The sequence below is a fragment of the Ceratotherium simum genome, chromosome 15 (genome assembly GCF_057802395.1).
Source record: "Ceratotherium simum simum isolate JZ-2026a chromosome 15, ASM5780239v1, whole genome shotgun sequence".
Lineage (NCBI taxonomy): Eukaryota > Metazoa > Chordata > Mammalia > Perissodactyla > Rhinocerotidae > Ceratotherium > Ceratotherium simum.
The window spans coordinates 27,632,659-27,704,747 of record NC_141914.1 but is presented as its reverse complement, the minus strand read 5'-3'; the positions used below and the strand labels follow the sequence as shown (position 1 = coordinate 27,704,747).

The 72,089-nt window shown below is 40.1% G+C and overlaps 2 protein-coding genes, 1 non-coding gene and 1 pseudogene across 4 annotated transcripts; 3 read left to right on the top strand and 1 right to left on the bottom strand.

Annotated features, from left to right (window-relative positions):
- Positions 1-26,257: 26,257 nt before the first annotated feature.
- On the bottom strand, positions 26,258-41,549 carry FBXO45 (F-box protein 45). The gene is made up of 3 exons (XM_004424530.3): positions 41,109-41,549; positions 34,238-34,594; positions 26,258-29,519 (listed from the first exon to the last, which is right to left on the bottom strand). The coding sequence occupies exons 1-3, from the start codon at positions 41,421-41,423 to the stop codon at positions 29,334-29,336; spliced, it is 858 nt and encodes a 285-aa protein (XP_004424587.2). The 5' UTR covers positions 41,424-41,549; the 3' UTR covers positions 26,258-29,333.
- A 174-nt stretch (positions 41,550-41,723) lies between these two features.
- On the top strand, positions 41,724-54,852 carry LOC101387532 (WD repeat-containing protein 53). The gene is made up of 2 exons (XM_087439787.1): positions 41,724-41,890; positions 53,796-54,852. Exon 2 carries the CDS (start codon positions 53,799-53,801, stop codon positions 54,387-54,389), a length of 591 nt encoding a protein of 196 aa, XP_087295913.1. The 5' UTR covers positions 41,724-41,890; positions 53,796-53,798; the 3' UTR covers positions 54,390-54,852.
- Positions 41,906-48,742, top strand: LOC147915149 (WD repeat-containing protein 53 pseudogene; annotated as a pseudogene). The gene is made up of 2 exons (XR_015554444.1): positions 41,906-42,162; positions 46,714-48,742. The product of XR_015554444.1 is annotated as a WD repeat-containing protein 53 pseudogene (transcript).
- Positions 54,755-54,861, top strand: LOC147915148 (U6 spliceosomal RNA). The gene has a single exon (XR_015554565.1). It is a non-coding gene; the product is annotated as a U6 spliceosomal RNA (small nuclear RNA).
- Positions 54,862-72,089: the final 17,228 nt, after the last annotated feature.

The following is a 72,089-nucleotide window of genomic DNA, read 5'->3' as shown; positions in this document are numbered from 1 at the left end:
AAGACATCCTAGGAGGTAACCAAGGAAACCCTGTTAGGAGTGGAGAGGGTGTCAGGTTGTAGGTCACAAGGATCAAAAGCTGAGGTTGGAAGGAGAGGAGAGATCCAGAAAGGATGTTGTGGTGGGAATTACCGCAGCTCCCACAACCAGATGCCGGAAATGGACCACAACCTCTCCATTACAGAAGTGGCCCAGAGGCAGGGAGATACTGGTGGGAGATCTTGATATCCTCAGGCCTGCTGGAAGTCCATCCAGCTAAAACCAGACGGTGTGATGAGCTCTTTTAACCAGAGACAGACTTGGGCTCTGGAGTCAGGATCTGGCTCTAACATCCACGCTCCACTGCCTACCAGATGGATGAACTTGAGCAAACACTTAGCTTCTCCGGGTCTCAGCTTCCTCATAGGAAAGGTGCCTTTCACACAGCAAGAGCTCAATAGAACTCAGCTATTATTATTGCTTGCTGACAATTTCATCTTCAGAGAGTAGAGGAAGTAACAAGGGGAACTGCTACTCTGAACCTAAATTTGGCCTAAAGGAGGAATTGGTTGGCAGAGTGGAAGTGACAGGAACCCTGGGAGAAAGCAACTGTGACTTCTTGAAGCTTGTGATGGTGAGAGAAATGGTAGGGCACAGTCAGATGTGTTCCCCAGATTTTAACAATTATGAGAAAATACCACGGCTTGAGACTTTAGAAAGATGCTCAAGAACTTAGTAACTTCTTGAGAACATTCACTTTACTTGTGAAATCTCAGGTCAATGAAAAAGGAGAAGGGGCTTAAAGAAACCGTAGAGTGACATATGTGTTTGTTACTGAATTGTAAGAGAAAGTAAGCCCAGGATGGACTGAGGGGCGCGTGACCACTGATGAACGTAGGAGGATGGAACAGATGCCTCAAGTTCTTTTGAGAAAGTGAAAGCCTCACAAGGATCACGGCCTGTAAAGGGCTCCATAAAGTCATATTCGAAGCAAAAAAGGGATACGCTGTTTGTGGTCAATGCTGTCATATTGGCGGGTGACAAAAAGGAAGCAGAACTCAATTTGTACTTTGCTTCTGTTTTCTCTGTCAAAGGGAATGTTCTTAGAACAGAAACGCCCAGAGGAAAAGTTAACCCAAGGTGGGAGAAAAATTGCAAGAGATAACCCCAGTGTCTTTACATGAATTCTGGGAATCTGAGCAGACAAATCTTTTTCCGGAGTGTGGGGAGACTTGCAAATGAATTACCCTTGAGGCATTACCTAAGGGACACACTTCTGGAGGGCAGGGACTTATTGCAATTTTCAAAACAGTGAGGAAACTCACTTTTACACACCACAAGCCATTGTGTTTATCGCAAGTCCCAGAACCAGAAGGGATTAATAACAAGATGGCTTGTGGGCACCTCCAAGGGGCAGTGGCCACTAGGAGTCAGTGTAGGGGGCTAGTGGACATTTCCATCCCTGCCATTTTGTCCCCAAGGAAGTTTTCAATACAAACATTTCAAATGAATTATACCAACATTAATTTTCATCAAGAATGTGTTCTCTGGAACAAACTCCACTAAGTCATTTAATTCCTTGATCATCTTTCTATGATCATCTTTCTATTTGAAACATTTCCATTTTTATCCATTCTTATTTTTATTCAACTGAAATATTTTTCACTAGGATCCAGTATTTTTCATTTAAATTTTCAAATTCAGTTTTGTCTCACTGGTTGGTTTCTTTATCTGTATCAGATCTGTATAAAATTTTACTAAAGTTTCTGCCACGTTAGGTGACATTGTGGTTGTCCCCACACCACGCCAACGTCCATTTCCTCATTCCTGGTGACTACCCCAACTTTTGTCCGGGAACCATATCTCCACCAGGCAATCTGGGGGCTTCGAGGAAAGCTAACTCCACCCCTGAAGCTGGGACCATGGCTTAGGCCATGGCTCATCAGCAAAACCCCATCTCTAGTGGACTGTTATTATTGCCAGGGGTGGGACATGACTTAATTCAGGAAAATGAGGTTGAAAAAAGACTTCTGGTGGGGGCTTCTGCGAAAGTAATCCCCTTCTCTTCCTTTGACTAGTGTGGTATGAAGATGTGAAGTCTGGAAGCACTGCAGCTATTTTGTTGCCACGAGGGAGGCCTGGCTGAGAGCTAAGTCACCACACCAAGGAGGGCAGAACCTAGAGGCCTCCATGTAACTGAACTGAAGCCCTGATCAAACAACATCTGAAAGAGCTATTTATGGATTTTACAGTTATACGAGCCATTAAATCCCCTCCCCAAACCCCATTTTTAGCCAATTTAGTTGAGCTTTCTGTTCCTTGCAACTAAAAATGCCTTAACTTGTACACCCATTATGAGTTTTATTTTATGGCCATGATTTTTATCAGGTCCAAATTTTCTGACTCAAATTTTGCTGGCCTAAATTTTGTCAGAGAGATTTTTACTTTTCAATTTTTAACTAAAAATAAAATTTAAAATGTTTCAGTATAAGCACTTGTCAGTTTTAGTTTCTGTTGATTGTGTCTACCAGTGATATTCATTATGAATTAGATAAAAGATTTAAAATAATTTATATTTATTTCTTGGCTAATGCATGAGGATATTGCAAGCAATGAGTCAGAAAGAAGGAGAGAGAGAGAAAGAACCTAAATGCATGCAGGGAGGGTGAGGTTGAGGGACTCAAAATACCACGCTTTATTCAGAAGGGATTGGACATGGTATTAGAACAGGGGCCAGAGTAAGTGACTATTCAGAACTTCAGAACCACCCCCCCCCCAACGCCAAAACCATGATTCTATGAAAGTTAAACTGCACAGTGAAATTTCTGGGGAGGGATTCATTACTAGGTAGGCAGTACCCCCAGGAGCTCTGGTCCAGGGCTTCTGCTATACAATGTCCGTGTGGGACTCAGAAGAGACGCCCCTCCAGCCAGACACAGCCCACAGCTAGGAGAGGCTAGATGTCAGCCTCCATTCCTCCCCTCGGCTTAGTGCTCTTTTGCAGAGATCCAACACCGCTATACGGTGTGGTCCTCAGCTTGGCAGCGGCTTTGGCCCCTGCGCCATGTGACTAGGAGCATCAGCCAAGAGATCCAATGTCTTGGGGTAATCAGTCTGCATAGTGAAGGGTGACATGCTGACTAGAAAGCAATGACTGGTCGAGTGGGCTGGCTCAGTGTTGTGTAGCCCCCAAAGAGCAGGGCAAGGCTGAAGAGGCCCGAGTTGGTCTAATGGTCCACAGGTGTGTCCAGTGCTACAGGAGGAGATCAGGGAATGCAGCCAAGGAGACAGTCTATGTCAGCAGCAACCAGGGAAGGGATGTGGCTGTTGCTACTCTGCCTGGAAGATGGCTTCTATCATCCCAGCTTCATCCTGCCTAAACAGGCCCCTTACCTGCAGGTTCCTTACTGGTTTCTACCCCAACTCCATCCTCTGTGCCCTCTGCATCCAGATCAAAACAGAGAGGGTTCCCTGCCTCTCCAAGGGAAGTGTCCTGGTAACCAGGATCTTTGCAAGACTGGTGAAGCAAGGCAATGCCCTCCTCTGCTACACCCTGGGAAACCCAGATGGCTGGCTGGGTCCACAAGGGAATCTTAGCTTTCCTTATGCCACATACCCCTCAAGTAGTCTGGAAAAGCCTGTGGACTCCTCAAAATCATGTTTTTAAATGTAGAAAATAAAATGCATAGGATTACAAAGGAAATAAACTATATTGAAATAGTATTCTATCCACAGACCCCTTGGGTCCGTGGACCTCAGGTCAAAAAGTCTTGAGGGAATAGTAGATAGCAGTTTGGAATTGTTAAAAAAGAGGTAATAGTACTATGGAAGGTATTTGTTTTTGTAAGGGTCAACTAACGTGGAAAATGAAAAGCTACTCTAAATTTTATTTATATTCAAATTTTATCTTATTATTAAATATAAGAATTTCCTGGTCAGCTCTATTTCAACCAGCCCATTTCCCTCTCTCACATCTTGATATTATCCTGAAAATTCAAGTTTCCCTTAGTTACTTAAAATTCCTTAATTTCTGTATTTAAACCACTTTTGGGATTGATTTTTACTTTCAAATTGTACCACTTCTTAGGGTAATGCATTCCACAAGTATACAATCCTCTGCATGAAGTAATACTTCATTTTATTTGTTCAAGGTATATTTCCAGGTTCAAAATGTGCTCCCAATACTACTATCCTATTCTATAATCTAATCTATAAGTTATTCATTTAAGGATTTTATGCTCAGGCTTCAGATTTTTATTTGTCCCCACATGACTGTTCAACTCTCACTCTTAGCCCCTTGATCGTTCCTGTTCCCTTCCTTTAGCCTTTTCCTATTTTGCTTATATTTTTCTTGAGCCTCAGCAATCACAACAAAATGTCATTTTCCAAGTGTGGACATGTTATGTGTGTCAGACAGGATACCAGAAGCAAAAACTTGGAACGGCAAAATAGGTTTAATAAAGGGACGAATACAAAGATGTTATGGTAGTACAGGAACCCAGGACCTGCCACAAAGGGCTGTTAATGTCCCTAGGTCTGAGGGGAGGCCACAATCATTAGAACCCAGAAGGCAAGAGTCAGAAGTGACATGGAAAGGACCTTCAACCTAGGAAAGCCACCTGAGGACACCCTGATCTGAGGGAGCCAGAGGAATAAATACCCCGACTGCTCTCTCCTTCCTGCCTCTAATCTCTTATCAGGGTTCCCTGTTAGGGATTCCACCTAGAAGCTAAAAGACCCAGGACCATTGATGTAGTCAATACAGGTCAGCTGCCCTGAGCAGAAACCAGGATGGACAAGGATGGAGAGTAGATCTGGAAGGTCAAATGGAATAAATTCTGCACACTGTGGTTCCACACAAGGGGGGAATGAATCATGTTGACTTAACTGGGTATTTTATTTTTCTATTATACTTTTCCAATATATCATGGCAATATTGTAGCCTCTTGGCACAATATGTTCTTAAAGAGCCTTTAATGCCTCTCATTCTTTGTCTTGCAACTTGTCATACTATAAACAGAATTTAAGTTATTGTTTCCTAAATGTATTACTAGCCATTTGCTTACACTGAAACCTAAACTTAACAATTTTCTTACCACTAACATAGTTTCACACAATTTCCCTACAGAATTATTCCCATTGGTTTGACCTTTTACTATGTAAAAGAATTTAATATCAGTCTCACTACTTGCCCATTATTTTTATACCCTGCTCCAGATAATTTACACAAGTATTTTAAATACAATCTGGAGTAATCAGGATTCTTTTAATTATTACTAATAGAAACCCAACTCAAACAGTCTTAAGCAAAAAGGGGAATTTATTGGCTCATATACCCAAAAAGTCTGATTTAAGGCAAGCCTGGATCCAAGTGCTCAAACAATGCTTTCAAAAATCTCTATCTCCAGCTCTCAGCCCTGTCTGCCCTCCACTGTGTGGCTCCACCAATGGGAGGACTCTTCCCAGGTGGCATCCAGGATGGCTAGTGGCAGCTCCACTCCAATATCTTACTAGTTTAGCAACCTCAAGAGAAAGAGGGCCTCTTTCAAAACAGCCCAGCAAAAGTCCCAGGACTGAGTCTCCTTGGTGCAACCTGGGGTCGGGTGTCTCTCCCTTTATCAGTCACTGTGGTTGGCAGATGGAAAGTGCTGGTGTTTGTGGACTGGGTCATATGCCACCCCTGAAGTTCCATCCAAACTACATGAACTAAATGCGGAGGAGGAGTGGTGCCCTAAAGCAAAATCAGAGTGCTTTTGGTGGAAGAAGAGGGATGGAGGCGGGGCAGATAAAAAACAATGGTCATCCTCTCTACAAGTTTAGTGCTGATCCCTTGGAAATGCTGCGAGTTACACTGCATCCAGAAAAGCCCACTGATCACCACCCTTTATTCCTGGTCTCAAAGCCGGCTCCCAACCTACCGGAAAACAGCATTCAAGACCCCAAAATTTGTGTGATTGCTTTTAGAACGTAAAAAGCTTTTTGTATATGTAAATAGATTACATATAACAAACACATGCATATTTCTCCATAGCAGAGCTTCAATAGAATAAAATTCCGTCTTAACAGCCTGGTCTTCTTTTCCTGTAATTTGTTGTGTTTCCTGAGGAGTTCATTAAAATAACCAGTAGACTTGTAGAGCTGAATCACAATGCTGATGAAATAGAAAGAGCACTGGATAGAGAAGGAGAAGATCCACATTTTTAGATCCAGCTCTGTTGCTAACAATGGGCCTCAGTTTGTCCATTAGTAAAGTAAGGTTGGATGAGATCTCTAAGGTCTATTCTGGCTGTAAGAACGTAGAATTCTATTCTGAGATATGAATCATCAAAGAAGCAGTAAGATAGGAAAACCACTTATTTAGGGGAGAGAAATTAAGGTCCTCAGGGTGCAGCTATGGGCCAAAGACAAGAGGAAGAATTGCAGTTCAAGTTTTATAGACGTAAAGAAGTTTATATGGGGGCCGGCCCCGTGGCTTAGCGGTTAAGTGCGTGCTCTCCGCTGCCGGCGGCCCGGGTTCGGATCCCGGGTGCGCACCAAGGCACCACTCCTCCAGCCATGCTGAGGCCGCATCCCACATACAGCAACTAGAAGGATGTGCAGCTATGACAGACAACTATGTACTGGGGCTTTGGGGGAAAAATAAATAAATAAAAAAATCTTTAAAAAAAAAAAAAAAAAAAGAAGTTTATATGCATCAAAGGACACAATCAACAGAATGAAGAGGCAAACTACAGAATGGGAGAAAATATTTGCAAATCATATACCTGAAAAGAGGTTACTATCCAGAATATATAAAGAACTCCTACAACTCAACAACAACAAAAACAAATAACTCAATTTAAAAATAGGCAAAGGACTTGAATAGACATTCCTCCAATGGAGATATACAAATGACCAACAAGCATATGAAAAAATGCTCTACATCACTAATTATCAGGGAAATGCAAATCAAAACCACAATGAGATAGCATCTAACACCCATTGGGATGGATCTACCCAAAAAACAGAACACAACAAGTGTTGGCAAGGGTGTGAAGAAATTGAAACTCTTGTGCTCTGCAGGTGGGAGCATAAAATGGTGCAGCTGCTGTGGAAAACAGTTAGTTCCTCAAAAAATTAAAAATAGAATTACCGTATGATTCAGCAATACCACTTTGGATAAATAGCAAAAAGAATTGAAAGCAGAATCTCTAAGAGATATTTGTACACTCATGTTCATAGCAGCATTATTCACAATAACCAAAAAGTGGAAGCAACCAAGTCCATCAACAGATGAATGGATAAGCAAAATGTGGTCTATACATACAATGGAATATTATTCAGCCTTAAAAAGGAAGGATATTCTGATACTTGCTACGATATGGAGGAACCTGGAGGACGTTATGCTAAGTAAAATAAGCCGGTCACAAAAAAGCAAATACTGTACAATTGCACTCATATGAGGTATTTAAAGTAGTCAAACTCACAGAAACAGAAAGTAGAATGGTGGTTACCAGGGGCTGAGGGGAGGGGGAAAAGCAAAGTTGTTTACAGGGTACAGATTTTCAGATTTGCGAGATGAAAAAGTTCTGGTAATGGATGGTGGTGACGGTTGCACAACAACGCGAATATACATAACACTACTGAACTGTACACTTAAAAATGGTTAAGATGGGGGCCGGCCCTGTGGCTTGGCGGTTGGGTGCGTGCGCTCCGCTGCTGGCGGCCGGGGTTCGGATCCCGGGTGCGCACCGATGCACCGCTTCTCCGGCCATGCTGAGGCCGCGTCCCACATGCAGCGGCTAGAAGGATGTGCAGCTATGACATACAACTATCTACTGGGGCTTTGGGGGAAAAACAAATAAATAAAATTAAAAAAAAAAATGGTTAAGATGGTAAATTTTGTGCTATGTGTATTTTACCAAAATTTAAAATTAAAAAAAAAGAAGTTTAAAGTTGGAAGGAACTTTAGAGATCTTTTAGTTCAAACTCTTTATTTTACAGACAGGAAAACTGAGGCCCTGAGTGTTAAACGATTTACATGAGAACAGAACACAGTAGCAGAGATGGACCCTCCATCCATTTCAGCCCTTCCTTTTCTTTTCTGATCAACTGTGACTTTAAAATGCACATCACTTGACATTTGTAGGATGCTATAATACAGCAACCACACAGATTTCTTTCTGGCCACAAGAGGAAAAAAATACAATGAAGGAGTCAAGTTGTCAACTCCTAATCCAGGGGTTAATCTTAGCACCACTAGTAGTAGGACAACCAGACATGTCTCCTGATGTGAGACAACACGAAGTCCCAACATCGCCAGGGATATATCCTTGCTAAAAATGTTTAACTTGAATTGAATCAAACTCTAAAATCTAACTTACCATTTATAGGAAACGAAGGGCATAGAAGAACCAGCTAGAATAACACTACAACAAAGAAGAAGTCAGATAAATCTAGAAGATTTCCACTTATCAGCATCATAATTAAAAGAACGTTAGGTCGATAAAAACCAGATGCAATGTATGGTCCTGGACCGGATCCTAGTTTGCACAAAATAGCAGTCAAAGACATTTTGGGGACAATTGGGGAGATTTTTAATCTGGATTAAGTATTCAATGATATCAGGAAATTATAATTAATTTTTTTGAGTATTATATTTTGATTTCAGCTCTGCAGGAAAATATTCTCATGTTTCAAAGATATATACTGAAGAATTTAGGAGCAGAATGTCATGATATCTTTAAATATACTTTTAAATATTTTAGCAAAAATTAATAAAGTGAGCTGAATGGGGAATAACCTCTTCCCAGAAGACACCGGGCACACAGGAGGGGGGAAAGGCAGTATGTCAAGGCTGTGGTCAACATCGGGTAAATCACACATGTCTCCTTGGCAAGGAAAGGACCTCCTAATGGCATTGTTCCAGCATTTCCTTCCTGCTTAGATTCCCCTCCTGATTCCCTTCGGGCTTGTAAGTTTCTGAGAAACTCATGCCCTTGTCAGGACCTCCCCTGGGGGGTCAGCCTGGAGACTAAGGCATCTGAAAGTCTGTGCCAGGGAAGAGAGAGGCCCAGGTGGGCCGGTGGGGATGGCTGGAAGAGGCAGATTTCAGCTGGATAAATGGAGCTGATTTCTTGGGGAAGCAGCAAAATTCCCATCTCTGGAAGTATCAAGCACGGGCTGGAAGACTTGGGAGCGCCGGCCTTGATGTCTTTTACAGTCCCTTCCAGCCTCACATGCCAGGACCCAGGAAAGGGGTAGGTGGGACTGGAGGTGGTGAGAACAAGACAGAGCTGTAGGGAAGGAGGCAGGGGGCCAGGCACCGAATGGGCTGGGCCTTGCTAATTCTCTGCTTTCCCTCCCTGGACCCTGCTTCTCAATGCTGCTTCCTGTCTCTCGCAATCCGGAGAAGCCGATTTCCTCCAGTGGCCGATTTCATTTGATAAGGAAAGGGAGGGGAGCCCTAGCCAAGCCGTCGGGGGGCCTGTCCTTGGGCAGAAACAAGGAGCTTAGTCTCGACAGCTCCTACTCCATCCTGATCAGTTCCCAAAGGAGGGAGAATTAGGAGAGAAGCTGCAAACCAAATTATTGCAAAGTTTGTTTTGAACTTATTAAAGCCAACAAAGAACAATAACTAGCGTATTTCCTAGCTCCGGTGAGGACAGAACAATACAGTTCAGGTCAACAAACTGGACCCCAGGGCCACTTTGTGCTGCGTTTAGATGGGATATGAATAGATAGAATAGATGCTTTCCCTGCCCTCAAAGCATTCAAAACCTTCAACTGTGGCCAAAAGGCAAAAAATTAAATATAAAGAAGAACTCATTGTAAAACACACTTCGCTCTGAGTTACCAGAAGAGGATATGGAATCTCCCTGGAAACACTTACCAAACAGACCATATGCCATATTTTCCTATTTATCTGGGGTAGTTTAGATGCAACCTTAGGCAAGGGGCAGGAAAATGGCCTAAGACCATGATCCTTTGGTTGGTCTTTCCAGACCCAGAATTCTAGAGGTAGATCTCCCTATTAGTCTTTCTTGGCCCCAGGGAAAGAAAGAAACCCCCTCCTCTCACAGAGGTCTAGGAGCCAAGTCCCTAGAAATAGTCTTACTCTTTTCTGTCCTGTCTTGCCTCTCAGTAGCCCTGGAACCCTCAAGAATCCAATTTGTCCCAAAACCTAATTCTGTGCCCATGAAATAGGAGCCAAAGTGCTCTTGAAAAAGAAATCATCATAATAAATGATGTTTTCAAAGCATTCTGTTGTTTATAAAAACCTTTTCGTATCATTATCTTACTTGAGTATCTCAATTCTGTGAGGTAGGTATGGAGGGCATTATTAATATCCATCGCAGGTGAGAAAATGGAGGCTCGAAGGTGAGTGACTTGCCCAAAACCACACAGCAATAAAAACAAGCACATGGCCTGTGTCCTAGTCCCACCAGGCCCAAGTGATAAACTCCCCTGTGCTTTCCACTACACCACACTGCTTTTACTGTACTATGCCAGGGAGGAGTTACCATATAAGGACATTGTAACAGTGGATTTGGGGAAAAGCAGAGAGGAGGTACTAGGGTCACATTCTTCTGGGATTCCTGCAAAACTATCCCTCACCACTGTGCTTTGATCCCCAGCCCCACATGTTCTGCCCCCACGGAGTCCTTCCCCACGTGGCAGGCAAGTGTACACCAAGTTACAGGCCAGACTGCAGGTGGGTGCCCATGTTTTCATCCTGTCTGGGCAGAGGATCCAGCGAGTGAGTGGGAACATGAAGTTGTGTAAGAGATTGCTAGAGGCCTTTGATTAGAGGTGATTAGAGTCTTGAGAATAAAGGTGATGCCTCTGGAGGAGGTGAGGAGCTAGGGGAGCCAGCCAGCTTTGCCCCTCCATCATGCTGCATCTCTTACTCCCAGAGTGACTGGATGTCAATGAGGTGATTATTTAGATTGGCCCATGATCATGACAGTGCGAAAATGGAGGAAATGAAAGAATGGGGAGAGGAAAGCTGAAGGAACTAGAACTTTCATGGGCAAAAGCAGAGGATAAAGAATTAAGAAAAAGCAAAGAACAAAAAGCCAGGTCCTCAAAAGTATTGAGAACATCCTCCTCCCTCTAGAAGAAAAAACTGTCAGCTTTACAGAAAACACTGTGCTTGTGGCTCAGCTCACCACAGGGTGTGGGTTTGGCTCTGAAGTGGGACTGAGGAACTAGTTAACTTTTTCCACTCTATGGGTTTCTTCTTGCAAGCTCTTCCCCACAGGACACCCCACAGCACCCTCCCCTCCCCATAGCACCTGAAGTGTGCCGCTGCTGCCCCCTGCTGGGAGAACACTGCTGGACCCAGGGGAGAGGGATGCCTTGGGAGGGGGCCCCTTTCCACATCAGGGACAGGAAAGGAGAGGACTCTAAGGAGTAAGGAATAAAACAGAGTATTTAAAATACAGTTAGACACTAAAATCAATACTTGTGGGAAATTTCTGAAACATCTGGCTTATAATCAGCATATAGGCCTGTTAAAAGAGGTCAAGACAGAGCAAGGGGACAGTACTTCCCTGAGACAGAAGGCTTTTAATGAGGCCCAGGCTGCCCGGCCTCTCCCTTTGGCCTATCTAAAACATATTAACCTTCTTAAGTCACAGTGTTTGTTGTGTGGGGAAAAAATCTACAAAGACTACATGACTGAGAGAATAATGTACAGAATCTTCAACTATCCTTTTCTCACCTTTTGTTGCAAAGTCCACAGACTGACTCCAACCTACCTTTTCAGTCTTGCCTCCCACTAGACTTCCTTGCACAGGCTGCACTCCTATCAAACTAAACACTTCATTGTCCCCAAACTCTCCTTTTTTTCCTTCCCACTGCCCTTTCAGTGTCAGTGCTTTTACCCTATCCCTCCTACTCTTCTAGCTCTATGAATAACATGCATTATACAGATACAAAATCATGAAACAAAAACTGACAACAATGAAACAAGAACAGGTAGGTATAAAAAAACCCTAACCTCTTCATTATATTTTATATCTTTTGAATTTTGTACAATGTGCCTATATTGCATATTTTTAAAAAATTAATTAAATGGCTTATTTATTAATCATAAAAAACTTAGAAATCTTGGAAATATAATAGTTATTCAATGATTTAAAAAATTCAGCAGATAGAAGTGCAAAGAGAAAATTTATGAATTAAGACATGACAGAGGAGTAAACACTATGAAGAAATTTTTTAAAGTAAAAAACCATGTAACAGCAGCCAAGTGACATGAAGAATAGATTGAGTTTCTAATATCTTTTAAAAGTCTCACAAGAAAAGAATGGAGAGAGTGGTGAAGAAGAAATTCTTTTTAAAATTAATAGTTCAGGGGCCAGCCCCGTGGCTTAGTGGTTAAGTGCGTGCACTCCGCTGCTGGCAGCCCGGGTTCGGATCCTGGGCGCGCACCAACGCACCGCTTCTCCAGTCATGCTGAGGCCGCGTCCCACATACAGCAACTAGAAGGCTGTGCAACTATGACGTACAACTATATACTGGGGCTTTGGGGGAAAAATAAAAAATTAGTAGTTCATGTGTATTACTGCATGCAAAAGAATGAAGTTGGACCCCTACCTCACACCGTAAACAAAAATTAACTCCAAATGACCATAGACCTAAAGGTAAGAGCTAGAACTGTCAAATCCTTAGAAGAAAACAAAGGAGCAGATCTTTATGACCTTGGATTAGGCAATGATTCCTTAGATATGACATCAAAAGTCCAACTGACAAAAGAAGAAATAGATAAATTGGATTTCATCAAATTAAAAATTTTTGTACTTCAAGAGGACACCATTATTCTAGAGTATCTAAAGAACTCCTACAATTCAACAATAAAAAGACAAATTTTCCAATTTAAAAATGGACAAAGGATATGAATAGACATTTCTCCAAAGAAAACAAATAAATGCCAATAAGTACATAAAAAGATGTTCAACATCGTTAAAAACCACAAGATACCACTCTACACACACTAGGATGGCTAGAATTAACAACAACAACAAAAAAGGACAAGTCTTGGTGAGGATATGGAGAAATTAGAACACTCATACACTGCTGGTGGGAATGTAAAATGCTGCAGCCACTGCAGTTTGGCCATTCCTCAAAAATTTAAACAGAGTTACCATATGATCCAGCAATTCTACTCCTAGAGAATTCCACCTAAGAGAATTAAAAGCATATGTTCACGCATATGTTCGTATAAAAGCATCCACACAAATGTTCATAGCAGCATTATTCACAATGGCCAAATGGCCAAAAAGTAGAAACCCAAATATCCATCAGCTGAAGAATAGGTAAACAAATGTGGCATGTACATACCATGGAATATTATACTGCCATAAAAAAGGAACGAAGTATTGACATATGCTATAACATGAATGAACCTCAAAAATATTATGCTGTGAAAGAAGTCAGACATAAAAGGTCACATATTATATGATTCCATTTATATGAAATGTCCAGAATAGGCAAATCTGTTGAGTTAGAAAGTAGGTTAGTGGTTGCCAGGGAATGGGGGAAGAAGGAAATGGGGAGTGACTGCTAACAGGTATGGGGTTTCTTTTGCTGTAACAAAAATGTCCTAGAATTAGATAGTGGTGATGCTTGCACAACTTTGTGAATATACTAAAAACCACCAAATTGTATACTTTACAATGGTGAATTTTATGGTATGTAAATGATATCTCAATAAAGCTATAAAAAATTTGTTGAAAATTTTCTAGAATTGAAGAAAAATGTGAGCCATCATATGAAAAGTGCATGCTGAGTCCCAAGCAAGACAAATAAAAATAAATACATATCTGAGCACACTGAAGTGAAATCATGGAATAATAAGGATAAAGAAAATATCTTAACAGATTTTAGAGAAAAAAGATTAACTACAGAGAAGTGATAATTAGACTGATGGCAAACTTCTTAGCAGCAGCCATTCATGCCAGAAAATAATGGAGTAATATTTTCAAAGTTCTAAGGAAAAGGAACTGCTAACTTAGAATTTGTTTCACTAGTCAAACTTATTCAAGAGTGAGGGCAAAATGAAGACATTTTCTAGACATTCAGAGATTAAGAGAGTCTCACTAAAAGATATATGCCTAGATATTGGTTTCTAAATACCATTCCCTACTAAAAGAAACCAGGCTCCTTGTTAAAACAATAGATTGCAGGTCTGGGGCAAGAAAAGTGCAAGATGAACCTAGGACATGTGGTTTTGCTAGAAATTCATCCTACATGTGTTTAAAATGACATATGTAGGGCCGGCCCCGTGGCTTAGCGGTTAAGTGTGCGCGCTCCGCTGCTGGCGGCCTGGGTTCGGATCCCGGACGCCCACCGACGCACCGCTTCTCCCGCCATGCTGAGGCCGCGTCCCACATACAGCAACTAGAAGGATGTGCAGCTATGTATGACATACAACTATCTACTGGGGCTTTGGGGGAAAAAAACAAATAAATAAAATTATAAAAATAAATAAATAAATAAAATGACATATGTACAAGGTTATTCATTGTAGTGTATCTGTAATAAAGAAAGACTGCGGGGCCGGCCCTGTGGCTTGGTGGTTAAGTGCGCGCGCTGCGATGCTGGTGGCCCGGGTTCGGATCCCGGGTGCGCATCGAGGCACCACTTCTCCGTTCATCCTGAGGCCGAGTCCCGCATACAGCAACTAGAAGGATGTGCAGCTACGACATACAACTATCCACTGGGGCTTTGGGGGGAAAAAATAAAATAAATAAAATCTTTAAAGAAAGACTGGGAATAAACTAAATGGCCATCGATAGAAACTAAATAAATAAATAAATAATTTATAAATAGTAAATAAATGATGAGTCATCCATATGATGGAAACCACGCATTAGTGTGAAAGAAGTTTGCGTGAGGATTTAGAGTGATGACTCTGGAATCGGACTGCCTAGACCAGAGCCAGACTCTACCACTTTCTAGGTCTGTGACCTTGAGCAAGTTACGTAAACCCTCCATTGCCTCAGTTTCTTCATCTAAAAGAGGAGTAATAACAGTACCTATCTCACAAGGTTGTTTCAAGTTTGCTGAAAATGAGTTCACGTAGATAAATCAATAGAATTCCTACATACCCATAATAACCAAGGAAAAAATGTAATGGGAAACAAATTCTATTCTCAATTAAGAAAACCAAACAGCGTAGGTGTCTGTAAGGAAAGGATGCTTCTTTCCTATCTGTAAGAGTCCACCCATTTGAAAGGAGCTCTCCTGGTGTGATGATCAGTCTCTCTGCCCCTTTACTTCTTCTGCTCCTTGGAGGACAGAGTGATGTTAAATAATCAGTAAATTTAGGAAGAATAATGCTAAGCTCAGTTCTGTTTTCTTCTTGGGGAGCAAACTGCTGACAGTGTCCTATATATAGTTATATTTATTAGGTTATTCGTACAAATCTTTTGAACGCTTACTAATATTTGTTAGCTTGATCTACCAAGCACATGGCTATCTGACCTAGAGCCACATCCTCTAACCTGGTTACTATCAGCAGTAAAGGTGATATTTTGGCCTCTTTTATTTCTCACTTTCTTCCAAACCCAAGTGGGGAACCCTATCTAATTATTGTACCCTCAAAGATAATATTGAAAGATATAAAAGATGGTGAGATATGCCATGATCGTGGATGGGAATGCTCTTTATCATAAAGATATCAGTTCTTCCCAAATCTATTAATTCAATGTGTATATTGATTTATATTTTCTATTTTTCTACAAATCACAACAGAATTTTCCAGTAACTTGACAACCTAGGCCTGAATTCATACGCAAGAGCAAAGGGCCAAGAATAACCAAAACCATTTTTAAAAATCACAAGGTTGAGGGACTTGTCCTTTCAAAAATGGAGACTGATCATAAAGGAAGAATAACTAAGAGTGTACGGTGTTAGCCTATATGCAGATAAATACACCAAAGGAATAGAACAGGGAGTCGAGAAACTGACCCATGTATATATGGAAACTTGATAAGTGACAGAGGGGGCACTGCAAATCAATGGAGGAAAGCATAACCTATTCAATAAATAAGACTGGGATAACACGTTAATCATATGTTTTTAAACAATGAAATTTCTACTTTCTCAGTAACCAAAATAAATTCTAATAGATTAAAGGCCTATATTAAAAAGTTTTTAAACACTATTTTTCCCCTTGTTTTGCAGAAATGGACAAGAAGCCCCTTTTATACCTTTCACAGCCCATGATGCAAACTTGTCACATTGTTGTCAATTAATACATGCCCTGGGGCGGAAGGCCTCCATTTAATAAGCCCCCAGGGCCAGAGGTGTGATGTAGAGAGAGAAACCAGTTTGTCAACAAGATGACAGTGGTGAGTCTCTCTCAAGTAGCCTAGCAATGAGTTGGCTCTTCAGCGAGGGCTACAAAGCCTCTGTTCTATAAGGTCTCTGAATTATTGGGCTATTTCTCACACATTTCTCATGGCAGGAAGGCTGAAACCTTAATCACAAAGCCAGCTTGGTCAGATGGTCCTGATTCCTCCATACGCCTCTATAAATGTGTGAGGCAACATAAATCTGGAGTCCCTCTCCTGTAGAGAATTCATGGTGCATCCAGCTGTGCCTGGCCTAAGCACACTTCCCCAGGAAATGGTCAGAATCTGGGGTACTACGTGTACCCCTTATACCTGCAGGTTGAAATATGCCTGTACCATGTATGTTCTGTGGGGTTTGCCCTTGCCCTTGCTTGATAAACAGAAATATTGCTGGTGAGAGTAAATTGGTCTAAATATATATATTTTTTTGCTGAGGAAGATTGGCCCTGAGCTAACATCCGTTGCCAATCTTCCTCTTTTTGCTTGAGGAAGATATTCGCCCTGAGCTAACATCTCTGCCAATCTTCCTCTGTTTTGTATGTGGGTTGCTGCCACAGCATGGTTGCTGGCGAGCGGTGTAGGTCCAGGCCCAGGATCTGAATCTGTGAACCCAGGCCACCGAAGTGGAGAACGCTAAACCTTAACCACTATGCCACAGGGCCGGTCCCAGTCCAAATATTTTGATAATCAATTAGGCAATACCTAACAAACGTGAAGATGACCATGACCTATAAATCAAAAATGCCATTTCCATTAACATATCCTAGAAAGACCATAGCATATGTACAGAATGCTTTGTTCATAATGATAAAAAAATGGAAATAACCTAAATGGTCATCAACAGAAGAATAGATAGACTGTAATATATTTGAAAATGGAATACTGTACAGTAATTTAAAATGAGTTAACAGCTCTATGTTTAAGTATGGATAAGTCACAAGGCATAATGTTACAAAAGGACATAAGCAGTATTATGGTATATGTATATAGTTTGTAAATATGCAAAACAATGCTAAACCTTCTTTATGGAATCATGCATATGCAGAAAAGTTTTAAAAACACAGGAAAGAAAAGCACCAGATTCTGGAGAGGAAGAGAAAGGAAAAGAATCAAACCCCAGGCAAGGGTATACGGGGGCTTCAACTCTATCTGTACTACTTCGTTTCTGGGAAAAAACTATCTGAAGCAAATATAGCAAAATGTGAAGACTTGTTAAAGCTGACTAGTGGGCACATAGGTGTTTGTTGTTATCCTCTTCGCTCTTCTTATTTCAAAGATGTCAAAATTACAAAGGAAGAGACACAAGACAGAGAAAGCTTCAAGCATGTGTCTGCAGAAGGGGGTACCTGTGGGAATCAAGTCAGCGGAGTCACAGAAGCCCAAGGAGGCAGCAAAATGGATTTAAAATTGGGTGGAAGAGAGAAATCAACCTTATAGTATTTTCGACATTTAGGATATGAACATCACCTGAGATTTTTAAAAATAATAATAAACCGAATATTTGGAAGCCTTGGTAAAAACCAAATTGCTATAAATTCTACAAATAGTAAAAGAAACAAGGCTTTAGTGAGGTGGTCATTTGACAAGTTGGTAAATTGCTATTAATGAATTAGCATTCAACAATTTGTTACTTAGGCCGGCCCTGTGGCTTGGTGGTTAAGTGCGCGTGCTGCAATGCTGGTGGCCCGGGTTCGGATCCCGGGTGCGCATCGAGGCACCACTTCTCCGTCCATCCTGAGGCCGAGTCCCACATACAGCAACTAGAAGCATGTGCAGCTGTGACATACAACTATCTACTGGGGCTTTGGGGGGAAAAAGTAAAATAAATAAAATCTTTAAAAAAAAAAAAAAAAAACAATTTGTTACTTAGCAAATTGAGAGATGTTTAAATACTATTTATCCTTTGAGGGTCTGCTCAAATGACACCTCCTCCGTGAAGTTGCTTGGACTGAACCCCTCTCTCACCCCAAAATGCCCTTTTCTTCCTCTGAATTCCCATAGCATTCTCTCTGCGCTGCCCTCGGGCATTACCGTTTTCTACCATATGTTACAGCTATTTAGACAGGTCTTGGCTTCCTCACGGGGCCATGAGATCCTTGAGGGCAAGTTTCACTTGTCTGTGTCTGCCTGATAGTGTGGTGCTCATGGTGGGTCCTTAGGAGGTATCTAAACAGGTGAGAGGAGAAAGAGCAACCAGGAGCCCTAACTGGGGAAAGGATCAAATAACTAAAAACGTCCACTCCTTCCAGCCTGCAAAGTGAAGGATATTTACAACAGTCTGTGCTTTGAGTTTAGGCCACAGATTTTTGCTGTTTCAACATTTTCCCCTCTTGGGCCGTTTCCTTTGAGATGCAGTTCTGCCAGTTTCTACCTTCAGGCTCAGCCTATGGTGCCAGCCTGCCAGCTTGGTGCCAGGTGCTCTCAGAGGAAGGAAAGAAGAAAATATGCTGAAAGCTTTCCTCCGCAGCAGCAGTAGACCCAGCTCTCCTGCTGGGGCACGTACAGCCGCAGATAAGGAGTGCGTGGGTGAGGACCAGGAGCCCAGAGCCAGGCTGCTCTCAGGATGCTACACGGAAAAGCCAAGCGTCAAGAAGGGTAAGGCTGCTGACAGTCAGGACTAGCCAAGAGGCCTCTGGCTGGGTTTTAGGGTTGCCACATTTGGCAAATAAAAATATAGGACACCCAATGAAATTTGAATTTCAGATAAACAATGAATAGTTCTTTAGCATAAGTATATCTCATGCAACACTGGGGTTCACTAAGTCAAGGACTTGGGTGCTAGGGTGGCAGGCCACAATAGGTCATGAAATCAGGGGCATAAACAGGCTTGGGCTGGGAGGAGTCTAGAAGGTGCAGTATGTCCTCTTGAGCCCACTCTGGGCAGAGTCTTGCCTTCCTGCAAGAGCTCCTTTACTACCTCAAAACCTGTAGCTTTAGAGGTAAAGTGTCTCTAAGTGTGTAAAGCACCTTAGGAAAAAGACACTGTCTTTTCCCTCACCTCACCTCATCACCAAACTCCCCTCCAGGCTGTGACCCTCAATTCACTTCAGTACTCTGAAAGCAACCAAAATTACACTCTGGGGTCTCCAGGAAAGGAATCCAGTGAAATATGTAAGCATGATGCCCACAAGAGAGGGAGTAGCTTGTTAACAATGCAATTACTCTCTTTTTTAATGCTCAAAATGAGTAGCTGGGAGCTAATGATTCAAGATCAGCCAAACAAAAAGCAGATCACTGAGCTGGCTTTCCTCTGAATTTCAAACCTCATCATCCTTTAGTCTCTCTCTTAAAGCGGGGGACAGAAGCGTGAGGCAAGAAGCATAGTTTCTTTTCGCTAGATCCAAATGACCTGAGCTTTTTATTCTTGCCCTCGATTTAGCAAACCAGCCCCTGCTGCCCAGGCAGTGTCTGTTGCCTCTCAGAGCTGAGTCTGGCATCGAGACCCCGGTCCTCTCCCTCGGGGTGCTGTCGTGCTGTGAGCCTCCATCCCTCCATGGCGTTGCCTTGCTCTCCCCTCTGTATCCTTTTCTCCTTACCCCTTTCAGCTCCTTTGTCTTTTTTTCTTTTCAACTCCCTAGAACTGCTACCCTTTATATGGCCAAATTTTGAAATAAAAGCACGTTTGTTTGTGTCTTTGTGCAGTATCCAGCCTCTCTTCTTTGAGACTTCCTCCCACCTACTCCTCCACCCTCCCTCCCCCAGCCATCGGGTACAGAGCTGGGACCCCAGTGGCTTCCTAGGTGCCATGCAGACCCACTCCCCACCCCATGACAGAACCACAGCTGATTGGACTAGCGGTGGGAAGTGGAGTCCTTATCTTCAGAATTTGGTATTGAGACTAATAAGAATCCAGTCTCATCCTGGGTTGATCTCCTAGAAGGAGGAGAGGTTTAGGGAGCCATTTTCCACACTGTGGACTCTGCAGAAGAGAAAGTTTAAGGAAAGAATGAAGAGACATCTTAGAGACAAGGAGGAGGTGATAATCTCAGGCTCCTGATGACTTTCCACTGCCTTGTCCAAGTCTCTCATGAAGTCCAGCTGCATTCTTGCCATTGGCCTCTGTGAGACACCTCTGTATCTCTATAATCAACTCCTTCTGCTTAAACTACCTCAAGTTTCTGTTGCTTGGAATATTTTTTTAAATGTTTCCTATTCCTAGTCTGAGGACCAAATGAGCTAAAAGTTTTGTTTTTCACACACACACACACAGACACACACACACAGACACACACACACACCCCCCACATAAAAAAATTGCTTTTCTCTCGTGTTTGCTTCCTGATAACATTTACCCGTTCTAGAATAATTCGGTAATAATAATGAGAAATGTCTGGGGTGCTTACTATGTTCCTGGCACTGTTCTAAGCAGTCAATGTGCCTTTCATTTCAACTTCACAACATCCTTTATAGGAAGTAGCACTCTTCCTTCCATTTCACAGATAAGGGAACTGAGGCACAGAGAAATCAAATGTCTTCTCCAAAGTTACAGAGCTGCAGAGAGGTGGTAGAACTGGGGTTTGAATCCGGTAGTCTTGACTCCAGGATCCATGCCCTTAACCACTACACTATGTACTTTACAAACACTGGGTTACCAATCAACCTGACAGAAGCCCTTCCAACAAATGTATGACATCCCTGAAATAGTCCCTGGCCTTACCCCTTGTTCCAGTGAACATCCAAACACAGCATCGAAGTTGCCTCCAGAGAGAAATGGGAGAATTGGTAGAGAGAAAACTTACTAGGTGTGTTAGTTTCCTAGGTCTGCCGTAGCAAAATACCATACACCGGGTGGCTTAATTTCTCCTCTTGCTGTTCTGGAGGCCAGAAGTCCGAGACCAAAGTGTGGGCAGAGTTGGTTCCTTCTGAGAGCTGTGAGGGAGGTATCTGTTCCATGCCTCTTTCCTAGCATCTGGTGGTTTGCTGGCATCTTTGGCTTTCCTTGGCTTCTGCTGCATCGTCCCCATCTCTGCCTTCATCTCCATGTGGTGTTCTCTCTCCCTGTGTGCATGTTTGTGTCCAAATATCCCCTTTTTATAAGGACACCAATGACACTGGATTAGAGGCCCCCACTACTCCAGTGTAACCTCAACTAATTACATTTCCAAATAAGGTCACATTCTGAGGTACTGAGGATTAGCACTCCAACATATGAATTTCAGGGGCACACAATTCAACCCATAACACCAGGTTTTATTATTTCTTTCCTGCAGCAATTTTCAATGATTATATCTCTTTTTTTTTCACAGAGGTAAAAATTTTGATTCTCAGATGTGATAAGCCACAGGTGCAGCTTCTTAGCTTTGGTTTAGCACTCAAATTTCATTGCCACCCTGATTCAGGAAGGACACCAAATCCACCGTCCCTGAAAGAATCCTGATTAGGACACTGCTCTCTTTTAAATGTCTGCCTAAATGTAGCTCCCTAGGGTGACAGAAGGACCAACAGAAGAGGTAATAGATGCCTTAGGTACTAGCTTTGGCTCTGCCATCGATTTGCTCTCAGTCTGGGGCTAGAGTTTTTTTTTTCTATATCTACTTTCTTGGTCATAAAACAGAGATTTTTGCCTCAACTCTCAAGCTGTTTAAAAAAAGCCAGTCCTGGGCCGGCCCCGTGGCTTAGCGGTTAAGTGCGTGCGCTGCGATGCAGGCTGCCCGGGTTCGGATCCCGGGCGCACACAGACGCACTGCTTCTCCGGCCATGCTGAGGCCGCGTCCCACATACAACAACTAGAAGAATGTGCAACTATGACTTACAACTATTGCTTGGGGCTTTAGGGGAAAAATAAATAAATTAAAAAAAAAAAAAAAATTAAAAAAAGCCAGTCCTGAATAGTGATCTCCTAATTCAGGGGAGAATTAACTGGGAACTTAAAGAAAAATACGGATACCGATGCCTGAGTCCATCCCCCTATTCCACCTGATTTAATTTGCCTGGGCATCTTATCTTTCAAAAGCTTCTCAGGTATATATTATCTTGATGGTGATGGATAGATACATATGTCAAAACTTATCAAATTGTACACTTTAAATATATGCAGCTTATTGTATATCAATAAAGCTGTTTAAAAAATAAAAAGCTTCCCAGGTGATTCTAGTGGGCATCTCAAAAGAGAACCATGGAGCTGGGTTAACCTCCTGACTTGAGCAGATGAGGAAACAGCCCTAGAGGAGACGGAATCTGCTCAGGAATTGTGTCAGGGCTGGCAGCACTGCCAGGACTTAGAACCTGTGACTACTGAACTGAACTCCAGTGTTCTTTCCTCAAAACCAAAATGACAGAAAATTACTGAGCTCCTCGAAAAATTTAAAATGAGGCACTTGAAAAATCTGAAGTGCTAGATTGTTCCTCAGAGGCGTAGGGCACGAGAGCTACAACAAAATCTAAAAAACCCACCAGCCTTTACTTGGTGGAGCCCACTTAGAGAGGCAGTTGGCTGTCCTTTCAACGTACTCCAGGCCTCCCCTCCCCTCACTCTGCCCACTGGATTGTGGAGTCCAGTGTTGCTGGTCGAGCCAACGAGGAAAGCAACACATCGGCAGCTCTCACTCGCTGTTCAGTGGCCTGTTGGCTTCCTCTCTCCTTAACTCCAGACTTATTAGTTCCAACTGCCTTTTGAGTATTTTTACCTCAGATTCAACATGTTCAAAACTGAACTTATTGCCTCCTCCTGCAATCTATTCCTCCTGTTCAATTCCGTATCTTAATAAAGACTACTATTATTCTCCCAAATGTCCACATCAAAAAAAGTGCTTCATCCTCTACACACAAATAGTGTCCTTTTATCTTTCACAATATCTCTTAAATACATCCTTCCTCTACATCCTTACAGTCACTTTAGTTTAGGTCCTCATCCTTTCCTGCCTAGACCTCCTGACTGGTCTCCCATCTTTCTATTACTGCCTTTTGCAGCTAATCATTGAAAAACACCATGCATCATGCCATGCCCCCACTTGAAAACCTTTGAATGGTTTCCTCATGAAAAATAGGATGAAGCCCAAACTCCTTAGCATCACAATTACCATCTGGTCCCAATCCCCCTGTTTCATATCCTCTCCCACCACTCTTACAGCATGCACCGTTTCCATACATACTGGATCTGCTTATGACTGTATCATCATACACACTATTCCATCTGCCTACAATAGTGGATGCATCCTCACTGACCTAGCTAAGAGCTGAGTCTTAGCTCAAATATCACTCCAGATTAAGTTAAATACTCCCTCTCTCCTCTGCCACACTGGACCTCATACATAACTCCATTAAAGCAATTATTCCACTGTTTCATGGTGGTCTATTTCCACATTTGCTTTCTCACTAGCTTGTGAACAACTTTAGAACACACCATGTCTTTGTTTTGTTTTGTTTTCTCATCTCTAAATCCCTAGGACCTGGCAAGAGTCTGGTACATATAGGTACATAAAAATATTTAATGAATTATGAATTTCTTTTCTGCTTCTTTCATTCTTTCTAAACTACTAGGTGGGTGACTAGCACCTGGGTGGGCAGGGAGATCTTCATAATTTCAGAAGCCGTGTTTCAGCTACGGTCACATAAAACCTAGAGTGACCTAGGGAGTCACCATTGGTTCCATGTGGAAGTTCATTATTCCTGCAAGCTGTGCTTGAAAGAATGGATACATTTGGCTGCTCCAAAAACCCAACATAGCCAGTCTCTGCTACCAACGTGCCTTTCAGCAAGTAGTGTTCCGTCCAAGCCCCTTACTGCTCTGGGCAACTTAGTCATGAACTGTATCACTCTTTGGCCTGTTGAAAGCAGGGAATGAAGTCATTTACTACTCTCATTCCAACCTTAAGCATCCTTTCCTTCAAAAGTAAAGGTGACCAACAAAGAGGCACAGATGAATAAAAGACCTTTTAAACGTTGGTTGGAAAATGTGAACAAGATAGCTACATTAAAATAAACAAAGATATCTAGCCTATTCCCATTACAATATGCCTCTAATTAATCTAACTTTGGATATTAACATTTTAACAAAGTATTTCAGCGACCCTTTCTCAAGGGAGATAGGACCTCAAAACCTTTCCCATTACTCAGTTTCATCCCTCATTTTATCTATAGAGGAAAGGATGGAGCAGAAATACCACGTGACTTACTGAGTAACGTATCATAGGCTAGGTAGACAGGACGTGACTTTCCTATCATTTTCTTATATGTTTTCTTGTTTAAAAAGAAAGAGAAATTAAGGATTGTCAACAGGATGACTTAAGAAAAACTCCCCAAGTGATTTTTACTTCTCAAGTCACTCATCATGAAATCCTATATACACAAGCTGATTAATGAGAAATCTTAAATCCTGAGAAATTACTTCTTTCAACACACTATATTCTGAAGAGGAGAGAACGTGTTGCTCTCAACTATATTTTAATGAATACATTAAATAAAAAGCAAACGGTTTGGGGGAGGATCCAAAAAAGAAATTAGGACAACAGACTGGTAAATCTGTCCCTGGTATCTCATTCCACTAAACAAAAAGATAAATACAGAAATGTTACACCTACTTAATTTTCTTTTAGAAAATTTAAATCCTTTGTATAAATTTTAACATATTAATAAATCAAGCAACTTTTAGCAACATGATCAACTGATTATTCTAAGTTTTTGGATCACAGGAGCCATTTGTTCAGCCATGCCTGCCTCACATAACTCTTGGCAAACAACCTCATTATCAAACAACTGTTAGCTGGGGGTGGAGGTGACAGGGGACAGGATCCTAGTGAATTACTACTTCCTGTCCACGTTCCATTCTAAACTTGGGAAATGTGGATTCCATTATTAAAAGCCATGACATTTAAACGTAATTTCTATCACATTTGGCTACTAAGGTATCCCAGTTTTTCTTTCTAATGTATAAACAAGTTTCTTGTTTTAAATGTAAGTAATCACAGGTTAATATTTGTTTTAACTTTTTATTAAGAAACTAAAGCAAAACAACAGAATTTCAAAAAATTAAAATATAGAATTCTAAACAAATATGAAATCTACACCAAGAACTAAAAATCAGAGTTTATGAATAGTTAAGCATAAAGGGGAATGGCTAAAATGCATTCACAGTCATTATTTCTTGCTTATTAGCCTCAGATTTGCATCCCTTTCCTTTGTGCTTCACTTGGACAGGACACAGAAAGAACTTCTTTCACATCTATCTTTTGTTACTGTGGTCTGTAACTTCAGAGGAGCTTTTGTCTTCCTACATAGTTCTTTCTCCGTTCCATCAGCAAATATGTGAGCACCTACCTAATGGGCTTAGATGATGTGGGCATAAAGATGAATCTATCAGAGATCCTGTCCTAAGGTGTTTAGGAGTGATAAAACACCAACAAATAATCAATAAATATAAATAAATTTATACAACATATAAAGTAATATAGCATGAGTTAAGTACAGATAAAATATAAAAATAGGCAAATTTCAAGGAGAAATAGATTACATTCAGCCAGAGGAATTGAGGAATGCTTTATAGAGGGTAGTATTTGGGTTGGGAATGGACTGTTCCTTCCAGGAAGGCTTCAAAGTGGTCCTGATTGTGGTGGTCTTGATTTCTGGGAAGTAATTGTCTCAATACTAATCTTTAAAAGAAGGTCTTTAAGTTTCTATCTCTTTAAACTGTTCATTTTTTAAATGATCAAAAATTAATATTACAGTCTATATAAACAGCAGTTTGGGCACTTAAAAGTTAATTATAATACCTACTATATGGTTTGCGGCTCTGTTATTTTCGAAACTCTTTCCCAGGACACATCATATCTAAGAGGCAGAGGATGTCTAATAATTGAGCCATAACTTTAAGTATTCAACTGGGCAAAACCTATTTGCTTTTGGTACTTTATAAAATCTATACCTAAACTTACATGAATAAGAAGAAAGGAGATGAAATAAATGGCTTAACATTCAAAAGTCAGACAATGAACAAATAATGGCAACTATGAAATGATATATTTTAACCACAGAATTCTTTGTATGAAAAGTTTTAATGAGTTATGAGCCATTGACCATTACAGACGTTAACCCTTAATATTTCTTCTTTCCTATGCAAAACAAGATAATTTAAAACTGCCTATCTCAAGTATGACAGAAGACCATAGTATGAATAAGAGTAATAGTAATGTTTGCTTACACATCTGCATGCTTCACTAAAGTTAAGAACCAAAGAAAATGCTCCCGGTTTCCCAAGTTAACAAAGCAAACTCAATTACACATTTTTTCCTGATCATAGTTTCAGCTGAAATACAACAAATACTACTTTGCCTTTCAATAGCACTTATAATCCATCACACAAGCACTTTCCCATTATTTTCTCCTATACCCTCAATATCCTTGTGAGGTAGTGAAGGGAGGGAGCAAGGATTTTTTTTTCATTTTGCAGATGAGAAAACTTAAGGTGAATTTAGAACTCAACCTTGGCTGCATATTGAAATCACCTAGGCAGTTTAAAAAAAAAAATCCTTATGGTCATGTCATATCTCAGACCAAAATCAGAATCTTAGGGTATGGGACCCAAGCATCAATATTTTTCAAAACGCACAAGACTCCAAAGTGCAGCTAAGGTTCAGAACCACTGGTGTAGATGATTTACACTCAGTCTTCACGTGCAACTGTCTTCTACCTAAATGCTCTCTCAGCACCAATGAAAAAGAGATTCCTTTTCCGTGAACGTTGGAGCTGTTCGTTTTAATATTCTGTACAGCTACTACTGGTCTCCAGTAACAAATTAACTTATCAGGTTATATAAACGAAGGCTCTTCATTCCCCTGATGCTCATGGTAAATATGAACCTCCATTTTATAAAATTTGCAAATGCGATATTAGGAAATTTAAATTTCTGAGATAAGAATGGCTTTTAAATATTTAGGCAATTATTTAATTCTAGGTTCAATATGCAATAACCATGTGTTTCTGTGTTCCATTCAGCACCTTCAAAACTTTGTTACAAATGAATGTTTACCAATAAGACAAAACAGAAGTTATGAACAAAACTCTCAGCAAAGCTCTTGCAATTGGCTATATCACAATCTGAAAAAGAAACAAGTGCTTAAAGGACCTTATAGTTTTCTAACTAGCTCAATCTTCATCCTGAACTAGTTCTCTTCTTTAATTAAATTTTAAACTGCCAAATTGAGTTGTTCTATACCAAGAAAAGTCAATTTCTGTAGCAGCTATATTCTCTAATACATTTCACATATAATTTCACTCTGTACTACTAAACATGGTTTTCAGATTTCTTAACATGGATATCAAAAAGGATCTTTAACAGATTTCACCTTTAAGCAACATACCAAATACATAATAAATATTTGTAAACCTGTCAGATGGCAAAAACAAATCTTTGCTCATGACTGAAATCCCCTGCTTCATAGGAGTACTGATAATCTTAACTCTCAAGGAGCAACCCAAGAACCCTAGTCAGCTGCTTGCTGTCCCTAATTTTATTAGATTTAAAACAAAATATACATACAGCAATAACCTAAAAAGCACAAAGATTCCACTTGCCTTAGTCAATTCTTATCACAAAGATGTATCTGAAACCATACAATTTATACTTTCATACAGAAAGATGATGTTTGTTTCTCTTCTAACAAAAGAAAATCTCAGCTCATGTATGTTAGATTATTAATTTGAAAGAGTATTAGTGAAATCATATTTATTAAGTCAAAAATTCAGAATAGGAATTAATGTTAAGCTCTTCTACAATGAAACCTTCAAAATATTGCCAACCTGAAGTTTTCAGCACAAGGTGTTTCATTTCAAGTCCCATGGGGGCAATTACCTATAATGAGATTAAGAACATATTCTTAACCTGGGTTCAGGTTGGCACTGTTTCCAGGTGCATGAGTAAACATTTCCTTGATAACCCCAATGAAGAGTTTGAGGCTTAGATTGTTGCATGATGTAAACAATATGAAATTTAAAAAAAATTATAATATCTGCAGCATTATAAAGTTACAAAATAAAGGGACCATTAATCAATTCTTTTCCTAAGGTCTGTAACTAACAGCTTTCATATTTGAGTCCTATAAGAGCAAATGGCAATGTTCTGTGTTGTTATGAGACACTTTCTCAGAAGGCCAAAAAACACAACCAGATACTATAAGATGCACTTTATCATTATTATTATTACTGATTTATGCTATGTATGATTAGAAATAGATTTGCCTTCCCTCATCGTTAGCCAGGAGATTGAGGGATCTTTACAACAATTTTGATCATTAAAAAAAAAAAAGACTGTAATAGCTATGGAAACTGTAAACCAAATATAACACAAAATCAGCCAATACAACACATCTCCTCTTAAAATCCTCTTCTTTGTAGTTATCCAATTGTCCCTAAATGTTATTCTAATTTTGTACCATGTAGTGGTTTTTAAGAAAGTGAACTAGAACAAAGCAACTCCTTTGTCCTGTGTTTTTTTTATACAGTTTTTTTTACACACACATTGTATATACAACTTTTAAAATAGCTGCACAATTTTACACCTCACTGTTAGAGAAGTGCAGTCCAGGCAGACCATGCTTCTCAATATATTAAAAATATTAAATAAAATCCAACCAGTTTCATACTTTTCTAATAGTCAAGCTGGCTGGAAAAAAGGGTCTGGAGAAAAAACAGGCAGTTGTAAAACAGGATCAGTCTTTCTTCACAAACACACTACTTAACAATCTTGCTATTTCCTTATCTTATCCCTTTGATAGCATCTCTAAAATCTCACCTTAAAAGTTGGAAATAACACATTGCTAACTTAGAGACAAAATCTGTTGCAACATGCATATGTCAACTGCCCACTCAACCAACTGCAACCCTGAGGATTTTTCTGGCCCAGTAGAAAGAGGAAACACTAAGATAATCTCGGCTGTAAAGCTGTTTCTCCAGTTAACAATTTCATGTGTTTTTCAGGATGTTTCTTGGGCATGCATGTATGACACTGTCGCTTCATGATTCTACTTTCCACAAGTAGGTATCTCCTCCACTCTGTCTTTCATCCCAAGAAAGCCACTGTCATCCATCCAAAGGTTTTCCAAGGTAAACCAAAGTCACTTCTGTGTTGCCATATACAGCAGAAACTGCTGGATATAAGCAGGCCTTTGGAAGTCCTCTAAAGGCAACCCCCAGGAACTCATATCCACGTTCAAAAGCTAAAGTCTTATCTTCCATGTCCAAGATCACTCGAATTCTTTCTCCTATCTGCAAAGAAACATCAAAAAATGGTTAGAAGAAAACCCACCAAGGGCATAGCTAGAAGAAACATGATACAAATCAATAAGTTGAAAATATTATTAAGAATATACATCCTAAAAGTTATCTAGAAAAACCAGAAGAGAACTTTTCAGAAGAAGAGTATTTTGGTCAGGGAGAAACATCTAGAAGAAAGAACACACATCAATTTCATCACAAATGCTTGTTTTGATAGTTTTTTTTTAATTTAAGACTTGCATGGGATCTACATTGAATACTGAAAATTTAAATGTTTCCCCCGAACAATCCCCAGATTTTACTTATTCTGTTTACAGGCTTTTTTTAAGAAGGTTACCACTAAAATCCATAATTTGGTATATTTTACCAGAAAATGGCTATCCAAATAACCTTTTAAAATTACTATAGTATATACCTACAATGGATATTATTCAGCCATAAAAGAAATGCAATTTTGATATATGCTACAACATGGATGTACCTTGAAAACATTATGCTAAGTGAAATGAGCCGGACACAAAAATATAAATATTGTATGATTCCACTTATATCAGGCACCTTGAATATTCAAATTCATAGAGTCAGAAGGTAGAACAGAGGTTACCAGAGGCTGGGAGAAGGGAGATGGGGAGTTACTATTTAATGAGTATGGAGTTTATGTTGGGGATGAAGAAAAATTTGGGGGTACAGTAGTGATGGTTACACAACATTGTGAATGTATTTAATGCCACTGAATTGTACACTTATGAATTGTTAAAATAATAAATATTGTTGTGCATATTTTACCACAACAAAAAATTACTATAATAAAACAGCCTTTAAAGTTTACAAAACAGTTCTATGTACAATGTGGAACTTACAGAATCATGAATAGCCATATCTGACTACAGATACTAAAGATGCACAATAGGTTTATTAAATAGTCACTTTGTAGGCCACTGCTCTGATACATTTGTTTATTATAAAAACAGCAGCACTGATTGTTAATCTAAACTGGAAGCATAATGTATCCAGTTATCTTCCCATTTGGAAAAGTAAGCAAAGAAATAAGGATGTTTTATCTTTATAATTTGCATCTATGAAAAGTTGTTGCATCTACATACTTGGAAACAGAAAGTCCTAACGTTTGCAATTAAAAATCATAATTTACTACTTACCAATTATGATAATTCCTGCTGTTGCTGTTACTTCCTTTTATTGTATTTCCTATCACACAGTTTCCTATCACAAACTACCAATATCTGCTTTTTTCCTCCCTTTGCCCAACTCACAGATTAACTCATACCCCATTTTACGGACCTAATCATCATCATCACATTGCCACCAACAAAACAAACAATAACAACAAAAAAATAGAAATGAAAAGATAATATTTTGTTGGGTATTTGTTTTGTGCTTTATTTGTATTATCTCACTGAATCCTCATATCAATCCTAGAAATTATCCCTATGTTACCAAAGATGACACTAAGAAGACAGAATGGCTAATGGTGAAATCTCCAAGTCTGCTTCACCTTTGACTGAGCATATAGCATGCACACAGCACAGGGAGCAGGAAGCAGGTCTTACCAGCCTTAGGGGTCAGAGGGCAAAACCTGGAGATAGCAGAGCAACTGGAAACTTAAAGAAGGAACTCCAGAAGCAACGGAAACACAAAGAGGATGAGCGCCAAAATCTGAGGATAAACTGCCCGAATCCTTGTGTGACCGTTATATTACACAGACACAGGGGAAACCCCCAGGGAATCAGGCTGAAAACGCAGCAGCTAGAAGCCAAAAAACCTGAAAAAGACATGAGCTGCTGCACACCGTGTGGGAGACAGAGTTTACAGTTTGAGTCCGGGCAAGTTAACTGCCTACTAGAACAAGAAAACTTTATAGTTTTCAGAAAAACAAAGCAATTTCTAGAGGAAAAAAACAATCCAGAGTTACTACTACATATTACCTACAATGTCCAGTTTTAAATTTAAAAATTACTGGATATGAAAGGAAACGGGGCCGGCCCCGTGGCTTAGCGGTTAAGTGCCCAAGCTCCGCTACTGGCGGCCCGGGTTCGGATCCCCGGCGCGCATCAACGCACTGCTTCTTGGGCCATGCTGAGGCCGCGTCCCACATACAGCAACTAGAAAGATGTGCAACTATGACATACAACTATCTGCTGGGGCTTTGGGGGGAAAAAAGGAGGAGGATTGGCAATGGATGTTAGCTCAGGGCCAGTCTTCCTCAGCAAAAAGAGGAGGATTGGCATGGATGTTAGCTCAGGGCTGATCTTCCTCACAAAAAAAAAAAAAAAAGAAAAAAGAAACAGGAAAAGTACAACTCATCCTCAGGGGAAAAAAAGCCATCAATAGAAACTGACTCCAAGTAGGCCTAGAGGTTGGATTTGGCAGACAAAGACTTCAAAGCAGTTATAAATATATGTAAAGAATTAAAGAAAAATCTAGTATTAATGAATGGACAGATAGAGAATCTCAATAGAGAAATGGAAACTATAAAAAAAGAACCAAATAAAAATTCTAGAGCTGAAGAGCACAATAACCAAAATTCACTAGCCTGACTTAATAGCAGAGTTGAAATGGCAAGAAAGAATCTATGAACTTGAAGACAGAGCAACAGAAATTATCCAATCCAAAAAAACAGAAAGAAAAAAGATTAAAAAAAAAAAGAACATTTCTCCAGAGGCACAGAGACAAGGACAATATCAAGGAGTCCAACAATTAGATTAAATTTAAATGGATTAAACATTCAATCAAAAGGCAGAGATTATGAGATTGGGTTAGATAAAATGAAAGACCCAATTATACACTGTCTAGGAGATGCACTTTAAATACAAAGACAGATTAAAAGTAAAAAGGATGGGGAAAAAGAGAGACCTTGCAACAGTAAGCATAAGAAAGTTGGAGTGGCTACATTAATATCAAACAAAATAGACTTGAAGAAAAGGAATATTACCATAGTCAAAGAAGGTCACTTCATAATGGTAAAAGAGTTAATCTGGTGGGGAGATAAAACAATTATAAATGTATATGCACCTAATAACAGAGCTCCAAAACACATGAAGCAAAAACTGACAGAACTGAAAGAAGAAATAGATAAATGAGCAAGTCTAGTTTGAGATTTCAATACTCATCTCAGTAAGTGATAGAATAGGTAGAAAGAAAAATCAGTAAGGATATAGAAGACTTGAACACTATCAACCAAATTGACCTAACTGTCATTTATAGAATATTCCATCCAACAACAGAATATACATTCTTTCCAAGCACACATGGAACATTCATCAAGATAAATCATATGCTGGGAATAAAATAAGTCGCAATAAATTTAAAAGGATTGAAATCATACAGAGTATGTTTTCTGAAAAACAAAGACTAAAGGACTTTCACTAAAAATCATCACAAGGCTGGTCACAGGACTTTATCTTCAATGATTATTAAGTCCAAACACCCTTCTCCTTAGGGTAAGTGCAGAGCCTGAAAGGACAGTGAAGAAAGGATTCTAGGGGACGGCCCGGTGGCGCAAGCGGTTAAGTGCGCACGCTCCGCTGCGGCGGCCCGGGGTTCGCTGGTTCGGATCCCGGGCGCGCAGCGACGCACTGCTTGGCAAGCCATGCTGTGGCGGCGTCCCATATAAAGTGGAGGAAGATGGGCACAGATGTTAGCCCAGGGCCGTCTTCCTCAGCAAAAAAAGAGGAGGACTGGCGGATGTTAGCACAGGGCTGATCTCCTCACAAAAAAAAAAAAAAAAAAGAAAAAAAAGAAAGGATTCTATGAAAGAAAATCCTTCCAGGCTTTTATACCTCAAGAAATGAGGTATATTTTTAGTTCTTCTACTTTAGTATGCCTGACTTGAGGTCATTATTGAGGCTAGAGCTTTCAGGCCACATGTTCCACCAAAATACACAATCTCTAATTCCTTAAAATTTCCAATTTCTCATCAGAGTATTTTAACAGTCTTTTCAGATTGTTTTAGACTCTGCTAAATCTATGGTAATCATATAGCTTTTACAAATAGGAATTATAATTTTGACCCTAGAATCAAATGAGTACGGCATAAGCCTAAGATGAAAGAATAAAAAAGTGCAGTAGTTTGCCTGAACTTGTCTGTGTTTATAGAAATCACTGACACCTCCAGAGGCTTTGAATCCACAAACAGATTAATAAGTAGCAGAGGGTGAGTATGTGTATACCTGCACACAGGCGCATTTGTGGCAGTGAGATGTCTAGAAAAAGTAGATTTGGATATGCCATGATATAGGAAAGATGAAAATCTAGAAGATGAATTGGCAAACTAAGGCCCCTGGGCCAAATTTGGCCTGCAGCCATAAACAGCTTTTATTGGAACACAGCTATGCTCATTTATTTACATATTATCTACAGCTGCTTTTGTGTTATAATAAGAATTGAATAGTTATGACAGAGATCATATGGACCACAAAGCCTAAAATATTTACTATCTGGCCCTGTACAGAAGAAGTTTGCCAACCTCTGATTTAGAGCAAAGATGGACTGCTCAAAGTCAAATATGTATTAGGAAACAAATACTGAGATACTAAAAGATTATTATTAGAGTAACAAAAAAGGCCAGTTACATTCTTTATTTAAAAATTACCAAAAAGACATAAAAAGCTCTAACAAATTTTGTAAATTTAAAACAAATTAAGTCACGATTTGACAAAGGCCCACATCTGAGAAAATGTCCAGTTTCTCACCTGATATTTTGGTGCATTGTTGCATTGTGGAAAACTGCCATTGACTTCTCCATTATGTAGTAGATTATTGTCCACCAGATTCCAGCCCCAGCTCTGGTCATCACTGCCTAGCAATGCCACATAACCTTGGCACTGCATGGGAGCCCGTTTTGTGGCAATTCCAATCACTGCCACAGTGCCCAGAGGGCCCTCCCACCACACTTCCCACGCATGGCGGCCCTCACTGAAACCAATCTTGGTCCTTGCACCATCAGTGCTCTGAGCAATGGGGTTTCGATGTAAAGTAAAACCATTCTTCTTAATGTAGACATTCCTGGAGCAGTCATTAGTGCTGAAGGCATGCTGGAAAGCACGTATCTGAAAAGATAAAAAACAGACCAAAGAAATAGAAATTTGATTTTTCTTTTTTTTTTTTGTGAGGAAGATCAGCCCTGAGCTAACATCCATGCCAATCCTCCTCTTTTTGCTAAGGAAGATCGGCTCTGAGCTAACATCCATCGCCAATCCTCCTCCTTTTTTTTTCCCCAAAGCCCCAGCAGATAGTTGTATGTCATAGTCGCACATCCTTCTAGTTGCTGTATGTGGGACGCAGCCTCAGCATGGCCGGAGAAGCGGTGTGTCGGTGCGCGCCCGGGATCCGAACCCGGGCTGCCAGCAGTGGAGCACGCGCACTTAACCACTAAGCCATGGGGCCGGCCCTAAATTTCATTTTTCTTAAACAAAAAAAGTACCCAAACTTTAGGCTACATGTTTTTAAACTATTAATAAAGTTATATATTTTTAAATAATACAATAAGTATTTCCAAAAAATGGCTAAAGTTTCAAAATGGGATATTAACATATAATAAATCATATAACATTTAAAATAACTGCCAACTGTTTCATTATTGACCAAAATTCTAAACCGTAGTATAACTTCTCCAAATAGACTTCTTAAAATATCAGAAGATATACACAGAATCCTTATAAGATAATACTGAAATGTTTATGGATGACATAACGATATCTGGGAACTGCTCTGAAATATCCAGGGTTGGAGTGGGACAGCGGGTGGGGGAAACATGAAACTAGACTGCCCATGAATTAATCATTGGCAAAGCCTGGTGATAGGTATAGGGAGGTTCATTAAACTATTTTCAATACTCTTGTTTATATTTGATGTTCTTTTATCAAAAAGTTAAGAGATGCACAGTTTTCATGTTGGCAATGCTGTCACCAAACAGATTATTTTAAGTAAAATAGAAAACTTAGCCATAGCTGCTCTAAAGTTTATGAAAAATTTTAATAACCACAAACTATCTTAGATCCTCAGCCTCCTTGCTAGGTATTACTCATACACTAAAACAGCACCACTCTCATTTTACCAAATCAAATAATCGCCTAGATAGCATCTAAATGCAACCACTAGAATTTATAAAGAGATAGTCATTGAGAGCAGCTACTAGTGATAGGACAGATTAGCTGACATTCAGTAGTCACCAGTTTTTTAAGCTTCCAAAATAAAGACAGTATGAAAACTGCTAGTCTGCACAAAAAATAATTCCTCACGTTTTAATAATTCAAAGCTTTTGGTTTGTACGTTTTTTAAAAATCCCTTCTTTACTTTATTCAAACTACCCAAAAGCAGCTGAAGGCTGGGATCTACTGTTTTAGTTAACCAGAGAAATGAACTCTAGATTCATAGAATTTCAGCATTAGGAAGGACCATAAAGGTCACCTAGTCCAACTGAGGGATGAGGACACAGACCTAAAAGTCACCAGCTAGTTAGAGCAAGAGCCCCAAACAGAAGTCAGGCACCCAGTCCCCTCACCCAGTGTTCATTTACTATTAGCCGGTACTTCACTGTTTCACTGTCGCACTCCACAGCAGAGAGATTAAAAAAAAAAACGCCTGCTTGTTTCAGGTATTTCATGTTTTCATAAGGAGGCTGTAAAGCTGAAATAGTCCTACATTTTTTCCTACCTGTTCCTATTTGTAATACTCTTGTAAGCACCTAAAAGATCAGAAGAATAGGATTAAGTGCGGGAGTAAAATGTCCCCCAAATATTAAGTATGGCCTAAATAACTCAAGAGATTACTATCAAGACAGTTAACTCATTATAAAATATTTAATTAATACTTACCTAAGCCTATTCCCCAATTCTTGTACATACCAATTGCTTTTTCTCTATTCTTATTCTCTTTGTCATATTGACACTGTTACCACCTCTTCCTCAAACTTCTATGACATCTTCCTATTACCCTGGACTGATCCTTTACCGTATTCTTTTTTGGTGACCATCCTATCTCTGCCCGCTGCCTGGCCTGCAAAGCCCTCCAGATCCGGTTCCTCCTATTTCCCTCTCTAACTTCATGTTGTTGTTCTTGTCTGCAATATCATAACTGCCTTCTCCTTCCACATATCCTCTAGGACCTGCTCCAGTCTTACCACCCCCACTAGGCTACTTTTACCAGGACTACCCAATCCCCCTTATTTCTCTCTCCTGAATTCCTACTCACGATAGTCTGCACCATACAACACTTGATTCTGTATACACCTCAACCACTTGATTCTAGTAAAAAATATCTTGCCCCCCAAAAATCTAATCTAACCTAAATTGACCAAACCTCCATAGGAAATAAAGAGGACAGAAGAGCATGTTAAGCAACACCATGGGAATGAAATCTGCAAAATCCAGACTGAAAGAAACACTACAGGGTAAACAACCTGGTTTCTTCAACAAATAAGTTGCAGGGGTGGGAGGTGAGGGAGACAGAGGGTCAAATTGTAGAGTAAAATAGCCTTAAGAGACACATAAACTGTTTGCCATAGGAATCTTATATAGATCTTGATTAAATAAACTGAAAATTAAAAATAGAACATTTGACATTTATGAGATAATTGGAAATTTGAACACTGCATTTTTTTATATTAAGGAATTATTGTTGGGCCGGCCCCGTGGGTTAGCAGTTAAGTGCGCGTGCTCCGCTACTGGCGGCCCAGGTTCGGATCCCGGGCGCGCACCGACGCACCGCTTCTCCAGCCATGCTGAGGCCACGTCCCACGTACAGCAACTAGAAGGATGTGCAACTATGACATACAACTATCTACTGGGGCTTCGGGGAAGAAAAAGGAGGAGGATTGGCGATGGATGTTAGCTCAGAGCCGGTCTTCCTCAGCAAAAAGAGGAGGATTAGCATGGATGTTAGCTCAAGGCTGATCTTCGTCACACACACACACAAAAAAAAACCAAGAAGGAATTATTGTTAATTTCTTTACACTTTAGATGTGATAATGATACTGTGATTATGTTGTGTTCTTATCTTTCAGAGATGGATACTGAAAAATTCCAATGAAATGGAAAAATAAATACACAAATTAACAAATAAAAATAATCTATAGTTCCTGTCTCACAGTTTCATGCACAACTTGGATTTTATGTTATAGCAAACAGACTTAATATCTAGTTTAGGACCTAAGTCTGAAATTTAGAGAATTATAGTTAGATGCTAAGTATGACTAGAAAAATTGATGTTACTTGGTGACATGTAAAATATGAACTTATAAAAAAGATGACAAATCCTAAATGATTGACAACTCCAAATACTTTCCGGTTTTGTGCTATCCCAAGCCTGTTCCCATTCTTCTTGCAGTTACCCAGGCTCCCTGGAAATCCCACCTCATTCTTCCTTCTTCCTCATCTCACTCACCTAGTCAGCTGTCCACCTATGTGGATTTGTTCTCTGCACAAAGAATTGCTCTCCTAGCCATCCCCCTCTCCCTTCTATACACTTGCTCAGGCCTTAAGTACCTCTAGTACAGGCACTAACCTCTGCCCTCTCTAAGTCATCTTACGGCCTAGTCTTTCTAAAGCACAGCTCCTCTTCTGTCACTCCTCTGTTCAAACTTCTGTGGCTTCCAACTGTACAACAAAGCCCAAACTACAGACTGAAGGTTGCATTTCAAGGACCTCCATGATATATCTACTTTCAGCTTACCTTTAAAATCATATATCCTACGACTTCAATTCAGTCTAACTAAACTATTTTATATCTCTTTACTCTCCCCTAAGCTCCAAACTGTAACAGCCACCTATCTGAAATCTCTTGGATGTCTCAAAAACACTGTAAATTCTACTCTACCAAAATTGAACTCATTGTTATTCCTCCTAAATCTGGTCCAGGTGATTCCTATATTATGTAAGCCAGATACCTAGGAGTCATCCTTAGCTCCTCCCTTTTCCTCACCCCTATTTCAAATCTACTGCCGGCTCCCGTAGATTTTACTTTCTAAATCTCTCCTAAATTTCTTCTCATCTCCTCCACTACCTACCTCCTAATTCACCTACCCATATTTCTAAGGTCCTCCTCCAATCTGTTCTCCATACTGAAGTTAGAAATAACCTCTTAAAAATGCAAAATAATCATATTACCAAACCTGACTCTCCTAACTCCCTCTTCCTTACAATTCAAAATGGCTTCCCCTGAGTTTAGCCACAGTCTACCTCTTCTATCTTATCTCAAACCTGCCTCACCTTTGCTCTCCATGGTCCAGCCACAATGATGTATTTTCTGTCCCTCATACTCATCAGGTTCCCTCCTGGAAGGCTCTTCTCTCTCTCTTTGGCCTATTTATCTTTATCCTTCAGGTCTCAGTTCATGCATTATTTCCTCAGAGAGAGCCTTCCCTGACCCTCCTAGGTCAAATCCTCCATTACTGACATTCAGAGCACCATGTATCGCTCCTTCATAGTACTTACCACAGTTGCAATTTTACAACTATGTGATTACTTGATTAATATCCATTTCCCCCCACTAGATTGTAAGCTCCATAAGGCAAGACATCTATAAGAGTTTGTGTCTGTTTTTATTCAACCTTACTTCTGCAAAACTGAGCATAGTGCTTGGCACTCATATTTTTCTAAATAAAAATATATGCTGTACAAAGCCTTTCCTTTCCTCTTGTCCTGCTTTTGTGCAGGATATTTCCTCTTAGTAAAATGTTCAAATCCTCCCCATCTTTAAAATTCAGCTTAAATACAATCTCAACCTCAAACCTTTCACTCAACTTCTAGTATATATATATTTTTATACCTCTAACAATTAGAAGCAATTTCTACCATGTGTTAGTTCTTTCTATACATTTTTTTTCTCCTCTACTAAACTGAGAACTTCCTTACTAAGCTCTCTGACTTCTTTTGAATTAATCTTTTTATCCTCAAGATATTCAAGAAAAGTCCTGCATCATCTGAACGAATGTGTGATTAGTACAAGTCTACAATATCTATAGTGCACGTAGTAGCATGACACACAAAGTATTAAAAACTTAAGAATCCTAAAATATCTCTGGAAGAATACAAAAGAAATAGGTAACACAGGCTGCCTCCAAGACGGGAAACGGGGTGGCTGGAGGACAAGGGCAAAATGAAGACATTTTGCTTTATACTATTTTGCTTCTTTTGAATGTTGACTCACATGAACACATTATCTATTACATATTATTATATGAATATTGAATCATGTGAACATATCTACTACAGACCAATTACAAAAATGTCTTAATTAAAAATAAGTAAAAACAATAAACTTTATGGAAAAATAAAAACTAAATAAAACTTATGAAGCCTACATGTTTATCAGGCAAAGTAGGACAAAACTGCAATCTTCTGCACTCTGCTATATAAATTACAACTAGTATCCTTCGAGCATCTACCACGTACAAATATTGTCCTAGTAAATTAACACATTATTTCACTTGATAGAAAAACAACTTGACAGTTGACATATTTAACAGCAACATTCCTTATCTAGTAAAATAAAACCTGCTTTATTACAGAAGAATAAATTTTACATCTATTTCATGTGGAAAAAATAATTTACTTCTGCCTCTGACCCCCATTGGCAGTCTGGCATTAAAAAGGGATGTTTTCCTGTTTGGGTTATTGATATATTTTTTATGTTTACTACATTCTAGGTCAGACTTCATCCTCTCTCACATATGCTCTTGGTGACGGCTATACTAAACAGCTGTTATCCATCCAATTGAACTCAAGCTTGAGGCCTTCTGTTTTTATTGCCTGAAGAATCCTCTCAGCCCTACTATAACCTGTCATTTGACATTTCTATTTGTATATGAGAAAGGCAGGAATATGCACAAGAATCCATGAGGAAAAAAGGCAGCAAAACCGGAATCAGCAGGTTAGATGACAAATAGAACAGAAGAGACACACCATCAAGGTGGGACTATGAAAAAGTTGGCAAGGCAGTAGCCAATAACAGCGGGAAAAGGCAGTATTATGACGGTTAAGTGGCGCCGATGGGAGGATGTTCTATTAAAGCCTATATCTTGAAAGTTAGCAGGATGCCTAGGACCACACTCACTTATAAGCCTGAAACATAGTGGAGTGAATTAAAGAGAACTTGTGCGAAAATAAAGAAAAAAATGGTTATAAATCAGAACTTGGAAAAGGTGGGTTGAAAGCAAAAGTCTTAGAAACAAAGCCAATGTGAAGGCAGCCGAGATGATCTAATAAAGCCTATTTGGAGGGCAGGGAGAAAAAAATAGGATGAGAGTACTGGTACAACAATGGGGATGGTCTGTCTTTAAGGGGAAAGGCTGTGGAAAGTAGAATGAGTGATGGAAACCAGGGATAGGAAACCGTCTGGTCCTTTAAAAAGTGTATCACGGAAGGAGGATGGGTTAAGGAGCAAAACTTCAATCCTAAAAGAGGATCTTTATGGAGAGGAAAGGTGAGGTAAGGTACTGACTGGAGCGGTGGAAAGGCGGGATAGGGAGGCGAGGCGTCTGACCCAGAAGCTTAGATGAGAAGGACTGAGAGCTGGGCGGAGGAGCGGGGCTGGGGGCAGCGGCGTGGCCCGGGGCTCCCTCACCTTGGCCTTGTAGCTGGGCAGGTTGCAGAGGATGTCCGTGCGCAGAGCCTCTTCTGCCAGGCTGCGGGCGCACAGGCTCCGCCACACCTCGCTGTTCTCATCGCCGTGCAGGCAGCGGTACCAGTGCTTGCACACCAGGGCGCAGCTCCGCAGCTCGGACAGCTCCAGGTAGGAGAACACCAACTCCAGCACCCGGCTGGGCAGCCGACCCCCGGCCCCCGCGGACGCGGAGCCCGAGCCGGCGCCCGCGCCGCCGCCGCCGCTACAGCTAGCGCCGCCCGAGGCTGCCCCAGCCCCCGGGGCCGGCGCCGCCATCGCCTCACCAGCCGGCCCGAAGGCCGCCGCCGCCGCCGCCGCTTCGCCCCGTCTCTGCTGGGGAGGCCAAGGCTCGCCTGGAAACCAGAGGAGCTCGCTCACCGCCCCTTTCACAGCCAACCGGCCGGCCCCTCCACCACTCCCGCCCCTGCCCGGGGGCGTCCGCCGCGCGCCCCGCCTCACTGAGGGCAGACGCACCCGCCGCACGGGCGTCCCCCGCCCCTCCCCCGCGGCTCAGCGCGGGCGCCGGAACCGCCCGACTCGCAAGGCCTCCTCGCGGCGCGCCCGCGGCTCCGCCATGCGGGTTGAGGGCACGAAGCAAGGGCGCACGCCCAGCTCGCTCGCGGTTCCTCTCGGCCCCGGATGTGACTGTTTGGCTGAGGCGCTTCGCGCCCGACGCTGGAAGGGATTGGGCGCCCGAGAGTGAAGTCATCGCGAGGCGCCGAGGAGGCAAGCGGGAAGCGCAGGTATGGGGCTGGTGCCGGTGCGTTCGTGGCTGCCGTGCTGTGCCTTTTCCTCTTTTTGGTCGCGTGGTCCCTCATGGGTTTTCCTGGGCCTCTTTTCATGTGAGGTTTCCCTGTGTCAGCTAGGTCCCTGCTTCAGACTCCAACCTAATGCATAGAACTTCCCTCTCCTTGCTAGCCAGTTCCTAGCTCCGCCGCCTTCGGCTTGAGTTGGATCTTTCTTTACCTTTGGCAGCTAAGGTCATCTTTTTCCTGGTCAGGCCCTCTCGTTCTCGGTAAGTACCGGGACTTAGCGGAACGTGTGCCCCAGCGTATATTCGGAAAATAAGGTCGCCACATTTGAACCTCCCTCCCTCCCTCCCTGCCCCTCACCCCGCAAACGTTAGGATAACCATAAAGTGCCGTTAAAGTGCTTACTGAGTGCTACATTCTTCTGGACAAAATATGGCCTCTCCCAGTCTTTCCTACATCAGTAGGCCGATTAAGGCAGTGTGTTTTTATTTAATTAGACATTCCAGTCGGGAGAATGACGTGGAGACCGTAATTATAGATGGCTGCTTGGAAGGGAAAGAATTGCCGCATTATTTGATCGTACTGCGTTTTCCTGGGTGGCCCAAAAGTTTTTTTGACAGCCTTTAAAGAATGCCTAGTAAGAGAAAATAACTATCATCTGAGCCAGGCATTCCACTAGGGTCCTTTATGCGGGTTTTTATATAATTCTCAAAACAACTCTGAGGTAGGTAGTTATTATAATAGGGTTCGCAGATTCCCTTAGTAGTCAGTTCCACTGTCTCGCCTTTATTGTAGTGAGAAATCTTCCCAGAAGCTCCCCTGCTGTGTATAATCCATTTCTTGTTCTCCGCTAAAAACAAAAAATAGCAGCTACCTTCTCTACTCTCAGATACATGGTGTTTGATTGTTACTTCCCCTTCCCAGATGTGTTTTTCTCCACACTTAGTAACCCAGATTCTTTTCATTCTTGCTAGTGCCAGTGCCACAGCCCTTCAGTCATTTTGGTTGCTATCCAGTTTCTCCACGTCAAGACCAACTTTAGAAAATCCTAACATGGGAGGAGAAGTTGACCTGTACTTAATATATTGATAGTGACTCTCTTTCATTATATTATTTGAATGATAGTGTAAACTCAGACTAGGGAATTTAATTCAATATTCATTTTTCAGCTTTCAGCCATAGGACATCCAAAGAAGGAAGACCAAGTTTTATTTGGAAAGACACTTAAGTTTCTTTTAAATCTTTAAGGATAAGTAGAGTTGGTCCCTCTGTGAAGGGGCCAAAGAACCAGGCTTTAAAAGCACAGACACTTGGGCCGGCCCTGTGGCTTGGTGGTTAAGTGCGTGCGCTGCGATGCTGGTGGCCCGGGTTCGGATCCCGGGTGCGCATCGAGGCACCACTTCTCCGTTCATCCTGAGGCCGAGTCCCGCATACAGCAACTAGAAGGATGTGCAGCTACAACATACAACTATCCACTGGGGCTTTGGGGGGAAAAAATAAAAAAGAAAAAAAAAAAAAAAAAAAGCACAGACACTTAAAAAAGACAAGTGAGTATGTGGAGATGTGACTGGAGCAGAGTATTTAGAGTAAAGGTCATTAGGTGTTGGAAGGAATCTGCTATCTAATTGTAGTTATTCACAATAGGATATGATTAATTGTTGTGCTTGATCCTTTAGGCATCTACATATGAGAAGAGAAGCGTTGTTGACTTGATACCTGAGTATGGGGATAGTGGCACTTACCTATTTCTGATAGGCTTTCCAGTCCCAGTAGGAGAAAAACAAGAAACAGTGGCTTGACAACTCATTTCTGAAAGACTGTTTTGATTTAACCTAGATAATAAATCTACATTTTTCCCACTACCTTCTACCACAGCAGTCTGTCTGATTGTTGAACACTTTGTGATGGTAGTCTTTGGATGTGTTTCAAATAATTTTAATTTTGCAGTCTAAGGAAACAAGTGATTGGAGGGCTCTGGTTGAATCACTAATAAACACTGCATGATAAATGTTGACTGACTAAAGTTAAAAGCCTCAAAGTGTATGGATTTCTGGGGCTTTCCCAACTCTTTTTCTTAATATTCCCCGTAATAGGTCTCTGTTTTTATTTTTCTGACTAGCTAGGTGATCAGTAAATATCCATGTGATGTAGAGATTGGAAGTTTAGTTTGTTTTTTGCTCTGGTGCACAGAGGTGAAAGTAGAGCTGACCTTGATCTTGTGAGATTAATAGAACCAGAGTTACTACTGGTTCCATTATGGAAAAATTTACAGGAACTGTGTTGTTGTTTATAATAGTCCCTTTAAGTACAAAATCCATTTATTGCCTGACCTCACATTTTGGGGTGGAGCTTAACCAAAGGTATCTTTAGAATTGAGTTAATTTTTTTTCAGAAAAGAATTATATCAGAAAAAAACCTGCTAAAACTTTTGTCTGCCAGTCAGCATTTACTTAGATCCCCTGTGGGTAGATCTGTGATGGAGAAATAGAAGTACTAGAAACCCTGCCTCATGCGTGTCCTGGAGAAAACCTAAAATCCCAGCAGGGATCCAAAATGTATATGCACCCAAAATCCTAAAGCTGTAGAGGGCAGACTTCCAGACTTTAAAGTTGATTCATCATAGAAAAATTAAAACTCTAACTTAGGAAATAAGGGATCAAAATTCTAAAGATTCGTAACAGAATTATTTGTAACTTAAATGGCCTTTTCAATGGTTTAATTTAAATTTCATATTTTAAGGTAGGATATTGTCTTTATCATATGATGTCAGTAGTCACTAAAGATGGCAGTTCCTAGGCCTAAATAATATTAATACCTTTCATTTTAAATTGTGTCCTTTTTTCTTGGTTTATCTGAAACATTTGGCAAGAGTCTTTGTTATGGTAGCAAATTATTTAACTAATATTTCAGTACTTGTCAGCAAAAATCAAACCACCAGGGTTCCCTCTCTTAACCTTCCTCTGAGTCATTTCCTCTCCAAGCCTCCCCATTAAAGCTTATTACTGAAGTTAATTAGTTTCCTCTATATACTGATTGAGTGTGTCTGCTGAAATAAAAAGTGTATCTTTTTGTCGTTTTCCCATTTTGTCGTCTTTCTGAAAATTGCTGTATCTGATTTTGTGACTATGTTTCTGTTACTTTGATTACTAACAGATTAGTGATTTTTTGCAGTCTAGTTAGTGACTTTTGTGTGTGTGTGGCTAAAAGTGGGAGGAAATAAGCTTTGTGTTGGAAATAGAAACTTTAGGTAGAATGCTAGATAATTTTAAATGATTTTGCAAAACAATATTAGGAAATATATCTCTATCATTGGACTAAATTCAGGTATTGTATCTGAAAGTAGTAAAGCAATTATGGCAGTTTTTCACTAGATAAATTCTCCCTTGGCTTGTGAAATGAAAAATTAAATTTATTGAGATAGATTTCTTTTGTCTAACCATTTACATTTAGAGTTTCATAAATTACCGTGATTTCCTTGTTTGCTTTGCTCAATAGGCAGTTAAGGCAGGGTAGTATTATATGGCAATTCCAGTTTATAGATCTGCTATGCCTAGCATATCAGAAATCTAAATCTTGTACATAGGTACTACTGTTGTATAAGTGATAATAGGTGATAATGTGATTAAAGAATTGTAAGTTAAAAAGCAATAATGAATTATTAGTTGTTTTTCATCATTTTCTGTGCTTTCAAAGAATATTAACAAGTAAAACTGTTGACAAGTGAAATTGTTAGAAAAGAGTCTTCATTATTTAAAAGTTTGGGGTCTCTTTATATTGGATCCCATATACAAATCTTAAGGGCCAGGTGACTTTGGGCAAATTACTTAGTATTTCTGAGACTCAGTTTTATTATCTGTAAAATGGAATAATACCAGTCAGAAGGGTTGTTTTGGGAATAAAAATTATATAACGTACTGAATTAGTCTCTGGTGGTAAGACCCAAGGGTTCCAATTCCCCAGATGATGGTTGGTGTAGTACAGGTTCTCAACTTCTAGCACGCATCAGAATCAGCTAGAGGGCTTCTGAAAACACATTGCTGGGCCCCACCCCCAGAGTTTCTGATTCAGTGGGTCTAGGGTGGGGTCTGGCAATTTATATTTCTAACAGGTTCCTAGATGATACTGATGCTGCTAGTCTGGAAACCATACTTTGAGGACCATTCGTGTAGTATATATGATGCCACTTTGACCAGACTAATAAAAATAGAAGAGATAATGGTAATATTTGTTGAGCACTCATTATGTACCACACACTGTTATATATGCTTTGCGTATATAATCTCATTTAATCCTCTGTGATCTAAGAAATGGATGTTATTATTATTATTATTATTACCCCATTTTATAGAGAAGGAAAGTGAATGACGGAGAGGTTCAGTAACTTGCCCAAAGTCACCCAGCTAACAGGAAGTAGATATTCAAACCCAGATATTAGTCCAGAGCTCACTCTCTAAAACATTATTCAAGTAAAAGATATAACCTGATAATTGTGCAGCTGTCTCTTGAAAAGAATTTTTCCTAATTTAAAATAAATATATTTAGTGTTTATTCTTATGTGGGCCTCACATCACAGGCTGGAGAACCAGGCTTACCTGGGTCCCTGATTGTAAGGGAAGGCTTAGGCATGTGCCAGCCAGGTGCACCTCAACCCTGTGTTCAGCTAGGCTTTTGTGGACTTGATCTTCAAATGTCTTTTTTGTTGATTGAATTTTTTTTAGATGTCTTTGAAAAATACTTAAATGAAATACTGTTTATTGCATTTGCCAAGTTCTTATATAAAACATGAGATTATAGTTTTTTCTCCCTTTTCACAGAGTCTTCTGGGCCAATATGGCAGTCAAATGGACTGGTGGACATTCTTCTCCTATTCTCTGCCTCAACGCAAGTCAAGAAGGGCTAGTGGCTTCTGGGGCAGAGGGTGGAGATCTCATGGCTTGGGGTAAAGATGGAACTCCATTAGGACACACACGCTTCCAAGGGGCTAACGATGTTACCAGTGTCTTATTCTCTCCCTCCTGCCCCACCAAGCTCTATGCTTCACATGGAGAAACCATTAGCATACTTGATGTCAGGTCCCTCAAAGATTCCCTGGACCATTTTCACGTGAATGAAGAAGAAATCAATTGTCTTTCACTGAATGAAACTGAAAACCTCCTGGCTTCTGCTGATGACTCCGGGGCAATCAAAATCCTAGATTTGGAAAATAAGAAAGTTAGCAGATCACTGAAGAGACATTCCAATATCTGTTCCTCTGTAGCTTTTCGGCCTCAGAGGCCTCAGAGCCTGGTGTCATGTGGACTGGATATGCAGGTGATGCTTTGCAGAGAGGACTTGGTTAATTTCTAAATGGGATTTGCTAACAGAATCAGGTTATTGATTGGGCTAAATATATCTTTGCCTTTTCTATTCTCTATTAACATGTCTTGTCTATTTATGAACCATAAGCTTTACTTCTGCATGTTTAGTGCTAACTTGACAAAGCCTAATAGATTTTGTTTACAAAGTAATCATTAATCCTTTAGTCTTCCTTTCTCTGTGCTTTAATACATTCCTAAAACCTGAGAATTCAAATATCTGATTCTGAACATCTGTTTAAACAAAGGGGCGTGCTAAAGGCATTTATCACCCACGCTCTACAAACTGTTTTAAAAAAACAAAAAAAAGTTCGAGATACTGGATTTGTTGTTTTTAATTCAAAATTTTGGAATGCATTAATTGAAATATTGTGTATTGGTGAGCAGGATCAGAGGATTGTATTCAATGCTGAGTTTTGAAGGGAATGTCACAAATTAGCCCAAATTTAGAGAAAGCCATCAGGAGAGTAGATATATTTAGAAACCCCATTATGTGGGGAACTGGAGGTGTTTAATTCTTGGTTTTCATGAGGGGAAAAAGTGGCATATGCTGGTCTAAATAGAAATCATAGGGAAGCTGATTTTGGTTTAATAAAGCTTAGAAATAGCTTGAACTTTCCCACAGCAAATGTGCTTCCTCTTGAGAGTAAATCTTGTATCACTGGAGTGAGAATAATCATGGTTTCTCTTTGGTAAGCACTTAGTACTTGCCAGTACTTGCCAGTGCTTTATATATATATTAGTTTTTATTCTAATCACATCCTGATAGATAGTTATTTCTTTTTTACAAACAAGGAAGCTGAGATTCAAATTAAGTGTCTGCACAGCTGCCTGAATTGGGATTCAAACCTCAATCTCTCTGGCTCCAAAGCCTATAGTTTTTCTCTGTTACACCAGAGGTATTCAACCAGAATATCATCAGTGTGGTAGAAAAGCTTGGTTTGGGAACAGAAGACTTCTAGAAAAAGAACCATTGTTTATTGATGGCCTCTGTGCCGAGCACTGTTCTAGGCATTTGATCTACATTCTCAACTATATACAGTATCTTCTAAAACTCCGTGATTCTATAATAGCATCAAAAGTCTTGTCTTTCCACCATCTTGGCCAGTGATTATTACCACTCCCTCCTCCACTCTCCACACCCCTTCATAATTTAGAAATAGATGAGGCTCATTTTTCTTGTTGTCACTATGACTGCCATGCCTCCTCCCCAAGTACTGGTATTTAGTAGGGAGAATCAGTGGATGTCCTGCAGTGCTGGGACAGTCCCTAAACAATAAAGAATTGTCCTACCGGGCCGGCCCTGTGGCTTGGTGGTTAAGTGCGCGCGCTGCGATGCTGGCGGCCCGGGTTCGGATCCCGGGTGCGCATCGAGGCACCACTTCTCTGTCCATCCTGAGGCCGAGTCCCACATACAGCAACAAGAAGGGTGTGCAGCTGTGACATACAACTATGTACTGGGGCTTTGGGGGCAAAAAATAAATTAAAAAATCTAAAAAAAAAAAAAAGAATTGTCCTACCAAAAATGTCTATAGTGCCTCTATTGAGAATTATTGTACACTTATGGGGCACAGTGACCCTACGACCTCTAAACTCCTTTTCTACTCCTGGGTCTTGACCAGGCCCTTTATAAACCTCCTACATTTTCTACCCTAGTAGTGATAATCTGCCTTCTTGGTTATACAGAAAGACCTGCACAACCAGGTGGATACCTGTTTTAAGTAGGCAGATTGTAGTGTCTCTGACTCGTTCTTTCATCCTTTTACCAGTTTTCAATCATTGGTTCATTAACTAACTACTAGGGATGGCAATAAACAATTAGGTGTGCAAAAATGACCTATATTCTTCAGATTAGATAAGAAGTGGGCATCCAGAATTGACCATTTTGCCCCCAGTTCTAGGCAATAAATTTTAGTGGCATGCAGCTGCTAGAGAATAGTATAGGACATATTTTGTGAAAGGGAGGTTTAGGTAATTGCTTATTTGATTTCACTGCCAAGAATTGCTAAAAGTTCACTGTTGATTAACTTTTGCCCTGGGTTGTAAAATACCGACAGTGGCTAAGACAACACAACCATGGTTTTGTTTGTTTTTTGTGAGGAAGATCGGCCCTGAGCTAACATCTGCCAATCCTTTTTTTGCTGAGGAAGACTGGCCCTGGGCTAATATCCATGCCCATCTTCCTCTGCTTTATATGGGACGCTGCCACAGCATGGCTCGACAAGCGGTCTGTTGGTGCGCGTGCTGGGGATCTGAACCTGCGAACCCCGGGCCGCCGCAGCGGAGCTCGTGCACTTAACCGCTTGCACCACCCAGCCGGCCCCAACACAACCATGGTTTTAAGAAGTTACTTCATTAACTAAGTTGAAACTATAATTTCTTCCACAGTTTACTTCTTAAAACCTGGTTATCCAGTGTTATTCTAAACTTTAAGAGTAGCCAGCCTGTGGGGGAGTCCAAGAATATAGGCATAATCATGGAAGGGAGTTCTTTTTTGTGTGTGTGTGAGGAAGATTAGCCCTGAGCTGACATCCATGCCAATCCTCCTCTTTTTTCTGCTGAGAAAGACTGGCCCTGGGCTAACATCTGTGCCTATCTTCCTCCACTTTATATGGGATGCCGCCACAGCACGGCCTGACAAGCGGTGCCTCTGTGCGCCCGGGATCCAAACCCAGGCCGCCAGCAGTGGAGCGCACACACTTAAACGCTGCGCCACGGGGCTGGCCCCATGGAAGGGAGTTCTTATCAGGTTAATTTTGAGAGTTATTTCTCTCTGAGCAAATATTTTATCTTAAGGCAGGAACTGAATTATTACCACACACATCAACACACCTTTGTTATTATAGAAATTATAAAAATTATATCCTTTGATTTAGCTAGGTTTGAATAATTAGGCAAAGCATACTCAAAGAGGCAGGGACCTTAAGAACAAAGTGTAATTTATTAAGACACTTGAGACTGCTTAGTTTTTATTAAATAGGTACAAAATATTTATAATATGTAAGTGTAATGTATAAGGAATAACATATAATGAATAACATATAACATAACATAATAAAGGTATAAAGAATAATATTAAATAAATACCTGTGTACTCACCACTCAAATACAATTTTTTCTCGTAAAGACCTTTGGAAATTGAAACTATCATATATTTCTGTAGCCTACACATTGATTTCTTTTCCCCCTCATTTTTGCATCTGAAAATAAATGGTTCAAAGGTTTGTTCCATTTTGCATTTGAAAGATCACTAATACCAACACTTAAGAATCAGGATGCCACGTGGAAGAGGCTTTTTTTTTTCTTTTCTTTTCCTTTTTTTAACGCATAAAATTTTTTTTATTGCAGTAATATTGGTTTATAACATAAATTTCAGGTGTACATCATTGTATTTTGATTTCTGTATAGATTACATCATGTTCATCGCCCACAGACTAATTACAATCCATCACCACACGCATGTGCCTAATCATCCCTTTCGCCCCCCTCCTTCCTCCCTTCCCCTCTGGTAACCACCAGTCTAATCTCTGTCTTGATGTGATTGTTGTTTTTATCTTCTACTTATAAGTAAGATCATACAGTTATTTGACTTTTCTCCTGCTGACTTGTTTCGCTTAGCATAATACCCTCAAGGTCCATCCATGTTGTCACAAATGGCTGAATTTCATTGTTTCTTATGGCTGAGTAGTATTCCATTGTGTATGTATACCACATCTTTATCCATTCGTCCCTTGATGGGCACCTGGGTTGCTTCCAAGTCTTGGCTCTTGTGAATAATGCTGCAGTGAACATAGGGGTGCATGTATCTTTACGCATTCGTGTTTTCATATTCTTTGGATAAATACCCAGCAGTGGAATAGCTGGATCGTATGGTAGTTCTAGTCTTAATTTTTTGAGGAATCTCCGTACTGTTTTCCATAGTGGCTGTACCAGTTTGCACTCCCACCAGCAGTGTATGAGAGTTCCCTTCTCTCCACATTCTCTCCAACACTTGTTTCCTGTCTTGTTAATTATAGCCGTTCTGACAGGAGTGAGGTGATACCTCGTTGTAGTGTTGATTTACATTTCCCTGATAGTTAATGATGTTGAACATCTTTTCATGTGCCTATTGGCCATCTGTATATCTTCTTTGGAGAAATGTCTGTTCAGATCTTTTGCCCATTTTTTAATTGGGTTGTTAGGTTTTTTTTGTTGAGATATATGAGTTCTTTATATATTTTGGATATTAACCCCTTATCAGATATATGGTTTGCAGATATCTTCTCCCAGTTGTTAGTTTGTCTTTTCGTTTTGTTGATGGTTTCCTTTGCTGTGCAGAAGTCTTTTAGTTTGATGTAGCCTCACTTGTTTATTTTGTCTGTTGTTTCCCTTGCCCAGTCAGACATGGTACTTGAAAATATGTTGCTAAGACTGATGTCGAAGAGCGTACTGCCTATGTTTTCTTCTAGAAGTTTCATGGTTTCAGGTCTTATGTTCAAGTCTTTAATCCATTTTGAGTTAATTTTTGTGCATGGTGTAAGATAATGGTCTGCTTTCATTCTTTTGCATATGGCTGTCCAGGTTTCCCAGCACCATTTATTGAAGAGACTTTCCTTTCTCCATTGTATGTTCTTGGTTCACTTGTGGAAAATTAGCTGTCCATAGATGTTTGGGGAGGAGGGTTTTTTTTTCTTGAAAATGAATCTTTTATGTGGAAAGAAATGTTTTGGTAGGGGGAGATATTTTTGAGCGGGTCTTCTTGATATGATTGCTTTCACTTCTGAACATTTGTCAATTGTCCACTTTCTCTCCCTTTGATGTTTTATAGGACCATAAACCCCAAACTGTTATATTCTTTTCCCTCAATATCTCTAGCTCTCCTGCTTAGGGTGTTACCACTTGAACAGGTAGTTGAGAAATTATGAAATACCTTGGAATCTTTGTCAGTTAGGAAGAGTAAAGAAGTGTAAAGAGAATGTCCAGGCAGGAACAATTTGGGAATCTTCAATACTTGGAAATGATTCTTGAATTCGTGGAATCTAGGATGGCTATTAACACATTTAGATGATTTAAGTAAATACAAAAATGTTTTAGCTGCTGAAAACACTTTGGGGGTACTTCATGTTTGGGTGTCTTAGGAGGACAGAAAATATAATTCAGGCATTATGGGGGCTGTGCAAGAAAGAACTTGGGGATACCTGCCAAAACAGTTAAGCTAGCAGATTCTGGAATGTCCATTTTCCTTGTGTTCAGGTTTTTTTATAGAGACTATTTCCACATCAAGTTTTAGTACCATTCATTTTTGTTATAATTTCTGATATTTCTTTAATTTATTTCAGTTTGTTAGTATTTTGGCTTCACTCAAATAACAATTGCTGGCCACTTATTATAATGTTAAAAATCCAATCCAAAAGGATTTTCAGTGCTTTCCCTAGTAGAAGCAAAATATAAGTGTTCAATGTCACTTCTTTTGAAAGTAGGCTGAGTTGAGGGAACTTACTCTGAAAGAAAACCAAATCCTTAATACCATCGCAGTAATAATCTTGTCAATTCATATCTGTATTTTTGACTATCTAAACAAGGTCATGCTTATCCTAGTGTTCATTTTAAATTATGAGTCATAATTCAGGCATAATATGAGATGATAAAATAAAGCTAGCTATTCTCTGAAAGTATGAAGAATATTTTCCTTTTCAAATTGGTTGCTGCAGGAAGAAAATGAATCACTAGATTATAGAGTAAAATCAATTCATGAAGCTTGTTGTTTTGTTTTAAATAGATTTTAATTAGCATTTCATTTAAATCAATTTAGTAAGTCCAAGATCATGACAGGGAACGACAACAAAAAGCCAAATACACCAGGATGTCAAATTAATCAACAGACATGTTTGGAATTTCTCTTCTTTTCCAGGCATATGCTAGGCATTAGCAAAGCTGAATTAAATCACAAGAAACTGACAAGCTAGTAGTATATGTCAATTAAAAGAATAGCAATTAAATATGGGAGAGAGAGAAGTGGGCTGGAATAGTTAGGAAAGCTTTCTTAAAGGGACAGGGACTTGAACTAAGCCCCTAGGGTAGATAATTAGGGTAACGTGAAAGGAAAGGAAAAGCATTCCAGATATAAATTATTTCAGTGATATTCCAGATTTAGTTTATTTAGTTGAAAGGCATTTTTGCTTGTAACCAGCATAGACTAAAATTAATAAATTTCATAATCTTCAATTTTACTTGCAGAGATGAGGGTAGAATGACTTAAACTGGCAACTGCTTAACAATTTGGATTACCCTTTAATTGGTTTGTTAATCAAAAGTTATTCAGGATCTTGTTTTCTAAAGTCTACCTTACTACACTGGCATTCTAGTTTGGGTACCAGGCTAGCATTCCACTGGCATGTTGCAGTGCCGTCTGAACTTTTTTTTTTAATATTGCTGAAAATTTCATTCATTCTTGCTTTCATTCTCAGACTACTTTGATGATTTTATTAGAAGTGGAATAAGCATGATAGTTGAGCAAAATGGCTAGAACTCTGTTTGACTGTGTAACTTCCTCTTATTTAAAGGTAATGCTGTGGAACCTTCAGAAAGCCCGGCCACTCTGGATTACAAATTTACAGGAGGATGAAACAGAAGAAACGGAAAGCCCACAATCACCTGGTCAGCTTTTAAACCCTGCTCTAGCCCACTCTGTGTCTGTGGCATCGTGTGGTAATATTTTTAGTTGTGGTGCAGAAGATGGTAAGGTTCGAATCTTTAGGGTGATGGGAGTCAAGTGTGAACAGGAACTGGGATTTAAGGGCCATGCTTTGGGAGTATCCCAGGTCTGCTTTCTGCCAGAATCCTATTTGCTGCTTACTGGAGGGAACGACGGAAAGATAATGTTGTGGGATGTAAGCAGTGAAGTTGAGAAAAAACAGAAGAGTCCTACAAAACATACCCACAGGAAGAAAACTAAAAGAGCAACTTATACGAAGCAGGGTGGAAACACTAATGCTTCAGTAACAGATGAAGAGCATGGCAAAATTTTACCAAAGCTGAGTATTGAACATGGAGAAAAAGTGAACTGGCTCTTGAGTACAAAAATAAAGGGATACCAAAATATATTGGTAGCTGATCAAACTAGTTGCATATCTGTATATCCCTTAAATGAATTTTAAATCCAATAAAAACGTTTGAAAAACTGCAGCAAAACTTTTTTTAGGTTAAAAAAAAATCCCGATTCTTTGTTTAAATTGTCATATGTAGAATAATACTATTCCATTGTATAAATTTTAAGGCATTTGAGCAAATGAAGATAATTGAGTACTACTTCATATAGTAAATGATATTAAAATTTGGGGAGAGAGAACTAATACTCACTGAGTACTGACTAGGTACCAGCCATTTTACATGTATTTCATTTCTTATTCCAAGTCAATGAAGTGGGTGATTTCCTCCATTTTATTGCCCCAGGAATTGAGACTCAGAGGTGTTAAGTAACTTGAGGATCCAGGAAAATTGCAGGCACAATAACTTGCCTGCAGTGCTCGCTTCGGCAGCACATATACTAAAATTGGAACGATACAGAGAAGATTAGCATGGCCCCTGCGCAAGGATGACACGCAAATTCGTGAAGCGTTCCATATTTTTTTACTGCAATAAACAAAAAATTAAAAAAAAAAAAATAATAATAACTTGCCTGCAAAGAATCTTGGTTGTCTTGTCAAGCCTCCTGCCTTAGGGAAACCCACATCCTGATCCAAATGTGGTCACCACATTAGTTATAACATGAGTTATTTTGGATCCTAGGATGTCATGAGGAGCCTTATCAAGTTGGAAGAGGAAACCTGTTCTTGCTTGTTCTGTGTAAAGCCCAGAAGGTTTTGCTGACAATTACCTTTTGCTGTTTCTAAAAAAAGGGTTCTGGGTCAAATCAGTTTAGGATATTATGTAGCAATCCACACCATGATACTGGTGAGACCAAGAATAAGGTGAAGTCATGAGTAAGCAGAAACTCTGACTAAGCAGAAGGTATAGGGTGGAGAAGAGAAAGAAGAGGTAAAGAATACAGGCCAAGATAGTGTGTCAAGAGTAAGTTCCTTTTCCTCATCACCTGGGTTGCTGTCTTCTCTGCATGTTCTTGCTGCTTCTGCTTATACTGCCTACTCTTATAGTCACAGTTTTGAAGGGAGAATCTGATAGGTTATCATTATCCTTGTTTGTGTCAAACTCTTCTGATAAACTCAATTTTAGAATGCTTGTTGCAAGTGACAGAAACCAAATTCGAATTTGCTTAAGGGAATAGAGAGGAATTCATTGGCTCACGTAACTGAGAAGTCCAGGGATAGTCAGGCATGTACTGCTGGGGTAGCTAAGCTGATAGGATGTGAGTCTATAGGTGCCCCGCCTTGTGGAAAGTCTTTCCTAGAGGTGAAGAGAGAGCACCCTCACAGTAATTTTTTAGCCTGAAACAAGTGTATTCTTGGAGGCTTTTTTTTTTTTTTTTTTTTTTGCTTATGCTATTTGAGCCGGACTTTTAATTGCAGCTAAAAGAGTCCTAACCAATGAAGTGGGCAATCAGTAAATACTGTTTAGTGATCTCACGTGGAGTTTAAGGAAAGGAAAATACCATCTTGGCCCTAAACAAAATTTATTGGCAAATGACCCTGGTGTGAGTATTGATAGAAACAAGGTTCTGATCCCAGCACTGAGCAAGGCTCTTGGCCATTTTGGGCCTTAGTTTTCTTACTTGAAAGTGGAGGGGTTGAATTAGACATCCTGTAAGATGCCTTCCGTGCCACCGTTTTATGAAATGAAAACAATATTATCATAATATTGTGCTTAGCCAGTGATTATAATGTTTATAAAATGTCAGGAAGGACTAATAATCATGGGCAATCTCTGGAGTTTTAGAGGGATCTTTTGAAAAGTTACCCAAGTACAGCATCATTTTAGCTATTGAGCATGAATAATTTTGTGGAAGCAAGGTAAGAAGTATTTAAAGCAGGAGTGAAACATCATTCTTAATCAGATTTCTTTTGGTAGCCCATAACAGATAGCCACTCAGACTGCTTAAGCAAAAAGGGAAATTTACTATCCCAATTGGTGGAGGGGGCAAAATTCTCTATTAACCTCAAGCAGAAATGTAGCTCGGCTTCATTTGAGTCTCTAACCAGGGAAGCCATTAAGAACCAAGGCAGCTGTACTTTCCATCTCTCTGAGTCCCTGTGGTCACTTATCTCTGCTTCTGGCTACATAATGGCTTTCACTTGACAAAAGATGGCTTTTCAGGGCTACATTAGCAACCCATGTCAGTTCCAGAAACCAAGTGAGCAGTGTCTAAGTTCCGGGTCCCTGAAGAGAATCTGATTGGTCCAACTTAGTTAATTGCCTATCTCTGATCCAATCAGTTGTGACCGGGGTTGGGGGGGGGGTGTTATCACTTAGCGTCAGCATTACCAAAGGGGCCAACCCCCATAGGTGGAGAGGATAAGTATGGACTGAACCAATAGTATGAGAAGATCTACAACCATTGAAATTTTGGTAAATTTACAGTGTGAAAATTATATGCAAAAGGAACTGTTCTTAAGTCAGCTGTTTTGCTAGTTTGGCTCTCAATTTGCAAGCAGCAGAGACATGCCCATGTTACTTTAGTTAATGAGAGTTTAAGGAAACAAAGTAAGCAAAAGAAAGCACCACAGCGTGGGCTGCCTGAGAACCAGGGTATCATTTTGAATATAGCTTACTCTAGTAGCCAGCCAGCCATTCAGATAACAAATAACAACTCTTAGAAGTGGGCTTCTGTGTCCCCCATCTGTAGTAGGCTGAAGATGTCTCCCAAAGATACCAGGTCCTAATCCCTGGAACCTGCAAATGTTACCTTATTTGATAAAATGGTCTTTGCAGATGTAATTAAGTTACAAATCATAAAGGATTATGTTAAATGAACATAATCATGGTAATTGTGTACTTGCCTTTCTATTTTTATTAGAGTATAAGATGCTTGAGGGCAAGGTTTCTGCCCTGTTTACTTTCAGAGCTTATGATCTGGCCTGTCCTGGATTCCCCCAACTCACACAAACAGTACTCATTAAGTATTAAGTGAACCAAGGGAAGGTCCAGAAGGGGAAAATGTTAAGAGATGTGGATAGAAAATAATAATAAAGGTCAACCTGAAGGAAACTGGTAGCAGGGTTACCTGACAACCAGACTGAACTCTTTGCTCATGCTTCAGGTTATTTTTAACACCAGCTATCAGGGCAACACATAGCTCTCCCAACCAATGTTCAATTTACAGACACCCATACATGCTCATTTCACATTTGATGTTCCGTCTCCAAATTACAATTGGTTTGTGGTCCAAGATAGACAATCCTGGGGCTGATGCAGTACTGCCCAGTTGCTTCTCTCTGCCCAGAGCAGAAATCCCTTCAAAATTAATCAGTCACTCTCAGGCAGAATTATGTATAATCCTGGTGCCTTAACCTATGAACAGCTCTCTCTTGACCTCAGTTTTCCTATTGGCAAGCAGAGAATTAGAGAAAAACAGAGGAATACACTGCACATGTGCTCTGTGTGTGTGTATGTGTATTTGGTGTCTGAACTATTTGAAAGTGAGATACCATGACACTTGATTTTAAAATACATCAGCATGTATCTCCCGAAAAGGAGACTTTCCAGTATAACTGTGAAACTGATATCATATCTAAGAAACTTAGCAACAATTCACATTCTTGCTCTACACCAGCCCATTGTGGCTAATACCATCCTTACTACACTAAAGTCTGGTGATGGGAGAGGGTGGTAGCCAGAACCGCAGAAGACGGTCCCCTCAGCCATGGGCAGGTCTTATGGAGGTGAGAGGCTGGGGACAACAGGCATCTTCTGGCTCAGTTGGGATCTGAGCAGAGGTGGGTCTCCTTTGTAGCCAACCCTCTTCCCGTAGGGTGTCCCCAGCAGGGAAGATTGCTCCTTCCACTGGGCTAAGGTTAATTTTAGAGACTTACGTTGCCAGGCCAGAGGGACATTGTAGGAGGGTGAGGACCCGAATCCTCAGCTGGAGTGAACAAGGTACCCTCCTATCACCACTACCACCACCTGGGCCATACTCCAGCCAGAGAAGCAGGACTTAATCTAGGCCCTGAGGAGGATGTGGGAGGAATTCAGAACACCTCCCCAACACCTGGAGAACCCCTGCCATACCCTGGTACTCGGTGGAGGGAAGGGCTGGGCTGAGGTTTAATAGAGCCTCCATCAAGTTCTTTTCTCTATAGCCATAAAGAGTGCTTGGGGAGAGTGACCCAGAGTTCACTTGGGCATGATTTTCCTGTAATCCTTCTAGCCAATGAATGAAGAAGCATCCAGAGCATGCAGTGATCAAGTAAAAAAAGTCCTATTGACTTACAAATATTGACACAACAGGTCACAGGTAGCTAGTGACCTAAAAATTGAGTGCATTTTTGAAAGTTTAGCTACTCTGTTTAATTTTAGAATTTCTACAAAGTACACCATCAAATGTGTGATTTATCATGAATGAAATACAGTGAAAGAAAGTGTTTATAAGAATTGTATGCCTTCTGAGTCCACAGACTTGACAAAATCTGCATGTACTTTTCAAACCTGAATTTACTCATAAATAACTATATGTTACACTCTCGGGAGTTCAATTATTGGATTCATTAAGTATTATATCTGGGATGAACAAGATTGTTCATTGTGTTACAAGCCAATGTGTGGCTGGATAAATGCAATATGTTAATATGAAAAATTATTAAGATATAAAAGACAAACTGTCAATGTAATCAACGGATTCAGTAAAGTTGCAGGATATAAAATCAATACACAGAAATCAGTTGCTTTTTGATACACCAACAATGAGACGTCTGAAAAAGAAAACTACTCCATTCAAAATAGCATCAAAAACAATAAAATACTTAGGAATAAACTTAACCAAGCAAGTCAAAGACCTGTACACAGATCTGTACAAACTATAGGATGTTGCTGAAAGAAATCAAAGAAGACACAAACAAATGGAAGGACATCTCATGTTTGTGAATTGGAAGAGTTAATATTGTTAAAATGTCGGTGATACCTAAAGCCACCTATAGGTTAAACACAATCCGTATCAAAATTCCAGTGACATTTTTCTCAGAAATGGAAAAAACAATCCTAAAATTTGTACGGGACCACAGAAGAGCCAAAGCATTCCTGAGAAAGAACAAAGCCAGGGGTATCACACTTCCTGATTTCAAACTATGCTACAAAGCTATAGTAACAGTATGGTACTGGCATAAAAATAGACACGTAGACCAATGGAACAGAATAGAGAGCCCGTAATTAAACCCCCATATATGCAGTCAACTAATATTTGGTAAGGAAGTCAGGAACATCCAGTGGGGAAAGGATAGTCTCTTCAATAAATGGTGTTGGAAAAACTGGATAATCACATGCAAAAAAATGAAATTGGATTCTTACCCCACTCACAAAAATTAACTCTAAATAGATCAAAGACTTAAGACCTAAAACTGCAAAACTCCTAGAAGAAAACATGGGGAAGAAACCCCTCGACATTGGACTTGGCAATGATTTTTTGGATATGACACCAAAAGCACAAACAACAAAAGAAAAAACCAACAAGTGGGACAACATTAAACTTAAAAGCTTCTGCACAGCAAAAGAAACAACAAAATGAAAAGGCAACCTAAAGAATGGGAAAAAATTTTTGCAAACCATGTATTGAATAAGGGGTTAATATCCAACATTTATAAAGAACTGTTACAACTCAATAACAAAAAAACAAATCTGATTTTAAAATGCACAGAGGAACTAAATAGACATTTTTCCAAAGAAGACATCCAAATACGCTAACAATGAAAGTTATGTACCAAGAGGTACGTGAAAAAGTGCTGAGCAACACTAATCATCAGGGAAATGCAAATCAAAACCCTGATGAGGTATCACCTCACACCTGTAAGAATGACTACCATCAAGAAGAGATAACAAGTATTGGCAAGGATGTGGGGAAAAGGGAACACTTGTGCACTGTTGTTGAGATTGTAAACTGGTTCAGCCACTACAGAAGACAGTATGGAATTTCTTCAAAAAATTAAAAATAGAACTACCATATGATCCAGCAATCCCACTTCTGAGTATTATATCCAAAAGAAATGAAAACAAGTTATCGAAGAGACATATGCACTCCCCTGTTTATTACAGCATTATTCACAATAGCCAAAATATGGAAACAACCTAAGTGTTCATCAATGGATAAATGGATAAAGAAGATGTGGTATATGTATACAATGGAATACTATTCAGCCATGAGGAAAAAGGAAATTCTGCCATTTGTAACAACATGGATGGACCTTGAGGACATTATGCTAAGTGAGATAAGTAAGACAGAGAAAGACAAATACTGTATGATATCTCTTACATGTGGAATCTAAAAAGACCAAAATCATAAATGCAGAGAGTAAAATGGTTGTTACCAGGTGCCCCGGGTTGGGGGAATGGGAGAGTTGTTGTTTAAGGGTACATACTTGCAACCAGTAGATAAATAAGTCCTGGAAACTTAATACACAGTACAGTGATTATAGACAACAAACTGTATTATAAACATTAAACTTGCTAAGAGATTAGATTGTAAATTGTTCCCACCACTGGAAGAAATGCTAATTATGTGATATGATAGAGGTGTTAGCTAACGCTACAATGGCAATCATATTGCAATATAAATGTATCAAATTAATATGTTGTACACTGTTGTATGTCAAATATATGTCAATAAAAAAGGAAAAATTATTAAGATATAGTAGAATATAATACAGGGAGTTATGTAACTATGGACTGATGAGGAGAGCTTTTTTTTCTGTAGGTTAGTGTGGTGTACTCATGAAAGAAGGAAAGTTGAATAAATTGGTATTGAACTGAGAACATATTTGCCTGAAGGACAAAGTAAACAGAGCTGTGGCCCAAGATCCTGGGGGCTTCATCTTGCCATTTGATGGGGCTTCTCTGCAGTTCTGTCCCTCTATCTGAAACAGAAATTAATAGGTGGCACCCCCACTAGCCCAGGACCTTTCTTTTAGCCTGTAGTCTTCTCTCAGCCCAAGTGCTGGGGCTGGCCCAGATGTTGACAAGCATCCTAAGTTACCTCTCAGATTCAGGACCTAAAGACACAGCTGGAACAGTATGAGCAAGCACATATGCTGATGCTGTGAATGATAAAGGCACAGGTGATGGCATTTCCTCCCTTTTTGATGGTATCTTGATTCTTTTATATAGCTCTTGTTTGGAAGAAGGAATTTAACCTATGGAAAATGTTTGTTTCTGACATAAAAATACAGGATAATATGCAAGGAGAATTTGGAAGATCACGGGGTTGAAGTCCTCCTGTACCATGAAGGGTTTTGGGGAGCAGCAGCCCTCCATATTCTCACTGGTCAGGTGGTACCCACGTATCAGGAGGAGAACCAGAGAATAGAACGGAGGTCTGAGTATGTATTCCCAGTTGTCTGCAAGTTCTCTATTATACTTTCTTTTTACTTTAACTTGCTATTGCTTATGTAACTGACATATCAGTGAAATTTACTAAACTTTTTTTTTAATCTTAGAGCGCCTATGTGTGTTTTATGACTTTGTGACTTTAGAAAAAGTTTTAACAATATCAGAAAGGAGACAGCTGCTCTTTTAAACACTGGAAATAACAATTGTTTTATGGTACTGGTAGAAACAAGAATATAGCTTTAGGGTAAAAAATTTTAAATCAATAATTAAATTTTTTTGGATTTTTAAAACAGCTTTATTAATGTATAATTCACATACTATACAATCCATCCACTTAAAGTGTCCAATTCAATTTTTTAATTGTTTTTTAATAAATTAACAGAGTTGTACCACCATCACCACAATTTCTAATTTTAGAAAATTTCTCTCCCCCCCCCAAAAGAAACCCCATACCCATTAGTAGTTATTTTCTCTTACACTACCACCCCACACCCCTCTAGGCAACCATTAATCATTAGTCTCTGTAGGTTTGCCAATTCTGGACATTTCATATAAATTAAATCATATGTGGTCTTTGTGGCTGGCTTCTTTCACTTTGCATAATGTTTTCAAGATTCATCCATGTTGTAGCATGTATCAGTACTTCATTCCTTTTTGTGGCCAAATAATATTCCATTGTATGTATATATCACATTTTGTTTATCTGCTCATCAGCTGATGGATGTTTGGATAGTTTTCATTTTGGGGCTATTATGAGTAATGCCGCTATGAACAAGTATATACCTAGGAGTGGAATTGCTACCACTGAACACATAGTCGTAACTATGTGTTTAATATTTTGAAGAACTGCCAGATTGTTTTCCAAAGTGACTGCACCCTTTTATATTCCCAGCAGCAAAATATGAAAATCCTTATTTCTCCACATCTCACCAATGTTTGTTATTTTCTATCTTTTTTTTATTATAGCCATCCAAGTGGGTGTGAAGTGGTATCTCATTGTAGTTTTGATTTGCATTTCCCTAGTGACTAATGATCTTGAGCATCCTTTAATGTGCTTATTGGCTTGCACATTTATAGCAAACAAATTTTCAGCAAAGGTGCCAAGGTAATTCAATGGGGGAAATAATGGTCTTTCCAACAAATGTTAGTGGAACAATTGGATATTATACGCCCAAAAAGGGAACCTCAGCCCTTACCTCATACCGTAAATAGTGGATCATAGAACTAAAAATAAGAGCTAAAGCTATAAAATGTAGGAAACATAGAATAAGATCTTTGTGACCTTGAGTCAGACAAAGATTTCTTAGGACACAAAAAGCATGAACCATAAAAGAAAAGAAATTGACAAGTTAGACCTCATCAAAATGGAACATTTTTGCTGTTCAAAAAAAACTATTAAGAAAATGGAGAAGGGGCTGGCCCCATGGCTTAGCAGGTAACTGCCCGCGCTCCGCTGCTGGGGGCCCGGGTTCGGATCCCGGGCGCGCACTGATGCACCGCTTCTCTGGCCATGCTGAGGTGGCGTCCCACATACAGCAACTAGAAGGATGTGCAACTATGACATACAACTATCTACTGGGGCTTTGGGGAAAAAAAGGAGGAGGATTGGCAATAGGCGTTAGCTCAGAGCTAGTCTTCCTCAGCAAAAAGAGGAGGATTAGAATGGGTGTTAGCTCAGGGCTGATCTTCCTCACAAAAAATAAATAAATAAGTAAAAATAAAATAAAAAATAAACTTTGGGCTGGCCTGGTGGGGCAAGCGGTTAAGTGCACGCTCTCCACTGTGGCGGCCCGGAATTCTCCAGTTCTGATCCCAGGCAGGCCCAGGTGCACCGTTTGTCAAGCCATGCTGTGGCAGCATCCGATATAAAGTGGAGGAAGATGGGCACGGATGTTAGCCCAGGGCTGGTCTCGCTCAGCAAAAAGAGGAGGATTGGCAGATGTTAGCTCAGGGCTGATCTTCCTCACAAAAAATAAATAAATAAAAATAAATAAATAAATAAAAATTCGAATTAAAAAAAAAAAGGAAAATGAAGAGGCAAGCCATAAACTGGGAGAAAGTATTTGTAGAATACATATCTGCTAAAGGACTTACATACAAAATATATAACGAACTCTTACAACTTAATAAGACAATCCAATTAAAGAATGAGCAAAGGATTTGAATAGACACTTCACCAAAGTGGATATACAAATGGCCAATAAGTACATGAAAAGGTGCCTGACATCCAGTAGTCACTAGGTAAACACAAATTAATGCCACAATGTTGTATCTACACACATCCATTAGAATGGCTAAAATTAAAAAGTCTGACAACATTGGTGAGGATGCAGAGCAACTGGAACTCTCATACATTGTTGGTAGGAATGAAAAATGGAGGAGCCACTTTGGAAAACAGTTTGGCCGTTTTTATAAAGTCAAATATATACTTACTATATGACCCAGCAATTCCACTCCTAGATATTTACCCAAGAGAAATAAAAACTTGTGTGCACACAAAGAACTCTACCCAAATGTTTATAGCTAATTTATTCATAATAGCCAAATAGGAAACAAACCAAATGTCCATCAACTGGTGACTATTTGAACAAATTGTAGTATGTCCATACAATGGAAGGCACAAAATATTGATACATGCAACAACATGGACGAATCTCAAAAGCATTATGATATGTGAAAGAAGCCAGACACAAAATGCTGTGTGATTTTATTTTTATGACATTCTAGAAAAGGCAAAGCAGAAAGCAGATCAGAGGTTACCAGGGGTCAGAGGTGGGGTATACTTTCTTGACTGCAAGAAAGTACAAGGGAACTTTTGGGAGTGATAGGGGATGTTCTGTGATCTTTATCATGATTGTGGTGGTGGTGGTCACGTGATTGTAAACATCCGTCAAAGCTCATCAAATTGTACTTTTTAAGTTATTGAACTTTATCTAAATTGTATCTCAAAACTGATTTTTAAAAAAGGTTACTTGCTATAAAAGTGCAGTTTCAAGACAAGTGTCTTAACGCTATTGCCAAACCTATTACCACCCAATGCCCTTGTACATAGAAAGTTTGGAGCTTTCACACCATTAATGTTGGTCTTGCTTTGATTTATCACTACTAATTTTTCATTTAAAATAAGCTATTTTTTTCTTAGGTTTCACAGCTTAAGTTAATAGTTTTTCCACCCTTTCTTTTTCTAGTTTAAAAGTTATGATGTTAGAAATAATACAAACAAGAGTGTAGACTGGGCACATGTTCAACAGAAACACTTTGATTGGTTGTTCAGCAGACACAGGTCCCCCAGAGGCAACAGAGTCACTCAACAAAAGTGTCAATAAACCCCATCCCCAGTGTCTCTTCATCAATTCTGATCAACAGCGGTAGTGGAATTAACAGGGAGACTTATTTTCTGTGTCATAGCATGGAGTATCTTCGGTTTGAAAAAAACTCATAAAATCTGAAAATGTTTTAAAATAAATGGCAGCTGTAAATATTCAGGGTTTTTTAAATCTAAAATTTACAAACTGAGAATGCATAAACCAAGTGATGGATATAATTCAATTAGAGAAAAGTTTTATAATTGAGTCATCACTCTGCCCGGGGTAGTAGTATCAACTTGCCAAATGCAAAAGAGCCTCCTCTAATGCAGTTAGTGCCAAATCCATGATGTGAGAGGTGATTTAGTTTCAGCAAAACAGCATCAGCCATCATAATAAATTAACGTTGACAATTTAAGTTTATTAGTTATAATTTGGGTTGTATTTATTATGTAGATTTGCTTTGATTTTATAGTTGCATAAGAGTTATTAGAAGTTTATACCTAATATTGGGTTTGGATATATTAAAGCAACATTATACTAAAATAATTTTTTTTTTTGGTGAGGAAGATCAGCCCTGAGCTAACATCCATGCCAATCCTCCCCCCCCCCTTTTTTTTTTGCTGAGGAAGATTGGCCCTGGGTTAACATCCGTGCCCATCTTCCTCCACTTTATATGGGACCCTGCCACAGCATGGCCTGACAAGCAGTGCATTGGTGTGCGCCCGGGATCCGAACCCGGGCTGCCAGCAGCAGAGCACATGCACTTAACCACTATGCCACGGGTCCGGCCCTAAAATAATTTTAGTATAATAATTATATAATTAGTAATAGATCTTAGAAGTCTAATAATTTTTTCTTTTAAAAGTATACAGTACTCAAACTTGAATGCATGGGCTTATAGATAGTGTCCTGAAAATCCTCTTGAGTGACCTTTAGGATCTCCTGGTGAGACTAGGACTAGATCAGTGATGTTGTTGGGGAATGTAGGGAAATAGCAAGGTTGGAACCCACAGTTTTCTGTGGAAGAGGGTATTCTGGAGGGGCACAGAGGATTTTTCAGTATAAATTCAAAGGTAGCTAGGTAGGAAAACTAGTCACATTATCAGTAGGAGGTATTGGAGTCAAGGATAATAAAGTCCAGGTTTCTGGTTTCGGTGACAGGGTGGATCCTGATGCCATAAATCCCAGTAGGGAGCACAAGAGGGTGAGCAGGTTTGACTGCTTGGACCTACTTTATCTGCCCTAACTGGCCCTGACTAGCCATTCTGATGTCATTACCACCAGACCTCCAAAGTGGCACAGAGCTGTTGTTATTAGTCAGGACTCTGGTTGCACATGACAGAATCCCACTGGAGGGATGGTTTGGAGTCTGTTACTAGGGTAAGCCAGGGGGGCACTAGGCAGACACTTCTCTTTCTTTTTGTTTCTCTTAAACCTCTTACTCTTAGACTTGCTCCTTTTTGAATAATACACTCTAGTTTCTAATTGATATTACTGCTCTTTGTGAGGCATTGCTTTTTGAGTTCTTAGAATTTTCAATATTTTCCCTTCCTGCATTGCTCTGTAGAGGTTCAGCTCCCCCTAGAGACACAATCCACAAGTTCCTTGGGTTGTCAGAAATTTTGATAGCTTCAAATTAATCAATTAACTTGATTAGTCACTGCCTGAACCTCTCTCTGTCTCTCTCTCTCTGTCTCTCTCTTTCTCTCTCTCTCCTCCCTCCCTCCTTCCTTCCTTCCTTCCCTCCCTCCCTCCCTCCCTCCCTCCCTCCCTCCTTCCTTCCTTCCTTCCTTCCTTCCTTCCTTCCTTCCTTCCTTCCTTCCTTCCTTTTTCATAAGGAATTCTTCATGGCTCTAGGTAACCATTTATTATTTAGATATTCAAATTTAAAATTATTTTTCATCTAAGTAGTTCTTTTTAAAATTAATCTATTTTGAATTTTCAAAAGTGTAAAAAATTATTTTTTAAAACATGTTATTTTCCAGGGTCATAGAATCCTTGTTTATATTTCTGAAACGTCATTCAGTTCTACTATCCTACCACATATTTTCATTGTCTGTGACATTCCCATCAGTGGATATGGCTATTTCTTAAAAAGATGGCTTTTCCTTCAAAGCTTGTGTCTTCTGAGACTGAGGTGTCTTCATAACGTTGGCTGCAAATGAGATTCACCAATGAAGATTTTAAAAATACCTAGATGCCTGGGTCCTATCCCTCAAAAACCTGATTCAGTACTGGTTATAGAGATTTAATGTGTTGCAGATTAACTCATCCTTCAAAAATACTAAAAAATCTGAATGAAATATCTTTTAAATTGATTTGCACACTTGTCAAAATGGCTAAAATAAAAAGTAGTGACAACACCAAATGCTGGTAAGGATGTGGAGAAACTGGATCTCTCATCCATTGCTGGTGGGAATTTAAAATGGTACAGCCATTCTGGAAAAACAGTTTGGCAGTTTCTTACAAAACTAAACATGCCACTACCGTATGATCCAGCAATTGCACTCCTGGGAACTTATCCTAGAAAAATGTAAACATATATTTACATAAAAACCTGTACACAAATGTTTATAGCAACTTTATTTTGATAGCCCCAAACTGGAATCAGCCCAGAGTCCTTAAATAGGTAAGTTGTTAAACAAACTGTGATATATCCACACTGTGGAATACTACTCAGAATAAAAAGGAACAAACTATTGATACATGCAACAACCTGGATGTTCATATAGATTTTCAAATTTGTTGTCATGAATTTGTTTATAATATCCTCTTACCTTTTTAATATCTGTTTACATGTATAGTGATGTCCTCTTCTTCAATCCTGTTATTGCTTATCTGGCTTCTCTCTTTTATTAGTCTTGTCAGGAGTTTTTCAGTATTAATAGCCTTTCAAAACACCAATATTTGCCTTTGATAATTCTTGCTATTATTTTTTTTCTGTTTCATTAATTCCTGCTCTAATATTTATTATTTCCTTCATTCTATTGTCTTTAGGTTTAATTTGCTTTTTGTAACACCTTGAGGTGGACACTTAGCTCACTGATTTTTCAGCCCTTTATGTGTGTGTGTGTGTGTGTGTGTGTGTGTGTATGCGTTTAAGGCTATAAAATTTCTTCTAAGTATGGCTTTAGCTGCATCTTTCTAGTTTTAAGTGCCACACTTTCATTATTGTTCCAATACAACATTTTAAATTTTCATCATAGTTTCTTCTTTCAGACATGGATTATTTAGAAATATGGTAAAATATTGACACTTTTCCCCCTGATATTGGGAACAAGAGAAGAGAAGGAGATCTCCCTCATTTCTATTTGACATTCTACTAGAGGTCCTAGATAGTATAGTAAGGCAAGAAAAAGAAATAAAAGGCATAAGAATTGGAAAATAAGAAGTAAAACTGTCATTCACAGACAACATGATTGTACATGCAGAAAATCAAAAGACTCTACGAATGAATTACTAAAATTAAAAATATATTTAGGGAGTGACGTCAGCGTCGTAGCGGAGTGAGCTTCCCCCATTGAACTCTCCCCCTCTAAGACACAACAAAAAGGACATTCATATTCCAACAGAAGCTATTCACACAACACAGGGGATGTCTGAGGCACCCAGGCAGCCATGCACCCCAGGACGGAGGTGCTGGAATCCCCCAGAGGAAGTAGAAGGAGGTAAGAGGAGCTCCTTTCCTTTCCCAAGGACTGTGACCCAGAGACTGGGACCACGCGGCTCTCGGGGCGGGGGGGGGGCAGGGAGGGGCGGCTCACCACGTGAAAACCAGTGCTCTCCAAGACCCCTCACAGCCCGAGGGGATACCCCTATGGAGGGAGCAGAACTGTTGTGAGGGTAGTTTCAACAAGCTAGCCCCTCAGGATAGCAGGGAGCGACAGCGAGGCGAGAAACCTCTGAGATCGGGGAGGCGAAAGTAAGTGCCCCTCCTCCACCTGGGCTGCCCAACTGGTGCTTCAGCACAGCGGCACTTCAGCTCAGCCCCATCCCCAGAGGCAGCGGCCCCGAGGTGCCCTGGCCCAACCATCAGTGAGGCGAGCCTGTGTCCCCGCACCAGAGGCAATGGCAGCTCAGGCCCCACCACACCACAGCCCCAGAGCTCTGGCTGGACCAAGCCACGGTCCCAGCTTCCCCGGCTTCCCTGTGCCACGGCCCCAGCTCCTTTGGCTTGACGCCCCACCCCCACCCCCAGCTCCAGCGGCTGCAACTTGGCCTGCACTCAGGCTCCAGCTGACTTGGTGCCAGCAACTTCAGCACACTGCACTCCAGTTCCAGCTTCTTTGGCCCAGTGGCGCCCCAGATCCTCCTTCTTTGGGCCGGCACACTCCAGTTCCAGCTTCTTTGGCCTAGCTGCGCTCCAGCTCCTCCTTCTTCGGCCCAGCGCACTCCAATTCCAGTTTCTTTGGCCCAGCGCACTCAAGTTCCAGCTTCTATGGCCCAGTGCACACCAGTTCCAGCTTCTTTGGCCCAGCAGCACTCCACCTCTTCCTTCTTTGGCCCAGCACACTACAGTTCCAGCTTCTTTGGCCCAGCACTCTACAGTTCCAGCTTCTTTGGCCCAGCACAGTACAGTTCCAGCTTCCTCAGCCCAGCGGCACTCCAGCCCCTGCTTCTTTAGCCCAGTGGCACTTCAGCTGCAGCTGCTTCAACCCACCCGCACCAGAGCCTCAGCTGCTTTGGCCTAGCTGTGCTCCAGTCTCAGCTGTTCCCACGCTCCAGCTCCAGCTGTTCCCACGCTTACCCCCCAGCAGCCTCCACTCAGCCACACCTCAGATCAGCCAGGGGCTGACAAGAGTGCCTGCGGATTGAGGCGGGCCAGAATACACAGCCCTTGACCCCCACCCAGCGACAGCAAGAGGAAACTGCAACCATATATTTTCACTATGAGGAAAAGTAAGCCAACACCAACAGGCACCATGCAAAAATATATTCAATCTCCAGACCAAAAGGAAAATGACAAGCACCCAGAAGTCAACCCGGAAAGCACAGAAATGTATAACTTTAACGACAGAGAATTCAAAATAGCCATCATAAAAAAGCTTAATGAAATACAAGAAAACACAGACAGACAATTCAATGAAATCAGGAGTTTCTTCACAAAAGAGATTGAAACTATAAAAAAAAAAAAAGCCAATCAGAAATCTTAGAGATGAAAAACACAATAGATGAGTTAAAGACAAATCTGGAAGCCTTAAGCATCAGAGCTGAAAATATGGAGGAAAGAATTAGCAATATTGAGGACAGCAATGCAGAAATGCTCCAGATGGAGGAGGAAAGAGAACTAAGACTAAAAAGAAATGAAGAAACTCTCTGAGAAATATCTGACTCAATTAGGACATCCAACAGAAGGATTATAGGTATTCCAGAGGGAGAAGAGAGGGAAAAAGGAGCAGAGAACTTGTTCAAAGAAATAATATCTGAGAATTTCCCAAACCTGGAGAAGGAGCTGGAAATACCAGTGAATGAAATCAATAGATCTCCTAAATATATCAACACGAAAAGACCCTCTCCAAGGCATATAGTAGTAAAGCTGGCAAAAGTCAACAACAAAGAAAAAATATTAAGGGCAGCTAGACAAAAAAAACACATAACAGGGGCCAGCCCCATGGCTTGGTGGTTAAGTGCGCACGCTTCGCTACTGGCGGCCCAGGTTCAGATCCTGGGCGCGCACCGATGCACCACTTCCCCGGCCATGCTGAGGCCATGTCCCACATAGAGCAACTAGAAGGATGTGCAACTATGACGTACAACTATCTACTGGGGGGCTTTGGGGGAAAAAAAGGAGGAGGATTAGGCAATGGATGTTAGCTCAGAGCCGGTCTTCCTCAGCAAAAAGAGGAGGATTAGCATGGATGTTAGCTCAGGGCTGATCTTCCTCACAAAAAGTAAATTAATTAATTAAGAAAAAACACATACAAAGGATTTCTTATCAGGCTCTCAGCCGATTTCTCAACAGAAACGTTATAGGCTAGGAGGGAGTGGAACGATATATTCAAAATTTTGAAGGATAAAAACTTTCAGCCAAGAATACTCTATTCAAAAACTTTCAGCCAAGAATACTACAGCAAAAATATCCTTCAGATATGATGCAGAAATAATAACTATCCCAAATAAACAAAAGCTAAGGGAGTTCATTGCCACAAGACCCCCCACTACAAGAAGTGCTCAAGAAGGCCCTCATCCCTGAAGAAAAAAAGAGAAAGAGATTCAAAGTTTTGAACAAGGAGGAAAATAGTTCGACAAAACCAGAAAAATTGCAGTCCTCTATCAACATAGATTAGCAAACACTTAAATATAAAACCAAAGATCAAGGGAAGGTAAGCACCATGCATAAATATAACCTCATCATGTTAAACACGAACTCACAACACAAGAAGGAATAAGATGTGACAACAATAACTTAGAAGGGGAAGAGGAAAGGGATCAAATCGACTCAGTCTAAGGGAATAAGAGGCCATCAAAAACTGGACTATGACATCCATGAGATTTTTTTATACAAACCTCATGGTAACCACTAACCAAATAATCAGAACAGAATCACACATGATAAAGAAAGAGAAAACTAAGAGAACCCCCATACAGAACTACCAAACTTAATTGGTATTCCGAAACATATGGGACGAGAAAAAAAGAAATGCAAAAGAACTGGAAAAAGAGCGATAAAATAACAACAACAAGCCCCCATATATCAATAATTACCCTAAATGTAAATGGACTGAACTCTCCAATCAAAAGACACAGAGTGGTGGGATGGATTAAAAAACAAGACCCAACAATATGCTGCCTCCAGGAAACACATCTCAGCTCTAAAGACAAACACAGGCTCAGAGTGAAAGGATGGAAGACAATACTCCAAGCTAATGGCAAACAAAAGAAAGCAGGTGTTGCCATACTTATATCAGACAAAGTTGACTTCAAGATAAAACAGGTAATGAGAGACAAAGAGGGGCAATATATAATGATAAAAGGGACACTCCACCAAGAAGACATATCACTTTTAAATATGTATGCACCCAATGCAGGAGCACCAAGGTACATAAAGCAACTATTAACAAACCT

Coding starts and splice junctions, on each gene's coding strand:
- FBXO45 (XM_004424530.3), bottom strand. CDS start 41,423: ATGGCGGCGCCGGCCCCGGGGGCTGGGGCAGCCTCGGGCGGCGCTAGC. Junction 34,595..41,108: donor TGCCCAGCTACAAGGCCAAG/GTGAGGGAGCCC, acceptor TTATCTTTTCAG/ATACGTGCTTTCCAGCATGC. Junction 29,520..34,237: donor ACAATGCACCAAAATATCAG/GTGAGAAACTGG, acceptor GTTTCTTTGCAG/ATAGGAGAAAGAATTCGAGT.
- LOC101387532 (XM_087439787.1), top strand. CDS start 53,799: ATGCTGTGGAACCTTCAGAAAGCCCGGCCACTCTGGATTACAAATTTA.